Consider the following 72,089-nt stretch of genomic DNA (forward strand, 5'->3'; position numbering starts at 1 on the left):
AGTTGAAACTGAACCATGAGCTTTTAAAGAGTTTTATAGTTGGTCAAAATTTCAATTGTATCTGAGAACTACAGAGACTAAGCCAACATAAGTCTGTTCAGCTCAGGATGTAGCATCAGCAGACAATGAGCCAAGGACCTGCCTTTGGGCAGAGCACACATGAATGATTGAATGCATTGAATGAATGAATGAAATGAAATGAATGAATGAATGGACGAATGAATGAATGAATGAATTCCAGCATTTTCTGTTTTTGTTTCAGATTCCAGCATCCGCAGTAATTTGCTTTTATTTATGTAAATGAATGAATGAATCAGCCTGATGTACTTCACTAGCAAATGGATGCAGTCCTGTTTGCAACAGTCCCTACAGGTATGTTGGAGCAAGAAATTGTGCTGGTTAGTTAGCTCAGCTGGCTGGAGTATAATGCAAACAGCATGGGTTCAGCCCCTGTTATGGCTGTGCTTGTTCTTGGGGCCTGCCTCCCTGCCTTGCCCCATGTTGACATCATGGTATAATGATTAGCAACTCTTTGACAATGAGGGTGTGTGATGGCAATGGCGATGCAATATCTATTACAGTCAGTGATGCCGCTTATAACATATAAGAAAATAATATTTATAAGTTCTATAAACCAACAATTTGCATTTATAGTGCATTTTAAGATGGTAAAATGGCCCATGGCACTTCACAGGAAATGTATGCCACATAACATTTGACAATCTTGAAAACACTTTTTGGTTCAGCATCAACTGGAGTACTGTGTCTAATCCTAGGCATTGCATTTTAGGAAGAATGTGAAGGCTTTAGAGAGTGTACAGAAAGATTTACAAGAATGGCTACAGTTACATAGTAGATTAGAGAAGCTTGGGTTATTCTTCTTGAAGAAGAGAGGTTAAGAGTAAATTTAATGGAAGTGCACAAAAACATGAGGGGCGGGATTCTTCGGAAACCGGCGGGGCGGGCAACTCCGGCGGGAAGGAGTGGCGTGAACCACTCCGGCATCAGGCCGCCCCGAAGGTGCGGAATCCTCCGCACTTCAGGGGCTAGGCCGGCACCGGAGTGGTTTGCGCCGCGCCAGCCGGCGCGGAAGGGGCTTGACGCTATGCCTACCGGCGCCGAATGGGCCTCCGCCAGCTGGCGTGAGTTGCCGCATGCGCGGGAGCGCCAGCGTGTGCCAGCGTCATCCCAGCGCATGCGCAGTGGGGTTCATCTCCGTGCCGGCCATCGCGGACTGTTACACCAGCTGGCGTGGAGGAATAGAGTGCCCCCATGGCACAGGCCCGCCCACTGATCGGTGGGGTCCGATCGCGGGCCAGGCCACCCTGGGGGCACCCCCCAGGGCCAGGTCCTCCCGCACCCCCTGAGAATCCCAGAGGCTGTCCGCGGAGCCAGGTCCCACCGGTAAGTACCTGTCGTAACATACGCCGGCGGGACCGGCTGTAAACTGACCGCGTGGCACGATTCCTGCCCCCGCCAAATCCCCAGCGCTGGTGAATTTGGCAGCCAGCGGGGGCGGGATTCACGCCACCCCCCGGCGATTCTCCGACCCGGCGGTGTGTCGGAGAATCCCGCCCGAGGAGTCCAGACAATGCGGATAAGGAGCAACTGCTCCTATTGGCAGATGGTTTAAGAGCCAGAGTATACAGGTGGTTAATGAAAGAAGCAACAGTTATACCAGGAAAAGCTTTTTTATGCAGCGAGTGGTGAAGATCTGGCATGTACCACCTGAGATTTTTGTGGAGGGGGCGGTGGGACAATATAATCGAGGCTTTAAAAAGGGGGTTGGATAACCACCCAATGGGAAATGGAATGCAAGGCTAGGGGGGGAAGGGGTTAGCTCTTTGAAAGGCCAGTGCAGACTCGATGGGCCGAATGGCCTCTTTCTGCACTCTAAATTCTATATTTCCTTTTACATTTAGAGTACCCGATTCATTTTTTTCAAATTAAGGGGCTGGTTTAGCACAATGGGCTAAATAGCTGGCTTGTAATGCAGAACAAGGCAGCAGCGCAGGTTCAATTGCCGTACCACCCTCCCCAAACAGGCGCCGGAATGTGGAGACTGGGGGCTTGTCACAGTAATTCATTGAGCCTACTTGTGACAATAAGCAATTATTATTAGCTAAGTTATTCTTTTTTTAAAATAAATTTAGAGCACCCAATTATTTTTTCCCAATTAAGAGGCAAATTTGGCGTGGCCAATCCACCTACCCTGCACAACTTTGGGTTGTGGGGGGTGAGACCCACGCAGACTCAGGGAAAATGTGCAAACTCCACATGGACAGTGACCTGGAGCCTGGATCGAACCCGGGTCCTTGGCACCGTGAGGCAGCAGTGCTAACCACTGTACCACTGAGCCACCCTAGCTGAGTTATTCTTACAAACGTCTGGCATGAACATGTGTTTCAACCATTTTATCATTGCAGTAGAATTGTAACCCAGAATATTAACATTAGTCTGTTTCCATAAATGCTACCTGATCAGTTCAGTGTTTTCAATATGTTTTGTTTGTTTCAACAATTTACAAGTGCCTTCAAATAATTATTTGTATCGATATATCTTTCATTGTCTTGGGGAGTTCCATAGCAACGCTGAAGTTATAGGTCACATTAAGGTGACTAAATCAGGTATCTATTTCATTAGGTATGACTTTGTGAGAATGTTGTCTGCTGAACTGGTGCCACATTCAGAGCAGACAGGTAAAGGACCAGACTAGTATTCTCTAGATTAATTATCTAGAGAAATTAGTTTCAAATTCCAGCCTGGCAGTTGGAGTACTAGAATGTTTATAAACATTGGATCGATAAAAGTGACCCTTTGGGTATCGTGAACAATGATACAAAAAAGGTGACGCTATCCCTGAATGTCATGCTCCTCGCCAGTCGGTTTTTTAGGCAGGGCCCAATGTGTAATGGAAGGGAAGGGATTTACTCTTGGTTTCTGACCGGCCCGACCTCACAGTAATTTTGTGCTGAGGTATTCAAGGCCTCGGGTGGACTGCTCGCCCTTGTGGCTAATTATTGGCCATTTAAGGGGCATTTCTCACCCAACCTCAATTGTTAAGCTGGTGGGAGAATTTCTCTGCTGTGGGGCAAATATGAAAATGAGCAGGCTTAGGCCTTGGGCAGGGAGGGGGGACACCTCCATCAGAAACGCCCTTCTCGGTGAGCGAACCCTCACTTACGTTCTGGTGGCCGCTGGACATTGGCACCCCGCGGCACAAAGCCTGACCCCCAACACCCTAATTGGTCACTTACAACCCCCCCCCCCACCCCCACCCCAAGGTCTTCCACTGCCTCCCTGCCCTGGGATCCCAAAATCTTGGCAGGAGACTCAGCATCTTCCTTAACTTCCTCGTGTCACTGCAGCTCCTGTCGATAAGATGGAATTTCCTCCTGAATGAGTGGCGCCAATTGACTCTGATTGGTGTGTGGAGTGGTCACTGAGCAGTCAGAGTCAGCGGGGATGTGTTCCCCCACCGACCTGTCAGATGGTGGGAAGCGGAATCCCGCCATCCGAACTTCCAGTAGCAGAACCACTAGCCTATTAAAAAACCCCTCCTTGTTTATAGTTGTTTTCATATTGATTATCTGCTGTGTCAGTGCTACCATCTCTCTATGTACAGCTGCTAATGTAACTTCCTCCGAATTTCCGAACTCGTTGGTTCAAATTGGAGTAGAATTCAAGTAGAATTGGAGATATTTACTTTGGTGTCGCCCTCCACATTTTGGCACCACAATCAAACCCTCAATTCCATACAAAAACTGGACTGGGCGCGCATTTGGAATACATTGGAAAGTAAGAAAGGCATTAGGAGGGTTTCAGCACTGAATGAGCTGGGGTTGGGATGGGGGTGTGGAGTGGGAGGTGGTGTCAAATATGACAGTGTGGTTGTAAACAGTCTGGTTTAGTCTCACCAGTTGCCACGGAGATAATGGAGAGATAGCCTCGGGAACAGAACTTGTGGCAGAAAGCAAAGGCAATGGTTTCCGTCTCCCCAATGTTAAATTGGAGGAAATGTCTGCCCCCCAAGCACTGAGTGTGGGGCAGTCTGACAATTTACAGACAGGTGTTTTAGCAACATACATACAATTCTTTATTTCCTTACATATTATTGCAACACATACCAGCCCCCAGCAATTGCGAGAATGAAAGTCTCACAACATGGAAGGGTCTTGACAAAATGCAGACATTTGGGGTTCCGCAGAGAAGTCTGGAGATAGTGCAGAGTGGTGTCAGATGGTTAATCTGTTTGTTTGTTTTACCTGTAATTAGAACGCGTCAGTTGCAGAGGCCACTGTTTGTTGTGGTGTGAAATTGAAATGCGTGACTCTCCGGCAAAAGTAGCAAAGCCCTTCACTCACCAGAGCAAGCTGCCAACAGATCCCCCAGCAAGACAAATGGAGATTCCTTGATGTACAACATACCTGTCTTAAACCCGAGAAGGATGAGGGAGGGAGACAGAGAGAGAGAGAGACAGAAATTGAAACCTTTATTGTTGTGTAAACTCCCAAATCGGGATTTCTGCATTTCACGACGTGACTTTGTCCCGCTTGTAGTTAGTTACTGTGAACTTTTCCCAGAGGTTAAACCGATTAATCAAAGAGCCAAGTGTTGTAACGCTAGCACCGTTTCGCGGCCGACCGCCGAATTGAGTTTCACTCCAGTATTGTTGTCTGAAGTGCGAGTCGTTTGTTTGTCTCTCTGTGCTACTGCTGTGTGTGTTTATGGAGGGTCTGGTGGGGAGGGCTAAGGGGGAAAGTGGGGCACCTGTAATTTATATTAATGCAAATGAACTATTCTGCCGAATTGGATTTGGTTTTTAAGCTCTGTCAATCATATAGAGGGGTGGAGGAAAGAGTGAGGAGACCCCACAGCGAAATGGAGCCAAGAAATAAATGAGGATTAATCTCAACAATGCAAGGAGAAGGAAAGACGTAGGTTATTCCATCGAGGTTGAAATACAGTCACCAGAATTAGTCGGAAGACGGGACCATCAGCTTCCGAAAGATCACAAAAGGGTAAGTAGTAACCTGCATTACCATCACGGCGCCCTCAGGACATCCCAAAGCATTTTTCGAGGTGTTTCTGAGTCATTCGGCAGCCAGATTTCGGTGTAAATCCCCGTAAATCCCGGTGTAAATCCCGCAAATAGCAACGAGATAAATCATTAGACCATCTGTTTTAATTATGTTGGTTAAGGGATATATGGACATTTGGGAGAATTCTCCTGCTGAGCCCCGCATCATCTGCCTCCAACTTCATTTTTCCCAGAATCGTTCCTAATTGACCTGAGAATTTATTTTTTTCAGATCATTTTTTAAGATATGGGCGGCAGGGTGGCACAGTAGTTAGCACTGCTGCCTCACAGCTCCAAGGACCCGGGTTCGATTCTAGCCTTGGGTGAGTTTCTGTGTGGAATTTGCACGTTCTTCTCGTGTCTGCGTGGGTTTCCTCCCACAGTCCAAATGTGCAGGTTAGGTGGATTGGCCATGCTAAATTGTCCCTTAGTGCCCAAAAGGGGTGGAGTAGGATGCTGTTTCCAAGGCCCGGTGCAGACTCGATGGGCTGAATGGCCTCCTTCGGCACTGTTGGGATCCTATGATCATCCATTTTCCCAATTAACTTATTGTTAATATACTGTTGCCTGACATGCTCCACTCAATGACCAATTTCTGCAATTTGAACTTCTTCCCACTCTGATGTGTATAGATCTCTGGCCGACCCTCCTATTCGCCGAAGGTAGTGCGTGCATGTCAACCCCTGCTGCCACCTGCAGCTTCCTCCTGAACTTGTCTTTTAAGAGAATGTTGTATGCAATTCCAAGTAAAGCATTTGTCAGTGTTTACTGTGTGTGCTCTCGAGCAGGGAATAAACCAAAGTATAAGGGTTCTATCAAACAAACAGCAGACTCGGTAGCATTGTGGATAGCACAATTGCTTCACAGCTCCAGGGTCCCAGGTTCGATTCCGGCTTGGGTCACTGTCTGTGCGGAGTCTGCACATCCTCCCCGTGTGTGCGTGGGTTTCCTCCGGGTGCTCCGGTTTCCTCCCACAGTCCAAAGATGTGCACGTTAGGTGGATTGGCCATGATAAATTGCCCCTTAGTGTCCAAAATTGCCCTTAGTGTTGGGTGGGGTTACTGGGTTATGGGGATGGGGTGGAGGTGTTGACCTTGGGTAGGGTGCTCTTTCCAAGAGCCGGTGCAGACTCGATGGGCCGAATGGCCTCCTTCTGCACTGTAAATTCTATGATAATCTATGAAACTCCAGACATGGAACAACATTTTTTTCCAAATACCTACAAACAGCAGAAATCAAATTTGATTCTCATGAGCAGTTGGACATGGTAAGGGATGACACCCATGGGCCACTTAGAACAAAGAACATTACAGCGCAGTACAGGCCCTTCGGCTCTCGATGTTGCGCCGACCTGTGAAACCACTCGAAAGCCCATCTACACTATTCCCTTATCATCTATATGTCTATCCAATGACCAGTTGAATGCCCTTAGTGTTGGTGAGTCCACTACTGTTGCAGGCAGGGCATTCCACGCCCTTACTACTATCTGAGTAAAGAGCCTACCTCTGACATCTGTCCTATATCTATCTCCCCTCAATTTAAAGGTATGTCCCCTCGTGCTAGACATCACCATCCGAGGAAAAATGCTCTCACTGTCCACCCTTTCTAATCCTCTGATCATCTTGTATGCCTCAATTAAGTCACCTCTTAACCTTTTTCACTCTAACAAAAACAGTAAAAATGACAAACAGCAGTGGCCCCTAAACAGATCCTTGTGGTACACCACTAGTAACTGGACTCCAGTCTGAACATTTCCCATCAACCACCACCCTTTGTCTTCTTCCAGCTAGCCAATTTCTGATCCAAACTGCTAAATGACCCTGAATCCCATGCCTCCGTATTTTCTGCAGTAGCCTACCGTGGGGAACCTTATCAAACGCTTTACTGAAATCCATATGCACCACATCAACTGCTTTACCCTCATCCACCTGTTTTGTCACCTTCTCAAAGAACTCAATAAGATTTGTGAGGCCTCCTACCCTTACAAAACCGTGTTGACTATCTCTAATCAAATTATTCCTTTCCAGATGATTATGCATCCTATCTCTTATAAACTTTTCCAAGACTTTGCCCACAACAGAAGTAAGGCTCACTGGTCTATAGTTACTGGGGTTGTCTCCACTCCCCTTCTTGAACAAGGGGACAACATTTGCTATTCTCCAGTCTTCTGGCACTATTCCTGTAGACAGAGATGACTTAAAGATCAAAGCCAAATGCTCAGCAATCTCCTCCCTAGCTTCCCAGAGAATCCTAGGATAAATCCCATCTGGCCCAGGGGACTTATCTATTTTCATACTTTCCAGAATTGTTAACACGTCCTCCTTATGAACCTCAAGCCCTTCTAGTCTAGTAGCCTGAATCTCAGTATTCTCCTCGACAACATTGTCTTTTTCCTGTGTGAATACTGACAAAAAATATTCATTTAGCACCTCTCCTATCTCCTCTGACTCCACGCACAACTTCCCACTACTGTCCTTGACTTGCCCTACTCTTACCCTCGTCATTCTTTTATTCCTGACATATCTATAGAAAGCTTTAGGGTTATCCTTGATCATACCTGCCAAAGACTTCTCATGTCCCCTCCTGGTTCTTCTTAGCTCTCTCTTTAGGTCCTTCCTAGCTAACTTGTAACTCTCGAGCGCCCTAACTGAACCTTCATGTCTCCTCTTTACATAGGCCTCCTTCTTCCTCTTGACAAGTGTTTCGACTGCTTTATGAAATGGAATGAAATGAAAATCGCTTATTGTCATAAGTAGGCTTCAAATGAAGTTACTGTGAAAAGCCCCTAGTCGCCACATTCCTGCACCTGTTTGGGGAGGCTGGTACGGGAACTGAACCGCGCTGCTAGCCTGCCTTGCTCTGCTTTCAAAGCCAGCAATTTAGCCCTGTGCTAAACAGCCCCTGCACTGCTTTAGTAAACCACGGTTCCCTTGCTCGACCACTTCCTCCCTGCCTGACAGGTACATACTTATCAAGGACACGCAGTAGCTGTTCCTTGAACAAGCTCCACATTTCCATTGTGTCCATTCGCTGCAGTTTTCCTCTCCATCCGATGCATCCTAAGTCTTGCATCATCGCATCATAATTGCCTTTCCCCCAGATGCCCTGCGGTATATACCTATCCCTTTCCATCACTAAAGTAAATGCAATCGAATTGTGGTCACTATCACCAAAGTGCTCACCTACCTCAAAATCTAACACCTGTCCTGGTTCATTACCCAGTAACAAATGCAATATGGCCTCGCCTCTGGTTGGCCTATCTACATACTGTGTCAGGAAACCCTCCTGCACACATTGGACAAAAATGGGCCCATCTAAAGTACTCGAAGTATAGCGTTTCCAGTCAATATTTGGAAAGTTAAAGTCCCCCATAACAACTATCCCATTGCTTTCGCTGCTATCCAGAATCATCTTTGCAATCCTTTCCTCTACATCTCTGGAACTTTTTGGAGGCCTATAGAAAACCCCTAACAGGGTGACCTCTCCTTTCCTGTTTCCAACCTCAGCCCATACTACCTCAGTAGACGAGTCCTCATCAAACGTCCTTTCTGCCACTGTAATACTGTCCTTGACTAACAATGCCACCCCTCCCCCTCTTTTACCACCTTCCTTGAGCTTCCTGAACTATCTAAACCCTGGCACCTGCAACAACCATTCCTGTCCCTGCTCTATCCATGTCTCCGAAATGGCCACAACATCGAAGTCCTAGGTACCAACCCATGCCGCAAGTTCACCCACCTTATTCCGGATGCTCCTGGCTTTGAAGAAGACACACTTTAAACCACCTTCCTGCCTGCCGGTACACTCCTGCAACTTTGAAACCTTACTCATGACCTCACTACTCTCAACCTCCTGTATACTGGAGCTACAATTCAGGTTCCCAAGCCCTTGCTGAACTAGTTAAAATCCTCCCGAAGAGGGTTGTCCAATTTAATAATAATAATCTTTATTTATTATTGTCACAAGTAGGCTTACAGTAACACTGCAATGAAGTTACTATGAAAATCCCCTAGTCGCCACATTCCGGCGCCTGTTCGGGTACACAGAGGGAGAATTCAGAATGTCCAGTTCACTTAACAAGCATGTCTTTCGGGACTTGTGGGAGGAAACTGGAACACCCGGAGGAAACTCGTACAGACACGGGGATAATGTGCAGTCTCCGCACAGACAATGTCCCAAGTCGGGAATCAAACCTGGGTCCCTGGGGCTGTGAAGCATCAGTGCTAACCACTGGGCTAGCGTGCTGCCCAAATTCACCCGTCGTGAAGTTGTCACGCATCGGAGGAAGCACCGACTTGAGCAGCAGCTCTCAACCCCTTCACGTTATAAATTCTTTGCGTAGCAAGGATCCTGTCTGCTGAGTGCCTATTACGTGTGTGTTCGAGTCCCACCCCGGGGCGTGTGTAGTTTAACAAGGCCAATCTCCCCTGTGGTACTGAGTGGCTGCTGCAGGGCTCTGCCTCTGAGGGTCGGTCGGCCTTTCAGGTCTGATTTAAAACTATGGGATGGATATAAAGTGGGATAAAGTGTGTTCTCTACCCAAACCTATACAGCTTAACATCTTTGGGACCTGATAGCACCATAGCAAAAGCAAAATACTGCAGGTGCTGGGAATCTGAAATAAAAACAGAAAATTCTGCAAACATTCTGCAAAATCTCGGAGGGTCTGTGGAGAGACAAACAGAGTTAACGTTTTGAGTCCAAAATAGCATTTCCTTCAGTGCACATAGCACTTATATTCACAAAGACTCCGCCACAAAACTGCACATACTTTCACACACACATACAATGCACGATATAGATACACACAAATCCATACAACAAAGAGGCACATTCACACACACAGACACAGATACACAAAGATGTTCACACAGGACACAGGCACACAGATATTCACACACAGAAAAACAGATATTCACACACAGACACAGACACACAAATATTCACACATGGACAGATATTCAGACACATATTCACACGCAGACACAGATATACATATATTCACACAGGGACACAGATATTCACACAGGGACACAGATATTCACACACTGACACATATAAACAGATATTCACACGCAGACACAGATATGCAGATATTCACACAGGGACTCGGATATTCACACAGGGACACAGATATTCACACACGGACACATATAAACAGATATTCACACACAGGCACAGATGAACAGATATTCACACACAGACACAGATACGCAGATATTCACACACAGACAGAGATAAGCAGATATTCACACACTGACACATATAAACAGATATTCACACGCAGACACAGATATGCAGATATTCACACAGGGACACGGATATTCACACAGGGACACAGATATTCACACACGGACACATATAAACAGATATTCACACACAGACACAGATGAACAGATATTCACACACAGACACAGATACGCAGATATTCACAAACGGCCAGAGATAAACAGATATTCACACACAGACACAGATGAACAGATATTCACACACAGACAGAGATACGCAGATATTTTCATACGGACAAACATAAACAGATATTCACACACAGACACAGATGAACAGATATTCACACACAGACAGATACGCAGATATTCACACACGGACAGAGATAAACAGATATTCACACACAGACACAGATACGCAGATATTCACACACGGACAGAGATAAACAGATATTCACACACAATCACAGATGAACAGATATTCACACACAGACAGATACGCAGATATTCTCACACAGACAAAGATAAACAGATATTCACACACAGACACAGCTACACAGATATTCACACACGGACAGAGATAAACAGATATTCACACACGGACAGAGATAAACAGATATTCACACACAGACACAGATATGCAGATATTCACACACAGACACAGATATGCAGATATTCACACACAGACAGAGATACGCAGATATTCACACACAGACACAGATATGCAGATATTCACACGCAGACACAGATATGCAGATATTCACACAGGGACACGGATATTCACACAGGGACACAGATATTCACACACGGACACATATAAACAGATATTCACACACAGACACAGATGAACAGATATTCACACACAGACACAGATATGCAGATATTCACAAACGGCCAGAGATAAACAGATATTCACACACAGACACAGATGAACAGATATTCACACACAGACAGAGATACGCAGATATTCACACACAGATACAGATATGCAGATATTCACACACAGACACAGATATGCAGATATTCACACACAGACACAGATATTCACACACAGAAACAGATACACAGATATTCACACACAGACACACATATGCAGATATTTACACACAGACACAGATACACAGATGTTCACACGCAGACACAGATACACAGATATTCACACACGACACACATACACAGATATTCACAAACAGACAGAGATATGCAGATATTCACACACAGACAGATACACAGATATTCACGCACAGACACAGATACACAGATATTCGCACACAGACACACCTATGCAGATATTCACACACAGACACAGATATTCACACACAGACAGATACACAGATATTCACGCACAGACACAGATATTCGCACACAGACACACATATGCAGATATTCACACACAGACACAGATAGAACATAGAACATAGAAAAATACAGCACAGAACAGTCCCTTCGGCCAACGATGTTGTGCCGAACTTTTGTCCCAGATTAAGAACAAATTACCCCATCATTCTACCGTAATCCATGTACCTATCCAATAGCCGCTTGAAGGTCCCTAATGTTTCTGACTCAACTACTTCCACACAGATGTTCACACACAGACAAAGATACACAGATATTCACACACAGACACACATATGCAGATATTCACACACAGACACAGATACACAGATGTTCACCCACAGACACAGATACACAGATATTCACACATGACACACATACACAGATATTCACACACAGACAGAGATACGCAAATATTCTCACACGGACAAAGATAAACAGATAAACAGATATTCACGCACAGACACACATATGCAGATATTCACACACGACACACATACACAGATGCTCACACAAAGACACAGATAAACAGATATTCAGACACAAACAGAAATATGCAGATATTCATTCACAGATAAACAGGTAAGCATACACAGACACAGATATTCACAGACGGACACAGATATGTGGATATTCATACACAGGCACAGATAAACATTTACAGACAGATATTCATACACATACATAGATATACACACACAATCACAGATATGCAGATATTCACATACAGGCACACAGATATTCATACACAGATACGCAGATATTCCCACGCAGACACAGATACGCAGATATTCACACGCAGACACAGATAAACAGATATTCACACACAGTGTAGCCACCTGGGTTGGCCACTTCCCGACTTTAAAATGGTGACCCGCAAAGACTACAGGGAAATTCTGTCAACACAGGCAAAACAAGCAGGTGCAAAGTTTCCTGTGTATCAGAACTTGCAGAAACCCAGACAGCACTGAAACTAACAGCCTTCTGCATATTAATGAGCGATCCCCAGGAACAATTGTAAACGGTTAAGGTAAACAAGGCCAAGCCAGACTCCTCGGCGCCAGCAGGAGCCAAGACAAAGGCAGGCCAACGGACATCTAGGGACCACCCAGCGATCAGGGAACAGCTCCAGCATTGGCGAAATCGATTCAAGTGATCGGAACGTAGTCCAATCACTTGGAACCAGGTACGGGGTCCGCCCAAAGGGGCGGGAAGCCCCTGGGGACTATAAAATAGAGTCCCCAAGTTCAATTCGTCCTTCTTGGCAGGGTCACTCAGCAGCTCGAACCAACCCTTGACAGTGAAGTGCCTAGTTGCTGCACCAACCAAGTAAGTCTCCAGCCAACGCACGCTACGTGATAGGCGCTCCTATCTTGTACGTTGGCATGTCTGTCTTTAGTGCCAATTTCCCTTTATAATTGGTCACCATGTGTGACTCCCTCATATTTTTATTTAACCGAATATTTGGACTAGACATCCAAGAAAATACTGCCATACTGCGAGCCGTCTCGCCGCCTGTGTGATTTACCATCCCAGTGTTTGAGGATGTAAATAGCATAGGGAAGCAACCTGAAGGTTGCCAAAACCAAACAAAAGAATTTTTGAACGTAACGAGCCAAAATGGGGTGCGTATGGGCCGCGGCGGGTAAGATTTGGATGGAATCCCCGGGTAGGACGGTGATCAATGCCGTATGTGCTCTACCTGAGCGTAGCTGACCAGAGCGGGGTGCTCAGGCAGGGCGGGGACCAATGCAGTTTCTCCACTGCCTGAGCAATCGGCAAGAATGGGTAAAAATGTGGTCGTCGTGGGAGGCTGCCTCTCGAATTAGGAGAGCAACTATGAGTCGGGTTCTGTCGACAGACTAGTTCCTCTGAACTATTGTCTGGGACAAACTTGATCCTCTAACAGTCATTGGGCGTCAAAGGGGGTGGTGATGTGGGGCGTGAAAAACTTTCAGTGTTTACGAACAACACTTAATGTTAACACTAACGAACAAACATACAACGAAAATGGTGCAGGTTCCATCAGAAAGGACATCGTAAATCATATTTGGACTGGGGTGGAACTAGCATAGGTAGTGTAGCGTGACCGAAGAGAGGAAGGAGGGGCGAAACAAAAATGAAATGGCATTGCTGAGGTATCGCTGCCATGTGAAGTGGTGGGTAAGCGCTCACAGTTTGCATGGGACAGTTGGGACCTTGCAGCTGCTGTGGGTGGTGTTCTCTTTCATATCTGGGGGCTAGTCTAGCTAGTGGTGGGGGTCTCCTGCAATCTCGGGCGAAGTGTCCTGGCTGCCGACAGTTGTAACACGACCCCTGGGGCACGTAAGATGGAGCAGGCTCTCTGGGGTATTGCTCCCTTGGATATGGTTCCCTGGGTGGGGGGGTTGGGGCTGTTGGTGTTGTCGTTGGTTCGGGGGGCATTTGTGGGCTGATTCCATTGCTGTTTCAGGGGGGCTTGACATTCTCGTGCGTACTGTCCTAATTGGCCGCAATTATAACACTCCTGGGATTTGGTTTGCTGTGGGCTGTTTCTTCCCTCATTCACCCATGCAGGGTTCTGGTGCATTTTAACTGCTTGAATATCTGCCTCTGCCTGCTGTTCTTCGGGTTTTCTAATCGCGGGTTTGTTGTGGACAAATTGCTCCCAGGTGCGGGACAACCTTTTTAAAACCCACTTTTCGTTGTGCGTTTCTTCCGAGGGGTCATAATTGGTACAAGCTTTTTGGCCTGCCTCTGTGGCATGGGAGATAAGGGTGCAGGTCCATTTGGCCATATTGTCTGGGGACAAATGGGCTACGTTGCCGAAAACGGCTGTAAAATGGATCCACCGGCCTCCAGCAAACGTTGTGGGGTGTTCTGTCTTCTGCCTGCACTTATTCAGGCCTTCTACTGGGTCACCTCTGTTATAGCTGATCGCGTCTAGGATCGCCGTGTGCATCTCTGCAAGGGTGACTCCTCCTACATTCTGTGGGTCGGGAAGGGCTGCTACAACAGAAGGGTCTAAGCTTAAAACTGTGAGCTTCACTTGCTCACGCTCATCCAGGCTGTACATGGTCACCTGCTGCTTCACTCTAGCAAAGAAGTGGTGGGGGTCTGAGGTGGGGAGGAACGGTGTGATCTTTTCGCACGAGTCCCGTAATTGGGTCACGGTTAAAGGGGTGGTGAAAAGGAATTCCGCGTCTCCGTCTGATGTGACTGTGCGGTGGGTGGTTACTGGATTCATGGGTGCCTGACCTATCTGCTCTGTGTGGGGTTGGGGTGCTTTTCTCTTTTGGGCTTTCCTTGCGTACATGTTCCCTGTACATATCTATGTGCGGTTTTGTTTAGTTCTTGCCAATCAGGGCCGTCTTCTTCATCTAATTGGGATCCAAAGGTGATTTGAAACCCATTTTGTACTGAAAGCAAAGACTGCAGTTCCGCAATCTGCTTCCGGCATTTCGAATGATCCACTGAGCTATGTCTGTGCTCCGTGGTGGCAGCATGGAGTGCTCTTAACGCTGCTGTTAAATCGCTGCACTGCCTTTGCAATGCCTCTACCTGTTTCTCTGTCTCTTCTCTTACCAGGACTGCACGTTACGTGACCTGATAGGCCTTTTCATATTGGGTTTGGAAGCTGCTCAGATATGCTAGACAAGACTGGGGTGCCCGCTTGGCATCATCCACCTCTCCGTCCTTTGCTGCCAACTTCCTTCTCAACTCTATGTTCTCCCTCTCGATCTCACTAACATCGACCTTGCTCATTCGATGTCACTCTTCTATCTCTTTGCGGAGCATCCGAACGACCTCCTCTGTGCCTCGCAATTGTGCCAGACAGGACACGATTGCCATCGGCTCACGTGCTTTCCCTAAGCTTTTCTTATGGATCTCTGATAGGTTCTCCCACCAAGTATGTCCTATACACCCGGGACCTGTTTCCTCATTATCACAGAATTCACTCTAAAGGGGCCATCCTTTCCCTTTGAGATATTTCCTGATCTCTTCTTCCCAAACGGGACACTGTTCTACTCTGCTGCTGGTTGCTGTGACCACAAATTCCTGAGGGTTCATGAGGCGTTCCATTGCCTTCATTGCCATTTTTCCTATCTGAATGCTCTTTTAAAATTTGGAACGAGGGGTGCTGTAAACACGGGTACGCCGTTCGCTACTTTCCGGAATACAAACTCCCGACAGTTCCTTGCAACAACAATCTATCAGTTTTACCTTATAGCCCTGTTAGTTACGCATGCATTAATACGCTTCCGATTTATGAGGATTGATCAGAACTGCTTGAACACTTGTGACTGTTTCTGTTCCCAATTGGATTCGCAATTCAAATTTTGGGTTCCCCCGGAGTGGTTCGGCCACTTCTAAGTCGGGTCCCTGCGGAGTCGCCACTAAATGGTGCTAATTTTTGGTTGGCTCTTAAATGTTGCCCGTTGTATCTTTGCTTAATTTGCTCTGTTTCTATAACGTTTGCTCTAGAGTCGCCAGGTATCTTTATGATACCATCAAGAGGTTCAAGTTCAAGTACTGATCAATAGCACAATACACCAGTTAGTAAGTTTCAAATCAAAGCACATTTATTATACACAGTCAATCACTACTCATGCATAAAACTCTACTTACTAGACTATCTCTAACACTATAGGCCTTTACTTAGCTTTGGACTGGCCCACCAGGTCAGGGGAACAAATGGCCTTTTGTTCGGGTTCTGAATCTGCAGGCTTCAAAGCTGGTACGGACTAGAAGCTAGGAGCGCCTATCTCGTAGCGTGCGTTGGCTGGAGGCTTACTTGGTTGGTGCAGCAACGAGGCAGTTCACTGTCAACGGTTGGTTCGAGCTGCTGCGTGACCCTGCCAAGAAGGACGAATTAAACTTGGGTCTCTATTTTATAGTCCCCAGGGGCTTCCCGCCCCTTTGGGCGGACCCCGTACCTGGTTCCAAGTGATTGGACTACGTTCCGATCACTTGGATCGATTTCTCCAATACTGGAGCTGTTCCCTGATCGCGGGGCAGTCCCTAGGTGTCCGTTGGCCTTTCTTTCTCTTGGCTCGTGCTGGCGCCGAGGAGTCTGGCTTGGTCTTGTTTACCTTAACTGTTTCCAATTGTTCCCGGGGATCGGTCATTCATATGCAGGTGGCTGTTAGTTTCAGTGCTGTCTGGGTTTCTGTATGTTCTGATACACAGGAAACTTTGCACCTGCTTGTTTTGCCTGTGTTGACTGAATTTCCCTGTAGTCTTTGCAGGTCACCGTTTTAAAGTCCGGAAGTGGCCAACCCAGATGGCTACAACAGACACAGATACACAGGTATTCACACAGGGACACAGATATTCACAAAGGGACACAGATACACAGATATTCACACACGGACACATATGAACAGATATTCACACACAGATATTCACACACTGACACAGATACGCAGATATTCGCACACAGACAGATATACACAGATAAACAGATGTTCACACACAGACACAGATAAACATCAGCAGATATTCACACACAGACACATATACACAGACATTCACACACTGACACAGATAGACAGATAAACAGATAATCACACAGACACACAGATATTCCCACACGGACATAGATAAACAGATATTCACGGACATAGATAAACAGATATTCACACACGGAAACAGATGTATCAGACAATGAAGAAACAATACGACCACAAGAATTTACGGCTACCCATTGTAATCTGAGACGCCCGGAGTTTCTTCCCTTCCAACCGAACTAACGCACTGGGACAACAAACAATAATTGCTGGCCGGTTGCCCCTCCGTCAACTGGACTCCCGGACAGCAAACATCTGATTTACCTGGAAGGGACCCCATTTCATTTAGTTGGGGTTAACAGTTTCTGTGAAATATAAATAATCATAGTCAATACAATTTAATGCCCACTAACGTCAGGACGCCTTTCTAAGAGCAAACTTAATATAACGAAACGTCCTTATGTTTTTTTGAGGGGGGCATGTAGGGAAAACCAATTGAGGGGCTTAAAGGGTGGACTGGAGCCTGGTCCAAGGCATGGTCCGGGAGTTTCATTCGCGCCTCCTCCTCGCAGTAAAGGAGAATGAAAGGCGATTCCACACAGTGAGAACTTGTTAGGTGGGTAAGGTTATGCAGTGGTTATGTTGTTCGGGAATAATCTAGAAGTTCTGAATTCGGATCCACTGTTGCAGTTTTAATCAGCTTTCAAAGTGACAAATAAATTGATATCTGTTAAAAAAGTGACCACGAAGCTGTTGGGTTGTGGTCAAAATAAGTTTGTTTTTCTGATATCCTTTAGGGATAGAAATCTATTATCCGGTCCTGAATGTTTTATAAACTTAGATTACCCAACTATTTCTTTCCCAATTAAGGGGCAATTTAGCGTGCCCAATCTACCTACCCTGCACATCTATAGGTTGTGGGGGCGAAACCCACGCAAACACGGGGAGGATGTGCAAACTCCACACAGACAGTGGCCCGGGGCTGGGATCGAACCCGGGACGTCAGCGCACGTGCTAACCACTATCATGGCCATATGTGTGCGTCCTCAAACCCAGCCTGTACTACAACGTTAATAAACAATGGCCTTGCCTGCCACGCTCACAACCCAGCAGTTACTTTCAGATGGTTACGACAGAGGCTCCTGGGCCTCTTTGTGGGATCTTGCTGTGCTCAAATCAGTCGACTTGTTTCCTATGAATTAACACTTCAAATGTACCTCGTTGACTGCAAGGCCCTTTGGGTTTATCCTGTGGTTGTGAAAGGCGGTGCATAAATTCAAATGTTCCTTTATCATGCATCCCCCATGTCTACATAGCTCCCATGTCTATGTATCTCCCATATCTACATATCTCCCATGTCTATGTATCTCCCATGTCTATGTATCTCCCATGTCTATATATCTCCCATATCTACATATCTCCCATGTCTACATATCTCCCATGTCTATATATCTCCCATGTCTATGTATCTCCCATATCTACATATCTCCCATGTCTATATATCTCCCATATCTACATATCTCCCATGTCTATGTATCTCCCATATCTACATATCTCCCATGTCTATATATCTCCCATATCTACATATCTCCCATGTCTATATATCTCTCATGTCTATGTATCTCCCATGTCTATGTATCTCCCATGTCTATATATCTCCCATGTCTATATATCTCCCATATCTACATAGCTCCCATGTCTATGTATCTCCCATATCTACATATCTCTCATGTCTACATATCTCCCATGTCTACATATCTCCCATGTCTATATATCTCCCATGTCTATGTATCTCCCATATCTATGTATCTCCCATATCTACATATCTCCCATGTCTATATATCTCCCATATCTGCATATCTCCCATGCCTATGTATCTCCCATATCTACATATCTCCCATATCTATGTATCTCCCATATCTACATATCTCCCTTGTCTATGTATCTATCATATCTACATATCTCCCAGGTCTATATTGTCACTCAGCTGCCATCTCTGTTCAGACCTGTCAGAAGGTGTGTATACTGTGCGATGATTGGAGCAGGGGAGGGAGGGATTGGGCCGATGGTTTGGATAATAAACGGCTTCCTGTCTAAACATCATGACTTTGCCATATGACTGAAGGCCTAATTGTGGACTTGGAGCGTGCTCCGTGAGCCACAGGCAGGAGGATAATATTTCAAAGGCAAATTAGGGGCAAGATTGTTTGAATTGGGTCTCAGCTGCCTTTGGGAGAAGGTAGCATAGGTCATTCATATTTCCAACCACCGCCAGTTGGCCACCAGCCGCATTTCTGCAACATCAAAGCTTCCAAATGCTCCCACTAGAGAATCCAGCAATGTCAATGTCCAGCTCCAACCATTTTGGATTGGCCCCATTTTATATCCAGCAGATTTTACACAATAACAGGTCCGCCACGTACACATGCAGTGTTTCTAAATCTGCACAGTGCCACTCCGTTTGCTGAATGTTAATCGTTTTCACTCACCGATTGGAAATGTTTTCACCCATCACTAACATAAAACTACATCAGGGCTCTGATGGAGGTGGTTAAATGTCATTCAGCTGTCCCCATCTCTGATAGATAATCACCCGGTGTTGATGAAGCCAGTAGGCATCCAGGGAATTATACAAATGCGCGTTCATTCTTTCCCATCTTTTACCTATATTGATAAGACTCAAATTTAACAAGATACTGTTCAAATTCACATCGTCATCACCCGCTCATTGCACTGCCTCTCAATGCATCTCCCCAAACACTTTACCGATTGGTACAACTCACCCACCCTATGTCTGCAATCTCCTTCACTGGCCTTCCTAATTTCGCCTTTACTGAATCTCTATCTCTCTCTCTCTTCACCCCATCCTTGGTGCCTTCTTAAACTCATTCTCTTCCCTGTCTATTTCTTTTAAAGCAAACCCCAACTTTTCAGCCATACATTCAGCTGCACCCTCCCACCCAACAGGGTGAATTGCCTGTCCTTGTAATTGTTTCCCATTTGTTTCTCCCCCCCCCCCCAATTTTAAAACGGAGAGAATGAGACAGAGCAAAGCGCGGCCATTCGGCCCATCATGGGCGCTTGGAAAAGCTATCCCATCTGTCTCGCTTCCTGGTTATTTCCTCGAACTCCTGCAAATGTTCCTTTTTCAAGGATCTTCCAATTCTTTCTGAGTTCCTTCCACCACCTGCAATGCAGATCACTTTGAAACGCTTCCTGCATGAAGAGCGTTGCAAGTTGTAAGCAATCCTGATATATATAAAATATTGCATGATAGACAATATGATCCATTTATGCAACTGCTTAATCGTCACCTCTTGGCCTAATTGGCAAAATTTGATTGCGATTGGAAAGTCAAAGAGGGGATTTTGAAAACATGACCATTATTTTAAACCAGATACATAATCTGCAGAATATATAACTTTGGGATGTGTGATTGCTTTCAGTGATCCAAATTCTGACATTAATCTGACTAGGGATTTGGAAATTTGTGTTTTATTAAAGATGAGTGAACGTAACAACGTTTCAAATTCGTTTCTACCAACATATGGAATAGGAACAGAGTTCGGCCATTCGGCCCCTCGAGCCTGCTCCGCCATTCAATAAAATCCGGTCTGATGTGTTTGTGTTTCGAATTCCCATCTACCCCCACCCCCAAAATAATCTTTGATTTCCTTGTCTAACAAGAATATATCTACCTCCGCTTTAAATAAACATATCCAGTGACCTCGACCCACCGCCTTTCTGAGGTAGAGAGTTCCAAAGTCACACAACCCTCTTGAGAGAGAAAAAAACAATACCTTCATCTCTGTCCTATGAGGGTGACCCCCTAATTATAAAACAGTGCCTCATAGATCTGGACTTACCCACAAGAGGAAACATCCTTCTAATTACCTTTCGCTTATCTGGATCCAACCATTTTCATTGTGTCTTCCATTCAACAGTGCACTGTTATTTTAAGGAGACAGTAATTAATGATTACAGACTGGAACATAATTTCTTTAGTTGTACAGTATAAGCAAACTCACAGCATGTCCCAGCTGCGCCACAATGCTGCGAGCTTGTTTACAGTGTCATCAGATCGACTGGACTGAAGCACACAATAGCAATGCCATTGACTGAAACAGACTGCGATAGATAATGACAGCAACCTCGCACTTTTGTTTTAAGCACACAAAGCATTATTTGCTTGCCAAGGCGTAGCTGTGTTTAAGATAGTCTTTCCCTTGAAGGTTACACATCTAAAGTCAACTGGAGATTAAATGCAATTGGCGAGGGAAGTTTGCAATTTGGCAGTTGCTTGTTGGTTTTTGGCTTCAGGTCAGAAGAAATCAGGGAGTCATAGAGGTTTGCAGCATGAAAACAGGCCCTTCAGCCCAACTTGTCCATGCCGCCCAGTTTTTACCACTGAGCTAGTACCAATTCCCCATATTTGCCCATAACCCTCTGCACCCAGTTTGCCCAAATAACTGTCTAAATGCTTTTGAAAAGACAAAATTGTACCCGCCTCTACTACTGCCTTTGGCAGCTTGTTCCACTCACCACCCGCTGTGTGAAAGAATTGCCCCTCTGGACCCTTTTGTATCTCCCCCCTCTCACCTTAAATCTATGCCCTCTAGTTTTCGACTCCCCCACCTTTGAGAAAAGATGTTGACTACCTTTCTTTGCCCCTCATTATTTTATAGACATCTACAAGATCACCCCTAAGCCTCCTACGCTCCAGGGGAAAAAGTCTCAGTCTATCCGGCCTCTCCTTATAACTCAAACCATCAAGTCCCGGTAGCTTGCTAGTAAATCCTTTCTGCACTCTTTCTAGTTTAATAATATTCTTTCTATAATGGGGTGACCAGAACTGTACACAGCATGGAGTCTATATTGTACATACATTTGACACTTAGAACATAGAACATAGAACAATACAGCGCAGTACAGGCCCTTCGGCCCACGATGTTGCACCGAAACAAAAGCCATCTAACCTACACTATGCCATTATCATCCATATGTTTATCCAATAAACTTTTAAATGCCCTCAATGTTGGCGAGTTCACTACTGTAACAGGTAGGGCATTCCACGGCCTCACTACTCTTTGCGTAAAGAAAGACTTGATCTGGGATATCTTAAGACCAGAACACATCGGAAAGAATATAGTTAAAACCATAGAATCCTTACAGAACAGCAGGAAGCTAATCAGCCATCGAGTTTGCACCGACCCCCACCCCCTCCGAAAGAACACCCTGCAAGGTATCAGCTGCAAGTGAGCAGGCCCCCAAATCGATGGGAGAAAGTGAAGGCCCCAAGAAAAGGAGCAGGAAAAACAGAGAACATGTACATGTGTCAAAGAATGTGCTCAGAGGTAACTCTTATCAGGCCTGTGAGTGTGCGTTTACCAATAAACATACATATAAGGATATAAAATATTGATCAATAGTAATAAAGGGAATATAAAACAATATGATGCCGAAAGCAACATCAAAGGTGTTTGCCAAATTTTTATGATAGGTGTTGCTTTCGATCACAATAACAGATCAGTGTTTGACACGTTTGTGTGAAATTTTGGATAGGAAGAGATTATTACAATAGCAGCTTCATAGAACCAGCGGCATTTATTGTGCAGCAGGTCATCTTACCCATTGTGCACTAGCCGACTCTCTGAAAGAATTCCCCACTCATTCCCATTCTTTTACCCTTCCCAATGAACTTCTGAGATTTACTTTACCAACATATTTACCTTCTTCCCTTTTAAAATTCATATGAGACTCTTCTTCTGTTGTTTGCTGGCCCTTTTGAAATGGAACTAAACACTTCAAACCTGGTTGAGAAATCAGCTATATTCCCAGTTACCTTTTCTTCACCCAAATCACCGTCCCTTTAATGCATGCCCATATTTCACTGTCTAGTCTGCACTCTGACAGGCGCTGTTGCCCTGTTATCTTAATTGCACTAAATGTAATATCTTCATTATAATTGTCCCTGGTTTTAGCTATGGACTATAGCATCTGGGACGGGCGCTACCATATTCTAACGTCACTCCAGAAGAGAAATAAACATAAACGAATTTACCTTTTAAATGTAAGTGATTACATTTTAGTTTGCTCCTCCTGAACTTAAGTTGCAATTTATCTTGTTCCCTCAAGCCAAACTTACACACTTTAGTTCTTTAAGTTTTCACTTGTTTCATCCTCTATGCGTTTCGATCCTTATTTTCCCTCAAGTTCTCCTCCGGAAAGTCCAACCAGAAAAAGCCAAAAGTACTGAAATGAGGACTGAACTTACCACAAAGTCCCACTCTCAAAACGTTAACAACCCTGAATCTTTCTCTCTTGTCTTTAAATAATTTCCACCCTTTCTGAATTAAGAGAAAAAGGAAAAGGTTATAAAAGTACTTGTTTTACCGGGGTCCATGAACAACTAAAGAAACACAAAACCATTCCCCCCCCCCGCCCCTCACCCAAAAAAGAGCAAAATATTGTGAATGCTGGAAATCTAAAATAAAGACAGGAAATGCTGGAGACATGGGGGGAATTCAGCAGGACGGGCAGCGTCTGTGGAGAGAGGCACAGTTAATATTTTGAGTCCACATGACCCCTCTACAGGATTGAAGGGGGTTAGAAATGTGATTAATGATATCCTTGGAGAGGGGGTGGGTGGAATAGAAGGTCAGTAATGAAATGAAAATTGCTTGTTATCACAAGTCGGCTTCAAATGAAGTTACTGTGAAAAGCCCCTAGTTGCCACACTCCGGCGCCTGTTCAGGGAGGCTGGTATGGGAATTGAACCGTGCTGCTGACCTGCCTTGGTCTGCTTTCAAAGCCAGCGATTTAGCCCTGTGCTAAACCAGCCCCTGGTAGGTTGGAGCGAAGGAGAGATTGGAAAAGATGACAAGTGCACAAGTCAAGGTGCTGCTAATGGTGCCATTAGGGACTGAAGGGTTTTACTAGTGGCAAAGGTAGGATTATTTACTCCGTTGATTTTTGATTTCCGCAACTAAAAAAATGGATATCTTTTTGATTTGATTTGATTTATTATTGTCACATGTATTGATATACAGTGAAAAGTATTGTTTCTTGCATGCTGTACAAACAATGCATACCGTACATAGGGAAGTAAGGAGAGACTGCAAAATATAATGTTACAGTTATAGCAAGGAGTAGAGAAAAGATCAACTTAATACGAGGTAGGTCCATTCAAAAGTCTGATGGCAGTAGGGAAGAAGCTGTTCTTGAGTCAGTTGGTACGTGACCTCAAACTTTGGTATCTTTTTCCTGACGGAAGAAGGTGGAAGAGAGAATGTCCGAGGTGCGTAGGGTCCTTGATTATGCTGGCTGCCTTTCCGAGGCAGCGGGAATTGTAGACGGAGTCGATGGATGGGAGGCTGGTTTGTGTGGTGGATTGGGCTACATTCACAACCTTTTGTAGTTTCCTGCGGTCTTGGGCAGAGCAGGATCCATACCAGGCTGTGTTACAACCAGAAAGAATGCTTTCTATGGTGCATCTGTAGAAGTTCGTGAGTTTCGTAGGTGACATGCCAAATTTCCTTAGTCTTCTGAGAAAGTAGAGTCGTTGGTGGGCTTTCTTATCTATATTGTTGGCATGAGGGGACAGGACATGTTGTTGGTGATCTGGACATCTAAAAACTTGAAGCTCTCGACCCTTTCTACTTCATTCCCATTGATGTAGACAGGGGCATGTTCTCCACTACGCTTCCTGAAGACAATCTCCTTCGTTTTATTCACATTGAGGGAGAGATTATTGTCGTTGCACCAGTTCACCAGATTCTCTACCTCATTTCTGTACTCTGTCTTGCCAGTGCTTGAAATCCAACCCACTACTGTGGTGTCATCAGCAAATTTGAAAATCAAGTTGGAGGGAAATTTGGCCACACAGTCATAGGTGTATAAGGAGTACAGTTGGGGGCTGAGGACACAGCCTTGTGGGACACTGGTGTTGAGGATGATTGTGGAGGAGGTGTTGTCTATCTTTACTGATTGTGGCCTATGGGTTAGAAAGTTCACGATCCAGTCACAGAGGGAGGAGCCGAGGTCAAGGCCATGGAGTTTGGAGATGTGTTTCGTAGGAATGATGGTGTTGCAGGCTGAGCAGTAGTTAATAAATAGGAGTCTGACATAGGTGTCTTTGTTATCTAGGTGTTCCAGGGTGGAGTGCAGGGCCATGGAGATGATGTCTGCTGTATCATCCAAGTTCATCCGAGGCTTCTGGGATGGAGGGCGCGCTCTCGCTGACCTCTTGCTCAAAGCATACATAGAATGCGTTGAGCTCATCAGGGAGGGGTGCATTGGAGCCGGTGATTTTACATGCCTTCATCTTGTAGCCTGTTATGTCTTGCAGAGATTGTCATAGTCGGCAGGAGTCCGTGGGCAATTTTTTGGCATGGCCAATCCACCTAACCCGCACATCTTTGGACTGTGGGAGGAAACCGGTGCACCCAGAGGAGGCCCACGCAGACACAGGGAGAACGTGCAGACTCTGCACAGACAGTGACCCAAGCCGGGAATCAAACCTGGGATCCTGGAGCTGTGAAGCAACTGTGGTAACCACTGTGCTACCGTGGCCATACCATTGGTGGATTGGCAGCGTGGGTTTCCTCCGGGTGGTCCGGTTTTCTCCCACAGTCCAAAGATGTACAGGTTAGGTGAGTTGGCCATGATAAAGTTCCCTCCTATCCAAAGGTTAGGTGGGGTTACAGGGATAGTGCGGGGAGTGGACCTAGGTAGGGTGCTCTTTCAGAGGGTCGGTGCAAACCCGATGGGCCAAATGGCCTCATTCTGCACTGTAGGGATTCAATTCAATGATAAATTGTCGCTTAGTCTCCAAAAATATGCAGGTTAACTGGGGTTACAGGGTCAAGGTGGCGGAGTGGGCCTAGGTAGGATGTTCTTTTGAAGGGTTGGCGTGGACTCGATGGATCGAATGGCCTCCTTCTGCACTGTAGGGATTCTATGGAAATGTATTTAACGATGGGCCATCTACGACCCTCTGTATTGAGAATTCCAAAGATTCACAACTCTGTGAATAAAGTAATTTCTCCTCATCTAAATCCAAAATTATTGGCCCCTTATCCTGTGACTGTGCCTCCTGCTTTAGAATCACCCATGGGGAGACAGATCACCTGGAACGCTGCTGCCCCAACCCTCAGTAGCATCAAGTCCCCTTCACCTATCACTCCAATGCTCACTGATCTACACTGCCCCTGCGTTCAGCGACACCTCAATTTTGAAATACTCACCCTTACTCCCTATTTATGTTAACTCCTCCCCCCCCCTTCTCCAGCTCTACAAACACAGATTTAATTGGCGGGAGATTTCAATTGCCAAGGAAATTCGCTCCCTGGATCTCTCCAACTCGCCTTCCACCCTCAATGCGCTCCTTGAAACCTCGCCTCCTTGGCTGTTTTTTGGTCATCTGTCCCAATATCGCTCTGAGCAACTCACTGTCAAATTGTATTTGAATAACGCTCTTGTAAGCATCTTGAAACGTTCTCCTTCATTGAAGCCTCTGTATAAATAAAAGTTGGTGTTGTTTTATAACAAGTCAACGCAGAGCACGCAGGTATAAGCCCATAACGTGCTCTGTATAAATAATGAACGCACTTTACTCAGCTACTGATCACAGTGAAAATTCACAAAGCCTTTCACACAATCAACTCGTTTGGGAACTGCACTCCGGAATAATTCATGTGCTGTTAGATATTTAGTAGTGGGATGCCTTGCAATGTCCGGAATAAAATACGTTTAAAGGTGTTTTTTTTGGTTGCAAAAATGCAAAATGTAACAGACTCTGACAGGCCAGTTTTAAGCAGCTTGCAAATTTCCGGTGAATTCGCCACGAACTGCCATCTGTTAAAAGCGGCAGCAACAGCAGATACTAAATAATAATAATATTTATTATTGTCACAAGTAGGCTTAATTAACACTGCAATGAAGTTGCTGTGAAAATCCCCAAGCGATTCCCCGCGCCTTTACATTCGACCCTGGAATTCGAAAGCATTTGTTACCCAGATTATTTGCTGGTCCTTGTACCGTGTGTGCAGAGGGCGTCCTACCCAAATTAGTCAGAGCAAATTCGAAACACACACAAGAATTTGGAATAAAACATAAAATGCTGGGAATTATCATCAGGTCAGACAGCGTCCGTGGAGTGAGAAACAGCGAATGTTTCAAGCCGGTGATCCCTCGCCACAGTTGCGAAAGTAGTCAAAAACTAATTTGCCCTTTGAGGCACCTCATTGCTCTTTACCCTATATAGAGCGACCATCTAATATGAATTACTCTGCTCGGCCTTTCTACCCATTTGGTTCTCTTTGAAGGTCTTTTAAGATTTCCCTAGCAATGTCAACCAAATGTGGAACTGCCTTATGAACACGGTGGGCGACCGGTAAGGAAGTGTGGGTGAGGGTGCAACTCGATTTAAAAGGGTTGGCTTTCGAATGGAATGAAATAAGATTGCAGCTGCGGGATCCGTTCTAGGGAGTCGCCACTATTGCCCGGATAACTCGCCTGTGCAATTGCCTCTCTGCAAAATGGGGTGATTTAAAAAAAAAATGTTTGATTGATTTGTTGGCTCGCCAATCATGGTCCGACCAAACTGCCCTCGAGAAGGCAGAGTGAGCCTTCTTCCAGTCACTAGTTATATCTTCCAGGTACTATCGACTGGATATGCATCCACATTATTGAACATGTTTTATAAGAGAGGGCGCTTCAAAAATGTGAGGGGGGCTACTGATGAACTTTGAAAATAGGCCGCAAAAAAGTTGCCAAGTATTTCGATTATTTGAAGTGTGAGTTTTTCATTTATGTTATTGGTGGCTATTCGTATCATGCAGTGGAAGCTGGTGGAGTCGGAGTTATAAGGGGCTGAGTTTAAACAGCCAGAGAGCTGAATTACTCCTATTCACGGGGTTCAGAATCTACTCCATGTCGGTCTCTTCCCCACCCCCGAAGTCATCGTTATGCCGTGTTCAACCTCAAACAGTAGGCGCCGCGGAAAAATTGGAAATTGCGGCAAGGTTGTTAAATGTCCAATCGGTTATTTGTCACATTCATTGAGATTTCACCTAACAAAACGTATTACCCTGTCCTTACCTTTTTCTTGACCTTGTAAACAGACCAGAACTGCGCAGGTACTGACTCACTTTCCCGCTTTATTACAAAGCACTTGAATTCTTCCGTTTAATTTCTGCCGTTTATTCACGCCAAATAGACATCCGGACTGCCCAACTTTGAACAAAATAGAAACGTTTTTATTAAAGCGGGACTGTTGAAAGGGTTTGAAATGAAGGCTAGCAGGGCTGTGCAGAGAGAGGTGCAGTATATCGTGGGTGCTGGCAGTCATCAATCTGCAGACACATTGAATACAGCCTCCTGGCTGTTAAGATTTCGAAATTGGACATCAATGTTTTGTTCCCTGTGAAGCTAGATTTAAACTGTTGCATCGGAAACTTCAAATCCCTCTCTGGCTTCTAAAAAACGTGTAACCGAAATGCCTGGTTGTTCAGAGACCTCCACTAAAACAAGAACAAATTGTGAGAAATCAAACAGAAACAAAATGCAGGAAATTTGTAATGAAAAGATTTAAAAATCAAATCTAGTGGCAACAGCGAAAATTGCCAAATGCAGCTTGTCACGCTCATTAGACTAAACTTTATTCCATTTCTCCAGGCGATATTACCAATTGTCTGGTCTAACCCATCTCGTTGTGTTCAATCCCACGAATATTTACAGTTATTTATCAAGTTTTATCGAAACGACGTGTTTATGTTAACCTTGTTCACGGCTCAACAATGTTCTGCCTGATTCTGATACTGTGTAACCTACCATACAGCACTGGGTCAAATTAACAATTATCGTAAACTGCGATTCTTGTAAGAACAAAATGCAAACGTGATTTTTGTTTAATGTTTCTTAGCAAAACATCAATATGCCGGTAAAGTCAGCCGACTGCCATCCTTTCGAAATATGGAATTGTAGCGATTCTGGAGACGGACAAGAGTCTCAGTAAACAATCGCTTGTTTGGAGTTTCGCTTTTTTATTTTTAAATGTTGGTTCGCTTGAAGCTGTGGGCTGGATGAAGAACGTGTGTACCGGGGGAGGAAACAGATAGTGCTAAAAATATACTTTAAATTAGTCTGGAGTGTGACCTGAAGGGCATTCGTTACTATATCATATTGTACTCAGCGAAACAGGAGCAATGAAAATGTTCTACGTTTGATATATTAAGCTGACGGTTGCCCATTTAGATATGCCGTCGCCTCGTTGCCCTGTATTGCTCCTATTAATGGTCACAAGTTTGTAACTTAATGTCCCACTGGCTCTATAGTTCTCACAACGGGCAAAGTGAGGAAAATAAAATATTAATGCTCGCGAATCCATTCATTACAATCTTGCCATGAACAGGTAGTGCGCCTCCAGACCATCCCTTCCATGTGATTAATGACGATCATGCAGGTTCGATACAATAGCTTTTTTTGTACATGTTTCCAAAACCAGATTGGAGCCCAAATGCATCAGTGAATGTGTTTTCCTGGTCTTTTTTTTTTAAACAGCGAGTGTCTGTCTATTGAATGCCATTCATGAAATTACACACAAAACAATTCATACATAAATAAAGAGGCATAATTACAGCGTGCATGTTGCTGCCAGTCTAGTTGTTCCGCTGTACAATAATGTTACCATCCCATTGAAAGATTGTTTGAACTCACACAGGCTTCTTGCTCAAATGCTTTTGTTAAAACACACACCATATCGATTTTTAAAAAACATGTTGCAGAGTGAAAAACAATACTGTTTATATTCGGAATAAATACATGTCAACTGAAGATAGGTTCCAGTCAATCATTTGCATTATTGTAACTTGACTTATTATTGTACGTTTTGGAAAGGGCAATGTCTACAGAGGTAGAAAATCGGCTGAATTGTACTGAAAAAAAGCCTGCCGACACGGCGCAGACCCTACCATTCCAGCACCATCCATTATCCATGCATTTTCTGTAACCGAGAGGTGTTTAAAATGTATCCTTACCTGCTAATGTATTTGCGTGTAGGTCATTCCATAGCGTTCAGCTCTTCTCAGCCCCATTCCAGATCCAAACATATTCTTATGGGGGGAGGGGGAGTATTTCTTTTGTTCCCCTTCCTTGTTTATTTTGGGATGTATTAGGTTGTGTCCGCCGCGAGGTCTTGCATCATGGAAAAAAAATAGCTTGTGTCTCGATTTCTCCATTTAAAGACAAAAGCCGGGTGTCTGCACTAACAGACTGGAGTAGGAGTGCTGTGAAGAGAGTGGACGCTTTAATCTAAACAAGATATTGTTGATGGCGAGCGGATGGGGATTATCAAGCTGTCTTCTGCCGCAGTCTCAGTAGCATCCAAGCATTTGGCAGTGGCGCCGTGTTGTGTGACAGGTGTAGCGTTTCTCTTTGTTTTCCTCCTCACCACTCTGAGCCAGGTATAGCATGCATACATGCAAATGCCGTAGGGACCTCTAACAATATGAGGAATCTGCGTTATTCAGTCAAGAGATGATTTACCTCAACTCTCGGCGCTGGAAGTGAAATCAAGCAGAAACGCAATTAACGGTATCATGTGCAATTTATTTACATTTTCAAAACAAGATGTTTATTGTTTAGTTGCTTGACGATATACAACACTTTAGGCACACATATGATACAATGCAACATTAGGAAATGGCATCTACTAGCAGTAAGGTTGGAGAGTTTATTTAAAAGGTGCTGATGCCTAGAATGCGGCTAAAACAGAACTGAAATCATTTGAACATACTTACCAAAGTGAAAAGATTATTGCGTTTCTAGCTCTGTTAGTGAATGGGCATCAGGCAGATAGATTAAATGCGTACAGCGTGTTTGAGTTACTGAGCTAATGTTCAGACAGTATTTTTTGAAAGGCCTCTTAATTATATATTTTATTGGCTAATAAATGCCGGGTGTCGGATTCGCCACAATGCGACTAAACTGTAGGAGAGTGTAAAGGACTTACAATTGTATTTCTACTCGATATTTCACTCTGAGATATTTCCCTCTGAGAGTGACGTTTAATAATAATAATAATCTTTGCCAGTGTCACAAGTAGGCTGACATTATCACTGCCATGAAGTTACTGTGAAAATCACTTGCGTAAGATTATAACAAGATGCAATTATGATTAGCTTTATTACTGCAAAAGATGTGCAGGTTAGGTGGATTGGCCATGCTGAATTCTCCCTTAGTGTCCACAGATGTGCAGGTTGATTGGGGATACGGGGATAGGGCGGGGAATGAGTTTAGGCAGGGTCGGTGCAGACTCAATGGGCCGAATGGCCTCCTTCTGCATTCTAGGGGTTCTATAGTATAAAAGCAGCATGTGCGGCCTGGAGTGCATACGCATCGACAAACAGCACATATCGACACACATTTATATATTTAAAAGAGCGATATTCTTCCTTTGTCTGAAGGCATTAAGATGGATGTAAGAAGACAGGTCCGTAGACATAATAACCAGGATCTGTTGGTGAGAGCACTAGTTATGAACAGAGGGGAATTAACATTTAACCATTTACGAAGAGGGGAAATCAGAGTAGGCTTTATCAATGGCCGGGGGACAAGGAACAAACCACGGTTAGATGTCTTGAGTTTCTACAGGTCCAGATTTGCCTGAATTCTGAATCAGGCAAATTGCCTGAATTTGGAAGTTTAAAAAGGAATAGGAGATATTTACTCGCGGTTCAAACATTGACAGCCGGCCATATTCGCGTGACAACGAAGTAAAAATCGCAGTCATTTTCTCAGCGGAACCCGCCCTGTGATTTATTACCTCGATGGTTGTTACGAGGCAAGGCGAATGTTTGTTTATACCGCTGGGAGGGGGAAGAGGGAAAATCTATTAAAGGCCCCGGATGCTCAAGTATCCGTAGAATAAACAATCAGTATTTTAAACATCTTCAGTCATGTTGTTTGGACTGAGCAGTTTAAGGGGGGGGGGAGTTTATTTAAAGGGATGGTCTTCTTTGGGCTCCCCATTCGGAGGCTTGTAGAATCCTTACAGAGCAAACGGGGGCCATTCGGCCCGTCGAGTCTACACTGACCCTCCAAATAGGTTTGCCTGGTATTTATTGTCCTGCGGTGAAATAAGCACATTTCCCTTTTGACCATGTTGGAGATTGATGTCACATTGCAACACCTTTTCTTGCAAACAACTGTAAGTATCTGTCTGTCCTGCATGCGGACATAGAACTACGAGGTGGCCACCTGGCCCATCGAATCCGCTCCGCCATTCAATACAATCACGGCTGATCTGATTGTAATGTCAACCCCACACTGCGGTCATTTCATATCAGGAGTCTATCTAGCTCTTCCTTTAAAAATATCCACTCTGCTTCCCCTGCCTTTTGGGGAAAAGAGTTTCAGCCACTCACCATCCTCTGAGAGAAACAATTTCTCCTCACCTCTGTTTTAAATAGGGCAGCACGGTGGCGCAGTGGTTAGCACTGCTGCCTCACGGCGCCGAGGTCCAGGGTTTGATCCCGGCTCGGTGCCACTGTCTCTGTGTAGTTTGCACACTCTCCCTGTGTTTGCGTGGGTTCGCCCCCCCCCCCGCCCATAACCCAAAAGATGTGCAGCGTAGGTGGATTGGCCACGCTAAATTGGCCCTTAATTGGAAAAATGAATTGGGTACTCTAATTAAAAAAAAAAAAAATTTGTCTTAAGTGGGTGACCCCTTATTTTTAAACATTGACCCCTAGTTCTCGATTCTCCTACAAGAGGAAACATCCTCTCCACACCCACTCTGTCAAGTCCCCTCAGGATCTTTTGAGTTTCTATCAAGTCGCCTCTTACTCGTTTAAACTCCAGTGGATATGAATCTAAACTCTCCAACCTTTCCTTATAAGACAACCCTCTGGGCAGCACGGTGGCATGGTGGTTAGCACAATTGCTTCACAGCTCCAGGGTCCCAGGTTCGATTCCTGGCTTGGTTCACTGTCTGTGCGGAGTCTGCACGTTCTCCCCGTGTCTGCGTGGGTTTCCTCCGGGTGCTCCGGTTTCCTCCCACAGCTCAAAGATGTGCAGGTTAGGTGGATTGGTCATGTTAAATTGCCCTTAGTATCCAAGATTGCCCTTAGTGTCGGGTTACTGGGTTACGGGGATAGGGTGGAGGTGTGGGCTTGGGTAGGGTGCTCTTTCAAAGAGCCTGTGCAGACTCGATGGGCCGAATGGCCTCCTTCTGCACTGTAAATTCTATGATTCTATGAACCCGCCCATTCCAGGAATTAGTACTATAAACCTTCCCTGAACTGTTTCCAAAGAATTTACATCATTAAATGTGGAGACCAATATTGTATACAGTATTCCAGATGTGGTCCCACCAATGTCCCGTAGGACTGGAACATTAACCTCCCTACTTCTGTATTCGGCATGTTTCAGTAGATATGGAACCCGGTTTTACTTTATAAACGGTGATTTTACTGCATTCTTCCTGATGATCATATTGGGAATCTAATCATAGGAACAGGACGAGGCAATTTAGCCCTTAAGTCTATTCCTCCATGGCTGATTTGTGGCCTAACTTCATAAACTCGCCTTTTTCTCTGGAATCTTCATACTTTAAGTTAACAAAATGTATCAATCGCAGGTTTAAAATTAACAATGGAACCAGCATCCGTTGCCGAAGAGAATTATAAATCTCTATGATGGGTTGCATGTCGAAATGTTTCTTAACGTCACTTCTGAAAAGTTTTACTAATATTTAGACAATGTCCTCGAATGATCTTTTTCTAACAGGCAGGGCAACGTATAGGCATTGCACCAATGCATGTCTGGTCAATCCCCAGGCTGAAATGGGAAAATTTTCAAGTTGAGACCAGCAGTTCATCTGCCTTTGCATTGTCTCTCTGAGCTGACAAATGGGTTCCTCAGGAGCATTTAAATATGCCAGAAACCGAGAGCGAGCTCCCATTAAGTCTGCGAGAAAGAAGCTCGGCAGTTTGGGTAAAGTGCGGCACTTCATTAGAATTAAAGTCGGTCTCTGAAAGCCCATTACAATGGCTGGAATAAACACCAACTTCCCACTCCTCTGTCGCCCCTTTCACAACCAACTTTCCACTCTGAGCAGATATAAATATAGCAGGCTGTCTGGGCGCACTTGGCGATTGTGTTATCTGCTGCCACGCTATCTTATTTTTCTTTCTGAAAGGGAGTTTAAAGGTCGCTTAACTCCTCTCTCTTCAAGCCCCTTCCCTCCTCGGCGTCTGTGGAGGGTCGCCGCAATCTACGGCCATTCGACAGCTGCTCCCCCCGCTCACAGCGGAAAGTCAGCCCCGATAGTGTCACATCCTATCGGCCGACACTGCCGGCTTGGTTTGCTGTCGGAATTTTAATTGAAATAGATGTGTGCCTTTTACTTGATAAGGTATTAATAAACCCGAGATTATAGACTTGAAAAGACAAGTGCACACAATATAGATTGTACAATGTTGATATATCTCTCATGCGATAATGATTGAGGAAATATAAAACCGGGCAATTATTTATATTAGAAAAAAATACTCTATTTAATATATATCAAAGTCACCTACAGTAAACTTATTTTTGAACCGACAGAAAAATTGTACCCAGTTAAAGTAACGTTTATTTAATAGCGTTTAGGAGTTACAATCTCATAGAATCGCCACAGTGCCGTTCGGCCCATCGAGTCTGCACCCACCCTCTGAAAGAGCCCCCCTACCTAACCCCCCCCCCCCCGGAAAGAGCCCCCCTACTTGTTATGAATGTTACTTTTAACAGACAGATTTGTTTTTATCGGGGTGGAAATTAGTTAACAATCCTCTGCTAACAACATGCACCCCCAAAACGCCGGTACTAATTTCTGAATGTCGTTAGCCTGCCCTTTGTGTTGAGGATACTTGGTGAATCGGAATACTCTTCCAGGGGTGGTAGCAAATCGTGGAGTTGTTAAAATACCGCTGGATGTTGCAATAGGAGTGTCAGGACGAATAGAATACTTCCATTTATAAACATGGCTCTCTGAAGCAGCTGACGGGCCGAATAGTCGCTGATTTCTAACCCTCCAATGGGCGCTCTCTATTCTTAGCTCTGTTCATTCTCCCTCTCCAATGTTTTCTGTGGTTCCTCGTGGAAATAAAAATCCGGGAACCGTTTCTAAGGGCCCCTCCAGCACAGAGTCATGATTTCAATGTATTCCCAACATGCGGGAGCGGCCGATGTTCGACTGGGGCGGGGGAAATAAATGATGTACTAAGTTACCAAAGTGAGTTTTAAATATGTTTCTAATTTGAAGTCTGACAGCGAAAGTGGCAACGGTCAAATTGATGATTCCGTTACATGTCAAGTCAAAGGGAGGTCTGGGAAGGTGATAAGGGCGGGTGCAGTGTAACATTTTTGCACCACTAAGCAACCCAGCTGTTGAAATTAACAAGATAGATGTGCATTCGTCCAAACTTCTCTCTTTAAACACTCATGATTCAATCGTATTTCATGGTTCGATGGGAGCATTTAACTAGGTTAAAGTGCATTCAAATCATTGCCTTCCACTCATTCATTTATAAGCAAGTGATTCGAAGGCCGTGCAATAACATTAATTCAGCTCTTGATGGGCTGCCACATATTTTGTTATGTTTTAAAAGTAGACCGTGCGAAATTGGACGGCGAGTGAACTCGTTTTTCATCACGTCTTCAAAAGATGCGACCAAACAAAAAAAAGGCGGCGGTGAACACCCAGGAAATACCCCGTCCCCTCCCCTCGCAAGCGCATCGGTTACAGTGATCTTGGAAATTCTCAAAGTGCTCCCCGCTGTAAATGAGTGAGCAAACTCCACTGGCGCATCTCCGTTCACCTCGCCAATTCAATTAAAATGGATTGTGCGGAGGTGAGGTGCTGTTGGAGGGTGTGTGTGTGTGTGTGGTGGTGGTGGTGGTGGGGTGGGGGAAGAGAGAGAGTTAATCTGTCACTCCCGATACCTGTCCAGTTTGCAGTTTGGCAACTCCGGTTAAGATCGCAACTTCCGAGGAAATCGCAGGCGGAAACATCCAACCCAAATGCAGCAAAAATAAACAATGGAGCGGATTTTAATTCTTTCTGAAAATGGAAAGTGGTGATGAATATTGATGACGTCGTATTATTAATCAATCTTTAAATCGTCAATTTCTATCATTTTTTCCCCCCTCCTTAAGGAGAATCCAATGTTGATGCTTTAGGAATCGCCATACGCTTTGATAAACGAATGCATCCACCTTCCTTCTCGATGTAGCTCGGTAAGTCAGTGTTGAATTAAGAACTAATTAGTTATGTTCGGTTTGCTGATCTGGAGAGAGGCCGCTTGACAAAATAATTGGACAGGTTCCTGGAACAGCGTTTAACGAAATCGGCTACTTCGCGTGGGGTTAGACGGCGAGTCGTGGACAATCGGCCATCCGGCAGGGAGGTAAAAATCGACGGTCAATATTTAAACCGCAATTCACCAAAACCCAAAGCCACGCGCCGCGAAATATCTCTCCCCAACAGCCAGCCGATACCCGCAGCAATCTAGATCTAATCTCAGCTGACTTTATAAATTCGAAGGATCGGCAGTGAGATTCGAATGCAAAGCGAAAGCCAGAGAAAGCACTGAGGCGTCGTGGAGATTTGTTTGGGAGTTTCACTGAGGCGCGGAGGTTAAAAAACATCAACACTTCAAACAAAAAAACGTGGGTCATTGCAGTGCTCGACAGAGGAGCATGTTTTGCCAGAATGTTTACAAATCTGTTTTAATGCTGGTTTAAATTAGATCTGTGTACCGTTTCTTGATTCTTTACAAAAACACATTCATCTATAAGAATAATCTTTATTAGTGTCACAAGTAGGCTTACATTAACACTGCAAAAGCAAAAATGGCAAACTATGCATTAGCTGTATTATTTGTAAATAACATTTCATATCAAAGAAACGATCAGTTTTGGGTTCGGTAACACTTTCTGTCTTTTAAAAGACAGTAGGATGTAAACAACTCCATGAGCTAGGGTGGTGGCTATTGTGAATGAAATGGACCGAGTGGTTTATTTAGCGGGTGTTTGACGTGACAAAAAAAAGGGGGGGGGCTCGGTCTTATCTGAAAATGTTACTTTTCATGAACTATGACAGCATACAGTCGATTATAATTCAACCTAAGCAATTACATTTCCACTGATCATTTCTGTAAATCTTTACCGACCTCAGCAAAGCCGCTTTTTCTTAGTTCGGGCGAGCATTGTGAAAATCCCCAAGTATTGAAGGGGAAAGGGGTATAATCAGCAATAGAGTCGCGATATCCCCGATTTTCACCAACCCCACCTTCCACCCTCAGCTCCCTAATAAATGCAATCCGATAACAAAATTGCGTCTTTTAATTTGAATACAATGCAATTATTTCTTGGAAGCAATTACGCAAATATTTTGGGGCACCTGACTATGCCTCGGGCCTGGTTGCGGCATGTTTTAATCTAGATTTTTTTTGGGAGGGGGTGCCCTGTGCAACTGGACTCCCCCATTACAGTAGTGCATCTATCATTTAGATTAAATAATAGTTGCGGATTCCTTCTCTGTTGTCAGGTTATCAAGAGGAAACACCGATAAGCGGAAATGTGAATTGGAGGGGACAATTTTCCCCAAGGAGCAAGTTATTTAATTATTACATGTGTGCACGGCACATGTTCACGGTTTGAGGCGCTTTTGCTAAATTCCCTCAAATTCTGGACGTCATAACTTGAGATCAAAAGTTATATTCAGGCCTATTATAAAATATATAATATAATATGATATTTATTATTGTCACAAGTAGGCTTACATTAACACTGCAATGAAGTTACTGTGAAAAGCCCCTGGTCGCCACATTCCGGCGCCTGTTCGGGTTCACTGAGGGAGAACTCCGAATGTCCAATTCACCTAACAAGCGCGTCTTTCGGGACTGTCCTGAATTTATGAACTGCTTAACTCGCAAGAGGCCTAATGAGCAAAGACACACTTATAGGAGGAAAAATACAATTGCAATGGTGACAAATTCTTTATTGTTGCTTGTTTCTAGATTTGAAGAATTTAAAATGCTCAAGAGATATTCACTGACTGACAATGACGAAGGTAAAATCGCCTCTGTTTATTCCCAACGATTCTATCTCTGATAGGGCCCAATATGGAGGTGTGTAGTTTCAGAGTTAATTAGTTTATATATTCTGCTCCATGGTGGCCGCTACAAATGTTTATTATTATACTTGTTTATTATCATGTTTCATAATGGTAGCTACAAGGTATTTTATATTTTACCACGAATTCTGAAGTTGCATTGTGATTGAAGAAACAGCAATCTCTTCAACAGAAAAATCTATCTGCTCACTCAGAGTTACACTAATCCCCCGTATATATGAATTAAAATTGAAGATTATATATGACAAAAAGATTATTAAATTTCACCTTGAGAGAATAAATATTAGAAAGCCACGTGGATTGACCTTTTACATCTCCGATTATCCTTATAAACATTAATCACACTATGTCTCTGTGATGATTTTACAGCATTCACGATCAATCGTTACTTCGCACTTTATTAAAATACTACCTTCTAGTGATTATATTTTGTACGCAATTAATACTACTTAGGCAACGGCAGCAGTGAGGATAGTTTAAAGGGTTTTTCAAATGAAATTATGGATATCGCCTAGTTTGATAGCACATTCTTGAGGAAACTCGTTGGATTTGCTAAAATGCACACTATTCGGTTTGATTTGTTATAAAGAAAAAAGGTACGCAGCCGACACTGTGCACATCGATAATATCAAAGCAAAGACTAACAAATATAAATTCGGATTGCTTTTTGCATCAGTTCACCCGGAATAAACCCTGCCCGGTTGCTGCTGCTTGCTGCTGCTGGAGAGAGCGCGCGGCCGCAGCCTTCTCCTTTCCTGGGGATGGCCTCACCGAGCCTGGAGAAGCACATGACCCACGTGGGGGGCGGGGTCGGGAAACGCGGTTAACCAATCGGCGGCCGGTTGACAACTGGGCACGCCCTCCACCCCCTCCCCCTCTCCGGCCTCATTTGCATCCTTGGTGCCAGTCAACCAATGACGTCCCGGCGCCCCGCCCCGCCCCCCTCCATTGTGACGTCACCCGCTTCCCGGGGTGGCCGAGCAGCAACAAAACTGGGCTCGGCGATTCTGCACAGTGTGCAACCCATTGGCTGCGGCGGAAAATCCCACCTCATTCACTCCAGCTACATGTCAATGTTACAAGAGAGAGAGAAAAAAAAGACTGTGCAATTAAAGGGACTCAGATCTTTTGTTTTCGGTTGCAATTTAGGTGGGGGAGAAAAAAGCGTGCAGGATTTTTTTCTTTTTTTTTGGCGGAAGAGAGATTAAGCTGGCGGATTTATAATTGATTTCCTCGCATCTTGCCTGATGATGCTTCCAAGCCCGGTCACATCGACGCCATTCTCGGTCAAAGACATCCTGAATCTGGAACAGCAAACGCGCCAGCAAGTGGCCCGTCACTTGCAGCAGAATGCACCGGCTCAGTTCCAGCCGCCGCCTTCGTGCATGCACGCCGCGGGGGAAGCCTCCAGCTTCTCGGAGGGCGAGGAGAAGATCCCCTTTATGAACTCTCTGTCCGTGCACGACAGTCAGGGGGACGTGAGCCTTTCTCCCGAGCTGTATGTTCACGCAGCACTGAGGAGCCCGTGTGAAACCAAGTTGGAAGAGGAGATCCTGGGGGATGAGGACAAGAGTAAGTAGCTGCTAGTGCGGAGTTTTTGTGCAGGGGCCATTTGGAGCAAAGCTATGGTCAACCTGAATCCGTTAAACTGTAAACCTGCAGAACTGAAACGTGCTTACGCTAAATTGCAGCTTCAGAAAAGTTTTGCAAAGGCCGAATTGTTTTGCATTTTTACTTGAATCTGAACCCTTTAAATTTTGATTTCTATGCTCAGCCAGTTAAAATATACCCCCTCCCTCAAGTAATCATTTGAAAATGAAAGGAAAATGACACAGCGTTCGAAATCACTTAAAAAAGTATTTCCCAGGATATTTGGACATAAAATGCACTCTTAAAGTCTCCCGTCAGATTGTATTCATCTGGAAGAGTGTATTTATAAAATATGCTTTGTAATAATCGGTTATTATACAGAAAACACGAGGCCCACATTTCAATTCAGAGACACTAGTGTTATAAACACAGTCCCTAACTGTAATCCGGGTCCTCGAATCAGTTCTGTGTGCTGCGAATTGTCCTCGTTTCCTTGACTTGCAATGTCACTCGACAGTGTCCCTGCTAGCATTTAAACTGTTCAAGCAGGCTCCATAACCGTGCGTCCCATTTTAGGCCTGTGTATGAGGTGAGCACTGACAACGATTAAAGACAAAAAGTTGCTAATCCAGACAGTCAAATAAATATTTCATTAATATTGTACATTGGTGTGTGCGTGGGTGTTCATCCATCTCAAACAGGTCGTTGCTAAAGACGGCGATTAGATCGGTCAGAGGATAGGAAGAATGTGGCATTTTAATGTTTTTTTAACGTCTACAAATGGTAGCGCTCACATTTTAAAATACAGATCTTGGCAACAGATGCGGACTAGTACAAACTTTGAAAAATAATGTGGGTTAATAAATGCACGTGGCGGTTTTATTTTATTTTAAGTAAATTAAATGAGCGACCCCGGGTAATTAAGGAATTGAAAGACAGCATAAAAAGGGACGAGATATGCACATCTGTATATGTTTCGAATTTTCTCCTCTTTTCCCTCGTTTAAGCACTCTGTAAATATCTCTTGATCACTGCGTGATGTTCCTTGCAATGTTATTATAAGTGCAAAACCAATAAAACACTTTTAAAAAAAGGACGAGGTGATATTTTATCCTTTAATTTGAATTTAACATAATTATACAATTGAGCGGCCTGAGGTAGAAGGAGGATACATTTCTCAATCCCAAATATAGTTACAATCGCCTCTTCAAATCGGCCTCATCTAATGTTGGTTGGAACCATTCGCCAGTCGTATCCATTAACTGCTCAGAAATCTTTGCATGGGACTCGGAATTATGTTAACTATTGCTCTAGTATTTTTTTTAATGCGCGGGGTTGTGTTATGGTAGGAATTTACCCTCCCTATTGCAAGGGGTAAGTCCAGCATGCGATTAATGGTTCGGTCATTTTTTTTTTGCAGAAACCTGCACATTGAAAAAATCTCCAGAAAGCGATGACAATAAAGGGGAAGGTGCGGAGCGAGCGAAGCAGAGGCAGAGACGGAAACCCCGCGTGCTTTTCTCCCAGGCTCAGGTGTTTGAACTGGAGAGACGGTTTAAGCAGCAGAGGTACCTGTCCGCCCCCGAGAGGGAACATCTGGCCAACACTCTCAAACTCACCTCCACCCAGGTCAAGATTTGGTTTCAGAACAGGCGCTACAAGTGCAAACGACAGCGGCAGGACAAATCTCTGGAGATCGCCGGCCACCATCACCCACCCCCGCCCAGGCGGGTGGCCGTCCCTGTGCTGGTCCGAGATGGCAAGCCGTGCATAGCAGGATCCCAAAGTTACAGCAGCCCTTACACCGTCGGCGCCAACGCTTACGCTTACAACAGCTACCCCGCCTCGTATGGCAGTTACGGCGGCACCTCGGCGTACAATGCGAACTATAGCTGCACTTACACCAGCATCCCAACCCTGCAGCCTTCCTCGGCACCCAATGCCTTCATGAACGTGGACCTCAGTAATGTAAACAGCGCAATGCAGACGCCGTCTCATCAAGGAGCCGGTGTGCCGGCATGTCAAGGGACTCTACAGGGCATCAGGGCCTGGTAAGGTGACTTGTGAGGCGAGAGCCTTTGGACATTTTTTTTAACGTAGTTCATTTGAAAAATGAAAAGGGGATATAACAAAAAACAGCATTATGATCACATTTCAAGAATGCCCCGCTTGCAAAATCCCTATTGATTGCAGATCGATGGGATGCCATCCGTAAATATTAGCCTGGGTGTTTTATATTGTATATTCTTTTCTAACCCATGTAATTTCCAATCCTATATGGTTCAGTTGTATGTTAGAGTTCTACGGGCAAACCAGCAAAAACATCTTCCACATCCCGCCTTCCAGAGAGGGGCCAAGTCCACAGCAAACTCAGGAAGGGATCCATGAAGAGAATTGATCAACGGAGACAGGGGAATGGGAGAATGCCATCACATTTCGATTGCAGTTGCGTGGGATTTTGTTGTTGTTAAAGGGTGTTTTGCGTCCTTCAGCATAGCTCTCTGCTCCAAGGAAGGGAGACAGAGACGGCATTTATCAGTCGGTGAAAGGACCCTACAAATAACGGACATCAAATGAAAACCGAAAAATTGACATCCAATACAAAGCGACAAGGAATCACTCAGCGGATCAGACAGCATCTGGGGAGAGAGGAACCGCATTTTCTGTTTGTTTTTTAAAATTTCAGATCTCCAGCATAATTTTGATTTTTTTTCGGTTTCCTATTAATTCATCATGGGCTAGGTTGATAAGGCCAGCAATTATTGCCTGTATCGCGTTGCTCTGAGCAGGTAGTGGGCCAGCTTATTGAATTGCAATAGTTTTGATTGGCCGAGACAACGTCAGGGGTGCAACTTAGAATCAACCACTCTGGTGCGGGACTGGAGTCACACACACAGGGCAGTCAGACAGGTAAAATACATGAGTAAAACCACTCGGGGTATTTTTTGTTTACGGACCTTTATAGGTCGTTTTCATTGATGCCAGCTTTTTTAAAAAATAATTTCTAGATTTCGTAAGCCGAATTGTCCAAACCTGCAATGCTGGGACTATGAAGTAACAGTCACATTACACTTACCGTGCCAAACATGGAGGCTCGATTAGTTTTACTCTAACCCTGCCCAATGCGGAACTCCCATCCTTTCCCGCTGTCACAATTGCAAATCAGGGGTTTGCCTCACGCATTGTCGCGGGTTCGGTGCCCGCGCGGTTGAAGGGAAGCGGCGGGAAGCAGAATGTAAATATTCAGAAACATTACTAAAAAGCAAAGCACCGCGACAATATGCGAGCAGGAGCTCCTTTCGCGAGGGGCAGAGAAAGAGAGAGAAAATAATACATAAAGAATGTTGGCCAAAAGTTGTATGGAACGAAATTGTACCTTAGCGATGTGGTTAAATCCGTGCGATAATGTATAAAGTTATGTATATAGCAAAGCTTATTGTCTGTGAAGGCCCCTTCCCCCCAGCTTGTATAATACACTCTGCTGTTCAAAACTGCTGGAATACATACACTAAAGTGGAATTAAGAAAAATAAATAAATGTTGAGGTGCAATATGTTCAGAACGGAGTCCCTTGTGTATTTGCTTTGGGTCCAGTATTTTCGATGGGCGCCGGGTTTAGTATGAATATAACGTTCCGGTAACGTTTCACAGGATGCTGCCACTCTGTATTTCTTTGGGAAGGGAGCGTTTTGATTATAACTCCCCTCTTAAGAAAGCTTCCCAGTAATTGTGTGACTCGTTTAACATTCGTACATCCAGCTAACCGCTCGTCTGAACGTATCTCTATTTTAAACATCCATTTTATTTCTTTTTAAGTGTCGAATGGATAGAACTGGCAAATAGCCCTCCCTCACAATGCGTGGGTCTGCGGGTTGTAAGAGGCCTCGCTGTTTGCATCTTTGCAGTTTTAGTCCTCCCGGCCAACTGCTGGTGAAGCGAGATGTCAGTTTAGAAATGAAATGGACTGGGGCCTTGAGAAATCCCTGCATGTAACAACAACATCAGACGTGCTAACTGTAACAGAAGCGTCATTTTCCATTGACATATGTGTAAGGGGAAATCACTTCTCTTAAAAACGATAGTCTTTTTTTAAGAAATAAGAAACCCTGGGCGAAAGTTAATTCCATTTTTTTCTCAAACGCAGCCATGAAATGTTTATTCAAACGCCGTGTTAAACCGCCCAAAAAACTGCCTTTGTGCGATCGTGTCCTTTGCTAAATTGCCTCGCACAGAGAGGTGGAAAGGCCATCTCCTGCCGCACTCGACATGAATTGTTCATGTGCCAAGCGCCGTGAAAGAGAAAGTTATTATATAGAAAAAAAAAGCCCTTTGAGAGATGTGATTAGACGCCCTAAGTACGCTGAAAGAATGTGCGAGTTAGGCTCCGAAGCACCTACAATGGCTTTTATTAGTTTGGGGAACAAAAGGTGGGTTGTCGGAAGAACGAAGGTTTCGCGTAGACACAAAACCCTAAAGACCCGAGATTGACATTTGTAAATATGCCCCCATTTAATAGGCTGATTAATAGAACGGTGCCCAAATTCTGTTTGCTTTCTTGCGTCTCAAGCCCTCCTCCCCATCTTAACTTTTTGTTTTGTCCGCGGTGAAAGGCGTTTGATTAGGGGAGGGGGAGATTCCTGCAGCAACTCGCCGTCTGAAGGGCGAGAGAACATAGGGTTCAGCGGGAGGCAGGCCGAGCCGAGCAGGCTTATTATTGTTACTAGTCTAGCAACCTGTGCTGGGGCATTTCAGGCGGTTGCAAGTTTCCTTTTCTTCTTGTTTCAACATCACATTAGAAAGAGAGTCAAAGAAATGGCAGGAGCGAAGTTTCTACACGTGCATGGTCTGTATTTGGCATGTGCACGGTCTGTATTAGACATGTGCATGGTCTGTAATAGTCATGTGCACGGTCTGTATTAGACATGTGCATGGTCTGTATTAGACTTGTTCATGGTCTATATTTGGCATGTGCACGGTCTGTATTAGGCATGTGCATGGTCTGTAATAGTCATGTGCACGGTCTGTATTAGACATGTGCATGGTCTGTATTAGAATGTGCATGGTCAGTATTAGACTTGTTCATGGTCTATATTTGGCATGTGCACGGTCTGTATTAGGCATGTGCATGGTATGTAATAGTCATGTGCATGGTCTGTATTAGGCATGTGCACGGTCTGTATTAGGCATGTGCACAGTCTGTATTAGCCATGTGCATGTTCTGTATTTGGCATCTGCACGGTTTGTATTAGTCATGTGCATGGTTTGTATTAGGCATGTGCACGGTCTGTATTAGACATGTGCACGGTCTGTATTAGACTTGTGCATGGTCTGTATTAGGCATGTGCATGGTCTGTATTAGGCATATGCACGGTCTGTATTAGCCATGTACATGGTCCGTATTAGATGTGCGCATGGTCTGTATTAGGCATGTGCATGATCTGTATGAGCCATGTGCATGGTCCGTATTAGACGTTTGCATGGTCTGTATTAGGCATGTGCATGGTCTGTATTAGGCATGTGCATGGTCAGTATTAGGCATGTGCATGGTCTGTATTAGGCATGTGCATGGTCATTATTAGATATGTGCATGGTCTGTATTAGGCATGTGCATGGTCCGTGTTAGGTGTGTGCATGGTCTGTATTAGGCATGTGCATGGTCTGCATTAAGCATGTGCAAGGTCTATATTAGGCATGTATAATTACAGAATATATCCACAAATACAACATTTTATAACGCTATTAAAAATTCAATCAATTGCGCTAGCGGCGTCCTGCTTGACTAAATCCAAACTCTCCCGGGCAGGGGAGAGAGGTCCAGATATCTCACACTCCATCGAAAGCATTTACATGAAATTAAATTGACGCGCGATAGTGAGAAAGTAGGAAATGATATGTCTTCGTGAACTGCTTGTAATACCGCACAGACAGAACTCTAAAATCACAATTATCTCCATCTTCCCTACAAGGCGGAATTGTTGGTACTTACCCCTGATATCAAGATAAAACATTATTTCTGACATTTAAGTTTGCGATTGCCGAATTATATCTGGAGATTGCATCGTTTCTATGTGTTGCATTTTATAAGTATTTAACTAATTAAACTAGTAGGTTTAAACTGCATAAATTTGGGGGCGGGTGGAGGGAGTATATTTCCATGGAAGTATATGAATTATACAGATGGTAAAAAATATAAAATGTAAATGTTCCCTAGTCTCTTAGAGAAACCCGGAATTAGTGATACACACACACAAACTCGTCTCATACTCCCATCCCACCAACACTGCACACACAGATATGCACAGTTACCTAAGTACAGCAATTATTGCTATTTCTGACACGCTCTCGGATGAGGATGTGTACGTTTCGGTACACGCACTCGCGTCCACACAGTGATTAGAAGCACAGGCACTCGTATACCCGCAGAAAGCAAATGTATTCACAATCGCACACGAACAGAATTCCTCACGTAACATAATTCAGACACACAGAAATATAATGAATACATATTCAAACACAGGCTGGATAATGTATATCAACACGTATATTGAGAAACCACAGACACACACAAACACGCAACACACATTGAGACATCACAGACACACTCAGGCACACAAACAAACACTCACACAGACACACACACATATACACACACACGGATACACACACATTGAGACATCACAGACACACTCAGGCACACAAACAAACACACACAGACACGCACACACGCACATTGAGACATCACAGATACACGCAGACAGATACACACACGGACACACACACATTGAGACATCACAGACACGCACACAGGCACACAAACGAACACTCACACAGACACACACACGCACATTGAGATATGACAGATACACGCAGTCATACAGATACACACACGGACGGACACACATTGAGACATCACGGACACGCACACACAGGCACACCAACAAACACTCACACAGACACACACATACACGATACACACACATTGAGACACCACAGACACACACACAAAGGCACACACACAGACGCTCACACAGACACATAGATACACACATACACGGACACACGCATTGAGACATCACAGACACACACAGACACACACACATTGAGATATCACAGCCACACAGACACACACAGGCACACACGCACAGACACAGACACACACACATGGACACAGACACACACGGACGGACACACGCACACACATATTCTCGCCATGCCAGCTCAGTCACCCCGGTAGGCACGGTCTATCTATCTATCTGTCTGTCTATCTTTGTGTCTGTCTATTTAGCTATCTATCTAGCGCTAATATTGGAGCAAGATATGAGTTTAAACACATTTTTTCTGTACCACATTGCGTTTCCTAGTTCGGGAAATTGGGGAGTAAATTGAAATGAAGTCGGAAGTATTTTTGATTCAATGATCACAATAATAATTTCGACAGTTATATGGGGAAGCTGGGTATAGAGGGGTGTGGGCCAAATGCGGGCAATTGGGACTAGCTTAGTGGTAAAAACTGGGCGGCATGGACAAGTTGGGCCGAAGGGCCTGTTTCCATGCTGTAAACCTCTCTGACTCTAATCAGTTGTGTCTGGGAGTTTACTTTAGCTTTCAGCAGCTCTGATCAATACAAGACCGATGTTTCGGAAGCAGGCTGACTGCTCAGTTCCAGAAACCCCTCAAATTATCCAACTCGATCTCCCGGGGATCTAGGTTAGAAATATAATTGGTTTTGTTACGGATTGGGGGTGGGGGGCGGAGGGGTAATAAAGCATAAGCCGCCGTGTTGATTTGCATATCGCAGATCAAATAGACACGGGTAGTTGGGGAAGGTGGCACTTTGCAATGGCCCTGGGGATTGAGTCTGTGGTCAGGAGGTTACATAGAAAGTTACCCCACCCACCACCCTAAACTTCTTGCTGTCAAATTCTCCTTTCCTGAAGCTTTATTAAGCTGTTCGATCCACTTTACCTCTGATATATGAACATTGCACGAATTTATGCCTGGCTTTATTTTCTATGGCCAGTAGTAGCCAGGCAGGAAGGGGTAAAAGGAGACATCCAATGCAGATGCAGATGAGTGGATCCGACACCGGGCTCAGCCCTGCTCAGGAAGGGCTAACTGGAGGGTTTTGCGGTTCTACCTGCACCGGAGTTCGGGGAGAAAGACCATGCGTGAGGATTTACCCTGTAAGATTTACCTGGAGAGTTTACATTGTCCCCACTTCCACCCAGGAGAGACTTTGACCTCCTCTCATGCAAATACAGCAACTCCCATACAAGTTGGAATTGAATATGATACCCATTTTCAAAGACCACCATATATTACTGCAATTCGGGGTCTGTTAATGTGTTTAGACATGGCTTGTTTACAGGGAACACTCATACCGATAATCCCTCAGAGATAAGATGGGCCTGTTGCTGTGATTGTGTGCGAGTCAGTCTAATGGACAGGTAATTGGGGACGAACAATAGGAGGGGTTTTAAATGGTGACTGCTCAGCGGGACGGACCCACTTTCCCGGCTGCTACACTACCGGTGAAACATAGGCTACATTATCAGGATAAGTGGCCCGGGAAGGAGAGCCCCCGCAATGAATCAAAGCAAATAGAGGCGGCGACAGAGTGGCGATGGCCGCGGACCACTTTAGACAAGAGTTGCTGAGTGTTTGTAATGGGAGTTTGCAGATTGGAATCAGCTCAGGTTGTGCAATGCAATCTGTTTTTTTAACCCGCTTCTTGTGGCAAAGCAAGATATATGGACATGGTGAATAGCCAGGGCTAGCAGCAGCGAGGCCATTCCTTTTTGAAGAAGGGCTAGGAACATAAGAACTCGGTGCAGGAGTACGCCATCTGAGCCTGCTCAGCCATTCAATGAGACCGTGCCTGATCTGCTGTGGACTCAGCTCCACTTTCCGGCCTGAACACCATAATCCTTAATCCCTTTATTCTTCAAAAAACTATCTATCTTTATCTTTAAAATATTTAATGAAGGAGCCTCAACTGCTTCACTGGGCAAGGAATTCCATAGATTCACAACCCTTTGGGTGAAGAAGTTCTTCCTAAACTCAGTAGTAAATCTACTTCCCCTTATTTTGAGGCTAGTTCTGCTTTCACCCACCAGTGGAAACAACCTGCCCGCATCTATCCTATCTATTCCCTTCATAATTGTATATGTTTCTATAAGACCGCCCCGCATACTTCTAAACGAGTACAGTCCCAGTCTACTCAACCTCGCCTCGTAATCCAACCCCTTCAGCTCTGGGATTAACCCAGTGAATCTCCCCTGCACACCCTCCAGCGCCAGTACGTCCTTTCTCAGGTACGGAGACCAAAACTGAACATAATACTCTAGGTGTGGCCTCACTAACACCTTATACAATTGAAGCATAACCTCCCTAGTCGTAAACTCCATCCATCTAGCAATGAAGGCCAAAACTCAATTTGCCTTCTTAATCACCTGTTGCACCTGTAAACCAACTTTTTGTGACTCATGCACTAGCACACCCAGGTCTCTCTGCACAGCAGCATGTTTTAATATTTTATCGTTTAAATAATAATCCCTTTTGCTGTTATTCCTACCAAAATGGATAACCTCACATTTGTCAACATTGTATTCCATCTGTCAGACCCTAGCCCATTCACTTAACCTATCCAAATCCCTCTGCAGACTTCCGGTATTCTCTGCACTTTTTGCTTTACCACTCATCTTAGTGTCGTCTGCAAACATGGACACATTGCACTTGGTCCGCAACTCCAAATCATCTATGTAAATTGTGAACAATTGTGAGCCAACACTGATCCCTGAGGGACACCACTAGCTACTGATTGCCAACCAGAGAAACACCCATCAATCCCCGCTCTTTGATTTCTATTAATTAACCAAGCCTCTATCCATGCTACTACTTTACCCTTAATGCCATGCATCTTTATCTTATGCAGCAACCTTTTGTGTGGCACCTTGTCAAAAGCTTTCTGGAAATCCAAATATACCAGATCCATTGGCTCCCCGTTATCTACTGCACTGCTAATGTCCTCAAAAAATTCCACTAAATTAGTTAGGCACGACCTGCCCTTTATGAACCCATGCTGCGTCTGCCCAATGGGAAAATTTCCATCCAGATGCCTCGTTATTTCTTCCTTGATGATAGATTCCAGCATCTTCCCTACTACCGAAGTTAAGCTAACTGGCCTATAATTACCCGCTTTCTGCCTACCTCCTTTTTTAAACAGTGGTGTTACGTTTGCTAATTTCCAATCTGCCGGGACCACCCCAGAGTCTAGTGAATTTTGGTAAATTATCACTAGTGCATTTGCAATTTCCCTAGCCATCTATTTTAGCACTCTGGGATGCATTCCATCAGGGCCAGGAGACTTGTCTACCTTTAGCCCCATTAGCTTGCCCATTACTACCTCCTTAGTGATAACAATCATCTCAAGATCTTCACCTGTCATAGCCTCATTTCCATCAGTCACTGGCATGTTATTTGTGTCTTGCACTGTGAAGGGAGCCGGAACGAAAGAGATAATGAACAAGTCTTATATTAACCCAGAGGGCTGTGGGGGAGCAGTCACTGTGTAGGTTAAACACAGTAATCGATAGATCTTTAGATATTGGTGACATCAAGGGATCCGGGGAGAGTGGGGGAAGATCTAGCTTCTAGCTGAGTGGTGGAGCAGGCTTGAGGGGCCGAATGTCCTATCCCTGCTCCTATTTCCTATGTTCCTATATTATTAAATACAGGGATATAAATGTATTACTGTGGCAGAATATTTACAATCATGTTCATTTGCCGAATGAAAAACGCAGGGTTGTTCATTCTTTAAGCTGTAGTTAACTTCATGCAATGTGAACTCTGCTCCAAGACATCTCCACCATTTATTGACTTTTCAGCAGAACTGCACCGCCCCCCCCCCCCCGCCCCCTCCCCACGCACCCAACATCAACCAGGGAGAGGCCAGATGTAGGGGGCTCTCTGGAATGGAAACATTGCCTTGGAGGTCGAGAAAGCTCTGGGTCACTGTCCGTGTGGAGTTTGCACATTCTCCCCATGTCTGCATGGGTTTCACCCCCACAACCCAAAGATGCGCAGGGTAGGTGGATTGACCACGCTAAATTGCACATTAATTGGAAAAATGAATTGGGTACTCGAAATTATAAGCGAAAGAGAAAACCCAACTTTAATCGAACCATACAATTCATTTTGAAACTATTCCCATTTAATAAAACTTTTCAGTCAATTATGATGTACATTTCCAAATAGACTAAAGGGGAAATGGGGGTGGAGGGTGACCCCAAGCCAACAGTTCATTGTGGAGGCCGAAGGAGCAAATGTTTTATTTCACATTCTCATCTTGGTGTCTGAGTCAGACCCAGAGCCATTTTGATGAAAGAGCAAAGGAGCGAGGCAGTGAGGGTCTCACCTAGGCGTGGGAGGGGGGGTTGTGCTAAATTAATAATAATAATCGCTTATTGTCACAAGTAGGCTTCAATGAAGTTACTGTGAAAAGCCCCTGGTCGCCACATTCCGGCGCCTGATCGGGGGAGGCCGGTATGGGAATTACAAAGGGGGTTTCGGGAGTAAACCAGGAGGAAGTTAGTCTGTCAGGGGAGTGGCAGGTTTAGGATAGTTGAAGTGAAGATTGAGCGAGGGGAAGATTTTATTTTGCTCAGTGGATTGTTGTAAGCTGGGTTGCACTCTCTGAATGGGCGAAGGATCTCGATTCAATAGTGAACTTTTCAACAGGGGGTTGGAGAGATATCTAGAAATAAATCAATCCCGCGGACAGCGGGGTTTGAAGCGAATCGGCTAACTCTATCAAACAGAGAGGACTGAATGGATGCCCTCCTTCTGTACCTATGACTGTGCAAACTTAGTACAGAGAAAGAGCAAATGGAAAGTGTGCAGAGGCAAGCGGGGAGAGGACGTTCTAATGTCATATTAAATACAACACCCAGTGAAATTCACAGTTAGACTGACCAGCTAGCAAGCCAGAAAGCGCTGTTTTAATTCTATCCACACCAATGATTTGGGAATGGACCGCAATGGAAACATCCTCTGAAAGTGCACGTCGAAGGTAATCCTATCACACAAATAAGATGCAAATATTAGCGGACGGCACCTTTCCAGTGATTTAATTAAACTAATTCCTGGCGTCGGTTCCAAATGGAGGGGTAGACCAGAACGAAAACATCGACTCATGTTGGATTGAAATTGAAAACTCACTGTGACAAAATAAAACGTACTTCCCGAAAAACGAATTCACCCCCATTCTGATTCAGGGGCGATTTTTAAAATATACATCCACATTTTTAAAGTCGCAGTATTTAAAGAAAGTTGAATATACATATTTGACCTACCACGTGTATGGACCTGTATGAACGCACCCTGGCCTCGTCACCACCTCTACGGCTCTGCACATTTGTTCAGACTCTCTCGTCAACAGAGAAACAATGGCCCCAGCCAGCTGACAAACACAAATATCGTTCACAATCTGTCACTGGGCCATCGAGTCGTGAGTTGATGCCCCCCCTCTTTATTCTACATTCTCCAACCTTGGTGTTTGTACATTCGGCTTTCCGCAGGTAATACCATTCCAATAGAAATTGAAATAAACCAGGACAGCGGAGACGCAATGTTGATGTTGAACAGACAACAGGAGCATTTCAACACACTGACCCAAATGGACAGCGGCCTATTCCTTACCGGAGGCTGCACAAATGTGTGACAACATGTTCCAGATATGAGCAGATACCTATAGATAAGACCCGAGTAACAATTAAAGGTGCTGCCTGCTCCAACCTTGCCCTTACACTACAGTCACCACACCCAATTCGCTCTTCATTGTGCCCCATTCAAGATCCACCCTCTGGACTCAATGCTGAAATTATTCAATGAATGACTTTTCTGACGTACCAACACCTGTCTGTGTTGCCTCTCTCGCCCTCTGTCTGTCTTTTGCTGTCTCTATCTCTTTCTAGCCCTCTCTCTCTCGATGTCAATCTCTATGAATGTCTGTCTTGTGCTCTCTGTCTCTCTTTCTCGCGCTCTCTCTCTCTCTCTCTATGCCAATCTCTATGACTGTCTGTCTTTTGCTCTCTCTATCTCTTTCTCCCTCTGTCTCTCTCTATGTCAATCTCTCTGTCTGTCTTTTGTTCTCTCTCTCTTTCTCGCTCTGTCTCTCTCTCTATGTCAATCTCTCTGACTGTCTTTTTCTCTATCTATTTCTCGCTCTGTCTCTCTCTCTGTCTGTCTCTCGCTCCCTATCTCTTTCTCGCGGTCTCTCTCTCTCGCTCTCTTTCTTTCGCTCTGACTTGCTCGCTCTATCTCATTCTCCCTCTGTCTCTGTTTCTTTCTCGCTCTGTGTCTCTGCCTCACGCTTTCTCTCTCTCTCACATATTCGAAAACGCACACATATACCCCGAGACTGACACAGGGACACTCAGACGCAGGCACATACGTTATATTTTCTTTGAAAAGTTCACCAGCACCAGTCCAGCGAAGAATAACCATTCCAGCAGCTGAATAGGTCCATACGGGCGGATGGTGATGGTCGGGGTGTATGGGGGGGGGGGGGGGGGTGGATGAGGGGCCTGGGGTGGTGGTGATGGTTGGGGTGGGATGGATGGGGGGAGGGGGATGGATTGGGGGCTGGGGTGGTGGTGATGGTTAGAGTGGGGTGGATGGGGAGGCTGGAGTGGTGGTGGTGATGGTTGGGGTGGGGTGGATTGGGGGGTGGATGGGGGAGGGGGGTGGATGAGGTGGTGTTGGGTAAAATAGATATCTTTTGCATATATGTATCAATATGTGTGTGAATGTGTGTGTGTATATATGTGTGTGTGTGAATGTGTGTGTTTGTATGTGAATGTGTGTGTTTGTCTGTGTGTGAGTGTGTGTGTGAGTGTGTGTGTGTGAGCGTGTTGGTGTGTGTATGAGTGTGTGTGAGTGTGTGTGTTTGTGTGAGTGTGTGTGTGTGTTAATGTGTGAGTGTGTGTGTGTGAGTGTGTGTGTGTATGAGTGTGTGTGTGTGAATGTGTGTGTGTGTGAATGTGTGTGTGAGTGTGTGAGTGTGAGTGATTGTGTGTGTGTGTGTGTGTGAATGTGTATTTGTGTAAGCATGTGTGTGTGTATGAGTGTGAGTGTGTGCGAGAGAGTGTGTGTGTATGTGTATGAGTGTATGTATGTGTATGAGTGTGTGTGTGCGAGTGTGTGTGTGAGAGAGTGTGTGAGTGTGTGTATGAGTGTGTGTGTGAGAGAGAGTGTGTGTGTGAGAGAGAGTGTGTGTGTGTGAGAGAGAGAGTGTGTGTGTGTGTGTGCGAGTGTGAGTGTGTGTGAGTGTGTGTGTGAGAGAGTGTGTGTGTGTGTGAGAATGTGTGTGTGTTGAGAGCAGGGGTTAAGATATTGTAACTTGGCCAGTGACAAACTCTCAGGATGTCTGTGTAAACGCAGCTCACTCTGAGATCAATTTCAGAGTCTGATAGCTGCCCTCGGCTCGCCAATGGCTGCATATCCTCACAGAGGTTACCCATCGCGGCAGAAACACCGCTTCCCGAAACAAAAACACCAGGAAATTACACTTTTTATTTCTCTGACTGAATTATCAAAGTATTTCTAATCGCTCCGTTGTCAGCGAGATGAATGGAAGTGTAATGGGTAATTACAGTGTGGAGGGAGAGAATGATGGGGTGGGAAGCGGGATGGGGTGTCGGTGAGAATGAAAGATGGAAATTTTCCAGGATTAGAGCGGATGGAATATGTCAGTTACCATGGAAATCGAGTTGATCCTACAAACACCCACCCACACACCCATCCACCCACACACACAATACACACAACACACAACAGCTGTAAAACATACTGCTTCTCAGAAACAAAAAATCAGAGATATATGATCACATTCCGGATCTAACTCTCCCACATTCCCGACAGTCATTCAAATGGAGGGTGGGGAGGGGGAGAGGTGGGGGGGTCAGCACTCTCCATGTGTTGTACCCCCACCCTCTCCCTCCCGGCTCTGTTTCCTGGCAGAGTGCAGTGTGCCCCCCCCCCCTCCCCCTCCCCCCGTCCCCCCTGTGCTGGTCCCGGGTAAGCCACTGGCTGGAGTGAGAAGCCACTTGCCTCACTCGCTACTCCGCCAGCTGAGTAACGCGGCGGCTCTGCGGTTATAACACCCCCCCCCCCCCCCCCCCCCCATGCTCCCAGCTGCTGACATGACAAAAAAAAGTTTGGTGTCTTGACCACAGCACACCCAAACCTGGAGATACAGAGTAACGGGTGAGGAACCGTCAGAATTCTCTCGTTAACTCCTCTCTCTGTGTTTGGCTCCCTGTGTGAGGCTCTCTCTACCCTCCTATCTGTGTATATCTCGCCCGCCCCCCACACACACTTTCTATTTCTCGTCCCACTTGTCTGTCCATCTGTGTGTGACTCTCTGCCTGTTTATTTCTGTCTCTACTGGCCTGTCCCTAATTGTCTCCCGCTCTCTTTTTCTCTCTCTGACCCCCTCGCTTCCCAGGTGCAATACTATTCTCTCCAATTATTGACGTGGAGATGCCGGCGTGGGACTGGGGTGGGCACGGTAAGAAGTCTCACAACATCAGGTTAAAGTCCAACAGGTTTGTTCGGAATCACTAGCTTTGGGAGCGCAGCTCCTTCATCTCTGCCCCTGAACCTGCCTCTCCCCCAACGCTTGGGTTATCCGCATCATCTTCGTGGATTGCCCCTCTGTGTGGAGCGCCTCTTTATTTCTGCACGTTTGTCTCCCTCAATCCCTCTTGCCTTTTTGTGTTCCTGCACCTCGTCTGTCCCCCCTCTGTAACTCTTTCCCCTCTAAAGCTCCCTGAATCCATGCCCCCTTGTGCCTGACTCTTTTCAAATTCTGGATTTTAAGGATTTTTTAATAAACATTGAATTGGGGAAGAAAAATAAAACATTTGCAACTATTACCCCCCCCCCCCCCCACACACACACACACATACAACTTTCCACTCTTGTGTAACACCGCGATTGTCGTTTCAAGTGTAGCCCTGAGCATCACCTCTCAAGAATACATAATATTTCTAACTTTTGTTTAGTTCTGCAACAGCTCTCGAAACTGTACAAGTCCGGGCTGAAGGTTTGGGGCAAGTGTAAGTACAGTTAATCCAGCTGCTGTCAAGCCTTAATCCGCATTTAAAAAAAAACCCACTGCATTCTGCACCAAGAGCTTTTCCAGCCAAGTGACTTCACTGATGTCAAGGGCCTGGTTTTGGGGGATTCGTCATTTTTGTAAACCTACTCTGAACTCCCTGGCCAACAACATCTGAAAAAGAAAGCTCCACGTCTGCTTAATTGACACATCAAAGAGAGCAAGGGGATGAGTTGACGTGTGAGGCGGCGGCGAACAATGAATTCGCATTCGCACCAAATTCAACGCCCCAACCAAACAGCAAGCCACCACCTTCAAATGTTCAAATACTTTGACCTCATTTTCTTCTGACATGAGCAAGCCCTGGTCATGCAAAGACTCTCATTTTAAGCTGCGGTTGTTTTATGTGGCCTTAAAGGGTAGAATTGAAAAAACTCTGGAAACAGGTTTGTGAATCTATACTTGAAAATGCAGACAGTTCGCCAGATACTTAATATTTCAATTCCACCCACGATGTTCTCCGCGATACCACCAGATGGCGCACGTTCCTAATGTATGCGGCTAAACGGGAAATACTTCGTCTTAACATAGGGTTCCAAGTTAAAACGTACATACTACGAATGTACCTTCAAATATTTTGTCTTTAGCGTCGCAATCTCACCTCTGAGTCAAAAGATTGTGGGTTTGGCTCCCCCTACAGAGACTTGGGAGCATAATGGAGGTTGGCATGCCTGTGCTGAAAGGAGGCCATTCAGCCGATCGAGTCCACAATGGCCTCCTTGAAGGAGAATTCTACCTAGTCCCACTCCCCTGCCTTATCCCTGTAACTTTGCACATTCTTTCTTTTCAAATAGCAATCCAATTCCCTGTCGAACACCTCGATTGAAACTACCTCCAACACCCTCTCAGCAAGTTCGTTCCAGACTCCAACCATCCTCTTGGTGATTTTTCTCTCCCTGTACCTAAGGCAGCTGTTGCCTTTGGGGTGGGGGTGGGGGGAGGGGGAGAGGGGGAGAATAAACTGGGGTCATGTTTCCCTGAAAATATTCCATTGCCACTAGACGGTAACCTGGCCAACATTCCTCCCCCAGTACCTGCCACCAAAAGCAAAGAGAAAATACTGAAGATACTGGAAATCTCAAATAAAAACAGAACATGTTGGACACAGTGAGCGGGTGGAGAGAGAGAGTTAACATTTCAGATGGATGGGCTTGTGTCAGCTCTGGATTCATGCCACCAAAAACATATTGTTTGGTCGTCACTGCCTGTGCGTCCATCCCCAATTGCCCCTTGAACTGAGTAGCTTGTTCAGCCATTTCAGAGGGCAGCTAAGAGATAACCGCTTTGCAATTGGTCTGGAGTCACATGTAGGCCAGACCAGGTAAGGGCGGCAGATTTCCTTCCCTGAAGGACATCAGTGAACCAGGTGGGTTTGTACAAACAATCAATGGCGGTCACTACTACGGAGACAAGTTTACATTTTCCAGATTTATTAATTGAATTTAAATTCCACTAACTGCCCTGGTGGGGGGGGGGGGGGGGGGGGGGGGGGGGGGGGGCTTGTTCAGTCCGGGGGATGGAGGTGTAGTGTTATTGTCACCAGACGAGTAGTTCAGAGCAAGCCACTGGGAAACCTTGGTTCAAATCCCACCACGTCAGATAGTGAAATTGGAATTCGATAAAAATAAAAGCTTACATCTTCTGGCCTACACGTGACTCCAGATCCGCAGCAATCTGGTTGATTCTTAAAAATTGTGATGAGCAATAAATGGAACAAATTAGGGTCAAATGGCCTCTGCCTACAAGGTAACAATTCTGTGGTTTGATTTATGGGACCTCCTTTTGTATACATTGGCGACAGCCACTGCATCTCAACAAAATATTTAATTGGTTGGGCAGCGTGCTCAGTAAATACAAGTCATTTCCTTAACGTATAAAAAATGTGCTTTCAGACATATTACCACCTCATTGTTTTGCTCTTGTGAAACATAATAACAGCCTCTTAAAGTATACTTTCAGAATACCAGCCTCTTAAAACATGCTTACTCATTACTTTTTAATACATCCTGCCAAGATCTTCCACCTAGTCTTTATTTTCTTCATAGAATCATAGAATCCCTACAGTGTAGGAGGAGGCCATTCAGCCCATCAGGTCTGAACAAGCACTTACCTAAACCCACCCACCCTGCCCTATCTCCGTAACACCACTTAAGGACACTTCAGTATGGCCAACCCACCTAACCTGCACATCTTGACACCATCCAGGACAAAGCAGCCCGCTTGATTGTTCCCCCTTCCACAAACATTCAAACCCTCCACCACCGATGAACAGTGGCAGCCATGTGTACCATCTACAAGATGCACAGCAGTAACTCACAAAGGTTCCTTAGACAGCACCTTCCAAACCCATGACCACGACCATCTAGAAGGACAAGAGCAGCAGATACCTGGGAACCCCACCACCTGGAGGTTCCCCTCCAAGCCACTCACCACCCTGACTTGGAAATATATTGCTGTTCCTTCAATTTCGATGGGGCAAAACCCTGGAACACCATCCCTACCAGCATAGTGGGTGTACCCTGCACCCCAGGGACTAGAGCGATTCAAGACGGCAGCTCACCACTACCTCCTGAAGGGCAACTAGGGATGGGCAATAAATGCTGGCCTAGCCAGCGACACCCACATCCCATAAATGGATATTTTTTAAAAAACAACAGAAGTAGAACTTGGATCAGCAGGAATGAATTCAGTCTCGAATAAACCCTGTACTAAGATTGGACAGTGTTCCATTCTTTATTGTTCTCTCGTTTACCTGATCAATTATGGTGTGTCCCAAAGCACTCTATCAAGTCAGGCCACTGTTGTAATACAGGACGCACGCCAGCCAATATACACTCCCACAAACAGTAGCAGCGATCATGACCAGAGAATGTGTTTTCGTGAGGTTGGTTGAGGGACAAATATTATCAGGAATGAGTGATGGTGGTGGCGGGGGGAGACGGGTGGGATGTGAAAGGCTGAGAGGAGCTCTAACCAACTGGTGAAATGGAGATTTACATAGGAACATAGAAAATAGGAGCAGTTGGAGGCCATTCGGCCCTTCGAGCCTGCTCTGCCATTCATGAGGATCATGGCTGATCATCCAGCTCAGTAGCCTAATCCTGCTTTTTTCCATATCCTTTGACCGCCTTTGCCCCAAGTGCTATATTTAACTGCTTCTTGAAAAGAGAGTGTTTTGGTTTCAACTGCTTACTGTGAGTTGCACAAGCTCATCACTCTCTGGGTGAAGAAATTTCTCCTCATCGCTGTCCTAAATGCTCCACCCCATATCCTCAGACTGTGACCCCTGGTTCTGGACACCCGCACCATTGGGAACATCCTTCTTGCATCTACCCTGTCTAGTCCTGTTAGAATTTTATATGTTTATATGAGATTTGAATTGGAGAAAATAACAGAACCATTTGTTTGGAGTTATTGCCTTCCTAAGAGGTGATAAAATGATCCAGTATGACCTTATTATTGATGATGGAAGCTCCGTAGAGTGGTTTACCCTCCCAGCTCATGGATAAGTGGGTATTTTGTATGTCTAACACAGCTGTGTGGACCAATAATATTAAATGTGTTTGAAGAGCCAGGGACTGACACCCTCTATTAAAAAAATGGATGTATCATTGCTGGTAATTATTCTGTGTTGCGATTTCATTTTTTAAAAAATTAACTACTTTGAGGTCATTGAATCAATTCAAACATTGGCCAATCATTTGACAGTGTGGAATTTCTATTTCAAGTGCCGCACTCTGGGAAAGGTTAATTCCCCCCATTCTAAAGGGTCAAGATCATGCAGTCTGTTCACTGATAAAGTTTACATGGGAACAGGATGGAAGAAAAGACCTTTTCTTTTTTGGCTTGTTTTCTTCACTCTCATTTTCAGAGACAGATTTTCTTTTGAATCCATCAGTACGCTCCTTGGTGGCCTTTTGGGAATCCAGAAACTCCTGAATCAACTCTGGGCAATCTAAATTATCCTCTGGCTCCCATGTATTGTCTGCATTTCTGTGTATCGATAAATCGGAGGAGGATGGTAGATGTATGGATTTTAGCTGGATAGATAGGTAGATGGGTGGATAGCAAGGTAGGTAGATCGATTGATCATAGATACATAGATCAATCAATAAAAGATGGATAGACAGAAATAGATAGATAGATGGATGGATCGATCAATAATAGATAGATAGAGAGATCATTGATAGATGGACGTGGCGACTTGAGGCTTTTCACAGTAACATTGTTGCAGTGTTAATGTAAGCCTACTTGTATGAACGGACAGAACCGAATTGCCGATATTTGCTTCGTCTCAATATGTATCCACACCAATACAACCGGATAATTTATGTTCCATTTAGTTGGGTCGAATCGTTACATAAATGATTGAATTACCGGTAATAAATGACGGTGGCCGTCCAGTTTTATCCCAAAGCTGGTTAACTTCAACTTCAGTCTCAATATAGGGCTATGGATGATAAAATAGATCCAATCTCTTGGATACAAAGAGGAAGTATCCACCCCAGCAACTTTCTGAATATCTTTAGCGACCAGGAACCCCGGCCGGGTGGTGTAAACCTGGACAGTAGCATGTAGGAGGAGGAAGTGTGTGTCCAGGCATTCTCCCTGGAAACAATGCAGACTCGAATGCTTGGAGAGAAAACAGGTAAATATTCCAGCTGATCCAACCTTGGTCATGTGTCAATCCCTCTGTGAGAAATTGGAATCGCTCCGGGTGTATTTGGTAAGGTGCGTCCTGGAGCTGCGGGAGACTCTGGTATTCGCTGCTCCCTCTCTGAATCTTCAACAACAAGTGGAATATTCTCTATTTCTCACATCCCTCCATTTATTTATTTCACGGAATAAGGTGTGGTTGGGAGGCCGGCATGTATTGCCCATTCTCATTGCCCTTCAGAAAGTGATAGTGAGCTGCCTTCCACAACATCTGCACTTCCGGTGGTGCAAATAAAAATAAAAAGGAACCTGCTCACAATCACTGTATGCTCACAATCACTGTATGCTCACAATCACTGTATGGACTGACAATCACTGTATGGACTGACAATCACTGTATACTCACAATCACTGTATGCTCACAATCACTGTATGCTCACAATCACTGTATGGACTGACAATCACTGTATACTCACAATCACTGTATGCTCACAATCACTGTATGCTCACAATCACTGTATGGACTGACAATCACTGTATACTCACAATCACTGTATGCTCACAATCACTGTATGGACTGACAATCACTGTATACTCACAATCACTGTATGCTCACAATCACTGTATGGACTGACAATCACTGTATACTCACAATCACTGTATGCTCACAATCACTGTATGGACTGACAATCACTGTATACTCACAATCACTGTATACTCACAATCACTGCATAAATTAAAAATCACTGTATACTCACAGTCACTGTATATTCACAATCACTGTATAAACTAACAATTACTCTATACTCACAATCATTGTATACTCACAATCATTTTATACACACAATCACTGTATAAACTAAAAATCACTCTATACTTACAATCATTGTATACTCACAATCACTGTATGGACTAACAATCACTGTATAAACTAACAATCATTGTATACTCACAATCATTGTATACTAACAATCACTGTGTACTAACAATCACTCTATACTCACAATCACTGTACAAACTAACAATCATTGTATACTCACAATCATTGTATACTCACAATCATTGTATACTCACAATAATTTTATACTCACAATCACTGTAAACTAACAATCACTGTATACTCACAATCATTGTATACTCACCATCATTGTATACTTACAATCACTGTAAACTAACAATCACTGTTTAAACTAACAATCACTCTATACTCACAATCATTGTATACTCACAATCACTGTATGGACTAACAATCACTGTATAAACTAACAATCACTGTATACTCACAATCATTGTATACTAACAATCACTGTGCACTAACAATCACTGTATAAACTAACAATCACTGTATACTCACAATCATTGTATACTATAAATCACTCTATATTCACAATCACTGTATACTCACAATCACTGTACAAACTAACAATCACTATACTCACAATCATTGTATACTCACAATCATTTTATACTCACAATCACTGTAAACTAATAATCACTGTATACTCATAATCACTGTATACTCACAATCACTGTATACTTTTATAAACATCAATGATAAAATCCATGTCCAGGTAATCTTCCCATCCTCCCACGGCACACACACACATACTAATAATAATAATCTTTATTGTCACAAGTAGGCTTACAATAACACCGCAATGAAGTTCCTGTGGAAAAAACCCTCGTCGCCACATTCCGGCGCCTGTTCGGGTACACAGAGGGAGAATTCAGAATGTCTAATTCACCTAACAGCACGTCTTTCGGGACTTGTGGGAGGAAACCAGAGCACTCGGAGGAAACCCACGCAGAAACGGGAAGAACGTGCAGACTCCGCACAGACAGTGAGCCAAGCTGGGAATTGAACCTGAGATCCTAGAGCTGTGAAGCTACCGTGTACATACACTTACATTCACAAGCACACACACTCATACTCACTTCACACACTCACACATTTATTTTTTTATTTACAGTACCGAATTCTTTTTTCCAATAGAGAGACAATTTAGCATGGCCAATCCACCTAACCTGTGCATCTTTGGGTTGTGAAGGCGAAACCCACGCAAACATGGGGAAAATGTGCAAACTCCACAGAAAAAGTGACCGAGGGCCAGGATCGAACCTGGGCAATGTGAATCGGCAGTGCTAACCCTGCATCACTGTGCTACCCACACACTCCTACATTCATACTCACATTAACACACACACATGCTCAAATCCACACACACACACATATGGACATGCACGGACATGCACACATACACACACAGACACGCACACATACACACCCATATGCACACACATTCACAAACACATTCAGGCACAGGCACACACAGGGACACACACAGGGACACATATTCACTACACAAACGCTCACAAATACACATGCTCACACAAGCACTAAAACACACACACACTCACATTCACAAATTCACACATACATTGGACACACACTGGCACAGTGACACACAGACACACGGACATACGCAGACACTCACACATACTCACATTTACACACACACACAGGGACACTCCTCACAAAAATACACAAACACTCAAACACATTAACACTCACATTAACAAATCTCACACAGTCACATTCACAAACACACTTAGACACACATACACACGCACACTCTCACACACACTCACAAACACACACTCACATGTGCACACATATTCAGACTCACAAACAAACATATACACCCACACACAGGAACACACACTCACAAACTCTCAAACACATACACAAACTCTCTCTCGCACACACTCACATTCCCAAACACACTCAGAAAGACATACACTCTCTCACACACACATACACAGGGACACACACTCACATAAACATCCACTCATATTCACAAACTCACGTTCAGACACATACACTCATCACACACAGGGACATACATAAACACACACTCAAATACGTGCACACACATATGCACACACATCAAATTCACGACACACTCACAAACACGCAAACACATACACACTCACATTCACAAACGCAGACTCTCACATACGCTCACAGACACAACCACACACACAAACACTCACTCTCACATACACTCACACTCACATAAGCACACACTCTCACATACACATGCTCACACACATTCACATTCACTCAAACAAGCACACACTCTCACATACATTCACACACAAGCTCATACACACACACAAACACACATTCTCACATACAGTCACGCACTTGCTCACTAACACTCACACAAACATATACTCTTACATACACTCACACACACACAACCACACACTCTCAGAGACAGATTTAAAAAGATAAATATTTCCAACTTGGTCAATACGACAATATAAATAAATTTGTGTCTGAAAGAGAAACACAGGCCATTGCTTCACCTCAATTCTAACGTTGCAGCGGCCTCGCTGTAATTCTCTACGATTAACCTCATGATACAAGAACCAGTAGAGCACCAGAGTGTCACTACACCGGCACCACACCAACCTATGGATGATTTATAACGTTATCCTGTGTATGTGTGAAATAGGTTTGCATTGTAAAAATTCTCTCCACTGAAGATCCTTGCAGCAAGAATTGTAACAAATCTTTAATTCTAACAGTCACATGAAATGAAGGATGCAGTTCTGACCCACTGAATGACTGTGATATCAGCAGCACTGTGGGCAATACACAATAATTAGGGTTGACAAGTTCTTACCATGTAACAAACAGCAGCACCCCACAAAAGATACTTTGACAGTTATCCCTCTTCTGTCTACCAGAGCAAAGGTTAAACGCAGCAATATTGTAGCAACAATAATTTGTCATAATTGCAGCAACAATTTTGTTAAGGGTAGGGCATGTTTGACCAACTTGATTGAATTTTCCAAAGAGGTGACCAGGTGTGTAGATGAGGCAAATGCATTTGACGTAGTCTACTTGGACTTCAGAAAGGCTTTTCATAAGGTTCCACATGGGAGGCTGATGGCGAAGAGCCCATGGGATCCAAGGAAATTTGGCAAATTGGATACAAAATTGACTGAGTGGCAGGAAGCAGAGGGTGATGGTCGAGGGTGTTTTTCTGACTGGACACCTGTGTCCAGTGGGGCCCCGCAGGGATCAGTGTTGGGGCCCCTGCTGTTTGTGGTTTATATAAATGATCTAGGTATGAATGTCGGAGGGTTGATCAGTAAGTTCGCCGATGATACAAAAATTGGTGGGGTGGTAAATAGTCAGGAGGATGGCCTTCGATTACAGGAGGATATAGACGGGCTGGTCATATGGGCTGATCAGTGGCAAATGGAATTCAATCCGGATAAGTGTGAGGTGATGCACTTGGGCAGTACAAACAAGGTAAGGGAATACATGATGAATGGCAGGACCGTGGGAGGCACCGAGGATCAGAGGGACCTGGGTGTGCATGTACACCGGTCCCTTAAGGTAGCAGAGCAGGTGGATACAGTGGTTAAGAAGGCAAATGGTATACTTGCCTTTATTAGCTGAGGCACTGAGTTTAAGAGCAGGGAGGTTGCACTGGAACTGTATAAAACATTGGTTAGACCACAGCTAGAGTATTGTGTGCAGTTCTGGAATCCATGTTATAGGAGATTTATGATAGCACTGGAAAGGTAGCAGAGGAAATTTACCTGAATGTTGCCTGTGTTGCTAACTTTGGTTGGCTCTTAATTCGTTGCCCGTTGGGTCTTTACTGAATTTGCTCTGTTTCTATAACCTTTGCTCTAGAGTCGCCAGGTATCTTTATGATACCGCCACGAGGTTCAAGTTCAAGTACTGATCAATAACTCAACACACCAATTAGTAAGATTCAAATCAAAACACATTTATTATACACAGTAAATCACTACTCATGCATAAACTCTACTTTCTAGACTATTCCTATCACTAAAAGGCCTATACTTAGCTTCGGAATTGGCCCACCAGGTCAGGGGAACAAATGGCCTTTCGTTCGATTCATAGTCTGCAGGATTCAAAAGTTGGTATGGACTGGCAGCTAGAAGCGCCTATCTCGTAGCGAGCGTTGACTGGAGACTTACTTGGTTGATGCGGCAGCTTGGACAGGTCACTCTCACGGGTTGATTCGAGTTGCTGAGTGACCCTGCCAAGAAGGACGATTTGAACTTGGGGACTCTACTTTATAGTCCCCAGGGGCTTCACGCCCCTTTGGGGCGGACCCCGTATCTGGTTCCAAGTGATTGGACTGTGTTCCGATCACTTGGATCGATTTCTCCAATACTGGGGTTGTTCCCTGATCGCTGGGCGGTCCCCAAGTGTCCGTTGGCCTTCCTTTGTCTTGGCTCCTGCTGGCGCCGAGGAGTCTGGCTTGGCCTTATTCACCTTACATGGTTCAATTGTACCCAGGGATCGTTCATTAATATGCAGATGGCTGCTGGTTTCAGTGCTGTCTGGTTTTTGCAAGTTCCAATACACAGGATTTCTGCACTTGCTCGTTTTTGCCTGTGTTGGCTGAATTTCCCTGTAGTCTTTGCGGATCTCCATTTTAAGTCGGGAAGTGGCCAACCCAGGTGGCTACACCTGGGCTGGAGAGTTTCAATTATGAAGAGAGATTGTATAGACTGGGGTTGTTTTCCTTGGAGCAGAGGAGACTGAGAGGGGACATGATTGAGATGTATAAAATTATGAGAGGTTATAGCTGGAGTAGACAGGGGGAAACTTTTCCCCATGGTGGAGGGATCAATGACCAGGGGGCATAGATTTAAGGTAAGGGGCAGGAGGTTTAGAGGGGATGTGAGGAAAAATAGTTTTACGCAGAGGGTGGTGAGAGTCTGGAACTCACTGCTTGAAAGGGTGGTGGAGGTAGGGACCTTCTTAACATTTAAGAAGTATTTAGATGTAGACTTGTGATCCCAAGACAGATAAGGCTATAGGCTAAGTGCTGGAAAATGGGATTAGAAGAGTTTGATGGTTGTTTTTGCCCGGCGCAGATGTGATGGACCAAAGGGCCTATTCTGTGCTTAGGAATCTATGATTCTATAACATCAATACCTCCAATCTGCACCCATCCAGAGCTCTAAGAAGTCATGCAGACCTGTGACATTAACGCTGTCTCTCTCTTTCTCTCGCCACTAAGGTTTTTCCAATGTTTTCTGTTTTTATTCCCAACTTCTCCAATCTATCCTCAGAATTTAAGTTCCTTATCCCTGATACAAATCTCATGTTTTTTTCAATTTCAATCTCTCCAACGCTCCAATGCCTTCACATCCTTCCTCAAGTGCGGCACCCCGAACTGTACACAATACTCCAGCTGAGACTGAACTCACAGGCAGTGAGTGTGGCACGGTGGGGCATGGGTTAACAATGCTGCCTCACTGTACCAGGGACCCCGGTTCAATCCCAGCCTTGGGTGGCTGTCTTTGTGGAGTTTGCACTTTCTCCCTGTGTCTGCGTGGGTTTCCTCCGGGTGCTCCGGTTTCTTCCCCCAAAGATATGCAGGATAGGTGGACTGGCCATTCTAAAATTGCCCCTTAGTGTCCAAAGATGTGCAGGTTAGGTGGGGTTATGGGGATGGTGCAGGGGAGAGGGCCTAGGTAGGGTGCTCTTTCAGAGGGCCAGTGCAGATTCCATGGGCTTAATTGCTTCCTTTTGCACTGTAGGGATTCTATGGTTCTTTGGACCTAGCATCCTGTACAAGTTCTACATATAGCTTCTGTTCCTTTTATTCCATCAGCTTTAACTTTGCTCAAAGGTCTGTTCGACGTTGTATCAAACGCCTTTACGAAGTCCATGTACACCACATCAACAGCATTACCCTCATCACTCCTCTATGCTAGGAACTGTGACTGCCCGCAAGTTTCAGCCAGCGATCACACAGAACTTTTAATCCGGGACGCATTCATTGCAGGTATGCTGTCCTCCCAAATCCGTCAGTGGCTGCTGGATAAAGAGACACTAGGCCTCAAGGAGGCACGGGCCCTTGCTAGCTCCCTGGATGTGGCCTCCCGAAATGCCCGCGCATTCGTCCCCGACCGCGCGGCAGCCACTTGGGCAGCATGAAACCCACCCGTGGACGACCCCGATGCATCCCCCATCCCCCCACAAGCTTGTGCCGTGCGGCTGCCAGGCGACCCCGGGGGGCCCCGCTGTTATTTATGCGGGCAAGCCAAGCACCCCCGGCAGCGCTGCCCAGCCCGCTCCTCCACCTGCAAAGGTTGTGGCAAAAAGGGTCATTTTGTGGCGATACTCCAGGCCTGGGCGGTTGCCGCTGTCTCTGTGGGCGATCCGGGTCTGCCACCACAACTCTCTCCACGGGCCACATGCCGGCCTCGGGCGCCGCCATCTTCATTTTCTCGAGCCATGTGCGGGCCCCGGGCCCCGCCATCTTGTTCCCCAGGGACCACGTGCGATGGATGGGCGCCGCCATCTTGCCCAGCCCCAGCCATGTGCGGCCCATGGGCGTCGCCATCTTGGCTGGAGTCTCAGGATCCCGATTCGGATGACAACAAACCGCTCAAGGAAAATCTTCAACTTTTACCACGACTCGCCTCGGTGACCCTGGACCAGTCTCGGCCCCGAACGCTCTCGACCACGATGATGACCGTGCTCATCAATGGGTGCAAAACATCCTGCCTGATCGACTCTGAGAGCACAGAGAGCTTCATACACCCCAACACGGAAGTCCTCCTCCAGGACCTCGCTCCCAACCTGGTTGGCTGCTCCTGGACCCATTCTGCTCCGCAAACACATGCGGGCGCACAAGTCGGACCCATTGGTAGAGGGGGTCCACCTCCTTCATGCTAACCCTCAGTACGCCTACGTGGCGTACCCCGACGGCCGGCAGGATACGGTCTCCCTACGGGACCTGGTGCCCACTGGATCCCCACCCGCACCCCACCCACAAACCCCACCCTTCCTCCCTCCCACCGCTGCACCCCACGGCAGCCCCCTTCCCAGGTGGATCAGTTCTTTCACTGGTCCCACCCAGGGGTGATGAAGCTACCGAAGAAGCCAAAATCACGCTCCCGGAGTCACAGATGCCCGAGCTGGTGCCTGCATCACCGCCGAAACTGCGACGATCCCAGAGGACGACCAGGGCCCCTGATCGACTAATTGCTTCATTCTGATATGTACATGTAAAATGAATACTGTAAATAGTTGTGACATGTAATAAGGCAAAACACTGTACCACCGACGGGTACCACCATAACCTCTACCACTGTATGACGCGAGACCACCACCCCCGACGGACTCTTTTTTTAACAGGGGGTGAATGTGGTAGTCGGTATTCGGGGTATTACGGTACCTAGGTTGAGGCTGTAAGATCATTGGTGTGGGAGGTACCTGAGACAGGAAGATCATTGGTGAAGCCTGCCTGCTGGTTCTGCCCAGTCAGGCGGAGTATAAGAGTCTGTGTCTCCCTAGCAGCTGCATTCTGTACCTGCGCTGCTGGAGGAAACATCTCGTACAATAAATTGATGCTCGATCAATGACTCCAGAAGCGAGATTGGATGACAATTGAAGGCTTTAATGAACAGCAGCTCCGGTACAGAATGACTGCTGTGGGTGAAACACAGACTCTTATGCTCCGCCTGCTGGGCGGAACCAGCAGGCAGGTTCTACCACTCATACTACAGTATACGGTACATCCCACCTAGGTACCGCAATACCCCTAATATAGCCTACCACAAATACTTCTGCTATGCTCTCTGCCTCCATGTCTAAATCCCCCTTTTCCTCCTTAATTGCCCCTACTCCTCAGTTTACCATCCTTTAATTATTTATATCCCTTTAGAAGACATTTCGATTCCCTTTTTTGTTGGTCCCATCTGCACGGTAGCAGAGTGGTTAGCACTGTTGCTTCACAGCATCAGGGTCCCAGGTCCGATTCCCGGCTTGGGTCACTATGTGCAAAATCTGCATGTTCTCCCCGTGTCTGCGTGGGTTTCCTCCGGGTGCTCCGGTTTCCTCCCACAAGTCCCGAAAGACGTACTTGTTAGGTGAATTGGACATTCTGAATTCTCCCTCTGTGTACTCGAACAGGCGCCAGAATGTGGCGACTAGGGGATTTTTATAGAATCATAGAATTTACCATGCAGAAGGAGGCCATTTGACCCATCGAGTAGGCACCGGCTCTTGGAAAGAGCACCCTACCTACGCCCACACCTCCACCCTATCCCCATAACCCAGTAACCCCACCCAATCTTTTTGTTTGGACACTAAGGACAATTTAGCACGGCCAATCCACTTAACCTGCACATCTTTAGACTGTGGGAGGAAACCGGAGCACCCGGAGGAAACCCACTCAGACACGGGGAGAATATGCAGACTCTGCACTGACAGTCTACAAGATTATTAGCTTAAGACCTCTGTCCTATCAAACCAGTAATGTAACCACTATCCTATTGTACCATTCATAAATGTTCTTCTGCACTGATGTCCTTCAACTTAAAGAATGCACAGAAGGCAATGTAATTGATGCATTGCCACTTGAAGAATCCATCATTTCAGCTTGCTGTTTATTTTGTTAAACTGGATCTGCTAACAGACACAAATACATTATTTTTTTTAGCGGGCCTCTTCATGTTTAGCCTGCCCGTGGTACCTAAAAATAATCTGATATGGAAGCACCTGCAAAGTTACAAGTGTTTATAAAGGTGTAAGCAACAGCTGTCGTTCATTGGTGACATGTTTGGCAATAAAAAAAACAACTGATCAATACAGAACATGGAGGTGAATCCCTCCACAGTAGACAAAGAGGATGGGGGTAGGTTAAGCATTTCCAAAGGATTTGGGGGATATCTCGGAGTCAGGTTGCAAGTACATTTCCACCATGCTAAAGCCACTAAGGGTACACTCACATGCAGTCAAGCTAGCCCAGCAGCGCCAGGTTACCCCAATCTGGGGTTATTCGCTGACTTTAAAACACATGCAGATCTTCAAATGGAAACGGCTTGCAGAATTGAACAGAACTCAGGTCACCTTCCAATTGTTAATCTGTTGTGGAGAAGGGTCGGTGATAAACAGAAAAATCCCCAGGCCATGTGAGTCAGAGAGAAAGCTTGTAAAAAATAGAGGAGTCTGGTGCACTGCAAGAGGTCAAGAACAAGACCTCACATCCACCCACCCCGAACACAGGCGGTAAGCAACACTGTGCAGCTGATACAATGGAAGAACCACAGATGCTCATTGAGGAGAGACAGAACAAAGCTGGTTGAAGCCATGGGGACAAGACATAAAACAATTCAAGGCCATCAAAACAATTAGGTATCAATTAGCTGGGGCTTAACTTCTTTCTGCCCCTCTGATTTCAGAATCACCAAATGACACATTCACTTTGGACACTTCATCATTTTGATCCAAAGAGCATTATCCAATTGTCCATTGTTGCATTGTGTTGCATTGTCCATATTATTTGGAAATTGGTTACACTTAGTAATAATTGCTTATTGCCACAAGTAGGCTTCAATTAAGTTACTGTGAAAAACCCCTCGTTGCCACATTATGGCACATGTTTGGGGAGGCCAGTACAGGAATTGAACCCGCGTTGCTGGCCTTGTTCTGCATTGCAAGCCAGCTGTTTAGCCTACTGGGCTAAGCCAGCGCCTTAATCAACACTTTTGATCGATGCTGAATGGTTTGATTCTGCATTACATAGTCAGTGCAATTCCATGTGAAATGTTTTGTGAGGAGGTAACTCGCTCTCGAATTTTATTGTATTTCTAATTAAACAGTACCTTGAAATCCTTTGGTAAAATGAACTGAGGTTTTGGAGCTGTTGACAATGACATTCAAGGGCAGCACGGTGGCGCAGTGGTAGCACTGCAGCCTCACGGTGCTGAGGTCCCGGGTTCGATCCTGGCTCTGGGTCACTGTCCGTGTGGAGTTTGTACATTCTCCCTGTCTTTGCCTGGGTGTCGCCCCCACAACCCAAAGGTGTGCCGGGTAGGTGGATTGGCCACGCTAAATTGCCCCTTAATTGGAAAAAATGAATTGGGTACTCTAGATTTTTTTTTTTTTAAAGACAATGACATTCAAACATGAATTCAATGGTTACTGTCTCGGATACCAATAATCATGATAGCAGAGAATGGGTTAACAGGGTTAGAGCTTGAGTCAGCTTTGACAATTTGAGCGAGATTCGAACTGATTTAACTTCCCTCCAGGCGAGTAGCGTTCCTGCTCGTGCATTTGCAAAAGATACAACTCCAACTGGGGCTCTAGAGACTTTATGCCACGATCACATGTTTCGAAATCGTAGCAAAAGAAGTTACATAACTGCAACACTGGTAAGTTGTGTAGTGGCTGTGCTTAAAATGCCAATTTCAGTTTAACCGCCATACCGGCTTTGAACACGTCGGGGCGCTGTTACCCACATTTCTCAGCTGCTTCCTTGCATTAGCAGAAAAAG

The 72,089-nt window shown here is 45.1% G+C and overlaps 1 protein-coding gene and 1 long non-coding RNA gene across 4 annotated transcripts; one reads left to right on the forward strand and one right to left on the reverse strand.

Moving 5' to 3' along the window:
- Positions 1-24,202: 24,202 nt before the first annotated feature.
- On the reverse strand, positions 24,203-30,277 carry LOC140392465 (uncharacterized). The gene is made up of 3 exons (XR_011935376.1): positions 30,167-30,277; positions 28,230-28,364; positions 24,203-26,643 (listed from the first exon to the last, which is right to left on the reverse strand). It is a non-coding gene; the product is annotated as an uncharacterized lncRNA (long non-coding RNA).
- A 133-nt stretch (positions 30,278-30,410) lies between these two features.
- Positions 30,411-43,458, forward strand: nkx2.3 (NK2 homeobox 3). 3 transcript variants are annotated; one of them, XM_072479603.1, is made up of 5 exons: positions 30,411-30,722; positions 36,327-36,407; positions 38,192-38,244; positions 39,457-39,879; positions 41,318-43,458. In XM_072479603.1, exons 4-5 carry the CDS (start codon positions 39,555-39,557, stop codon positions 41,950-41,952), a joined length of 960 nt encoding a protein of 319 aa, XP_072335704.1. In that variant the 5' UTR covers positions 30,411-30,722; positions 36,327-36,407; positions 38,192-38,244; positions 39,457-39,554; the 3' UTR covers positions 41,953-43,458. The 3 variants fall into 3 exon arrangements, with proteins under 3 accessions (XP_072335704.1, XP_072335706.1, XP_072335705.1); XM_072479605.1 differs by lacking the exon at positions 30,411-30,722 and adding an exon at positions 32,175-32,337; XM_072479604.1 differs by lacking the exon at positions 30,411-30,722 and adding an exon at positions 35,775-36,022.
- The last annotated feature ends 28,631 nt before the right edge of the window (positions 43,459-72,089 follow it).

Source organism: Scyliorhinus torazame, chromosome 16 (genome assembly GCF_047496885.1).
Source record: "Scyliorhinus torazame isolate Kashiwa2021f chromosome 16, sScyTor2.1, whole genome shotgun sequence".
Classification (NCBI taxonomy): Eukaryota; Metazoa; Chordata; class Chondrichthyes; order Carcharhiniformes; family Scyliorhinidae; genus Scyliorhinus; species Scyliorhinus torazame.

Bases quoted from the DNA above. Each gene is read 5' to 3' on its own strand.
- nkx2.3 (XM_072479603.1), top strand. From the start codon at position 39,555: ATGATGCTTCCAAGCCCGGTCACATCGACGCCATTCTCGGTCAAAGAC. The intron at 39,880-41,317 runs GTAAGTAGCTGC...TTTTTTTTGCAG, and splicing joins CCTGGGGGATGAGGACAAGA to AAACCTGCACATTGAAAAAA.